We start from the raw sequence: 72,089 nt of genomic DNA, 5'->3' as shown, positions 1-72,089 counted from the left end.
CTAATGGATGAATCAAAATTAGGGTTTCTAGTGCCCCTAGGAGTCAATCTCGAATCAAACTTGGTCAAAATTAACAAAAATCTTCGAGTGGCTCAGGTTTGATGTAGAAGCATGAAAAATGTGGTTTTGGAATGATTTTGACCGTCTTTGACTTTCGGTCAACCAGGGTTAACCAAGGGCATTTTGGTCAATTTGACGTGAAATGGCACTTCAAGTGCTCCGATGCCCAAACAGGTTGCACCACGTCAATCTAGATGTTTCCATAGCCCCATGGAGAAAAGATAGTATTTTTGGAATTTTCGGGGTCCGACATGCAAATTGAGAGCAGACAAAATACGGTATCCACAGGAAGTTAATAAAAAAAATGTTTTAATTTTTTAATAGTTTTTTTTTTTTCATTTTACGTTGTGCCAAAAATATTTTACATAGTGTTTTAATGAATACTACAAAATATCGTAAAATGAAAATATTTTCCTGCAAATATTTTACATTGAAATAAACAGAGCATAAATTGATTCTAAATTGTTCCAAAAACGTTTACAGATTGGGAGACCTATTTAAAGGCTCTGTAAAACTTGACAGAAAAGTAAATATATTTTAAAATAAATCCTAATTAGTACCTAACTATAATCAGAACCTAATTTGACCTAAAAAACATTAAAAGCACCTCAAATCAAACAAATAAGAATCCTAAACCTAAAATTTTGAAAATTACAATTAATAAATAAATAAATAATCTAATGGTAGATTTTGTCCTATATCAAATGCCTTGATCCTGGGGGAAAGGGGGTTAGTACATATTAATACTTGATACTTGCACAGTGACACAAATTGTCCTAATTTGCATATGGAATTCAAGGTAGAGTAAAATTTATACTTTTCAAAACTTTTTGCAACCCCCTAAATAGGTGAAAGAATTCCAACCCGTTTTGTTGCACAATTTAAGAAATTCTTGATTTATGTGTGTTATGAGTAATAGGGGCAAAACAACAATATCATGTACTTTATATATAAATAATATTTTATGTGTTAGGTGTTAGGGACATATTTGATTTAATTGGCTAATTCTTTGACAAAACGCACTTTACTTGTAATTGGGTAGATCTAGGATGGGTTTAGTACGTCAAGAAATAAGTGTTCAAGTTTAGTATTGAAGCCATGCAAATCTAACCAAGAAACAAGTGAAGACTGTGCTGCTCATTAAAGCTCAACAGAAGTCTTGACAGAATCCTTTCTATCGAGAATTACTGCTGAAGCTCGACAAAAGCTTGACACAAGTTGTATCTGTCAAGAATTACAAAATCAGGTTTTTCAGATTTGATTACACACATATCCTTGAGTATTTGTGTATGGTTTCTTTTCTCACTACCCTAGACATATATAATGATTATTTAAAGAGCTATCACAAGTGATGCAAGGTGTTGTAAAAGAATAATCCACGCATATTGTGACAGGAGACAGAATTTGCTCTAGTTCATCATATTCTCTGTAGAAGCTACTGCATCTTTACGCCAAGGGTTTTGTGACCAAAGAGCTTCCTAATCTTCATTGTTGGATGAATTGAAGAACTTTGCAGCCAACATCTTCCTCAAGTTGGTGTGTTAGTCACGTACTGGGATCTATGCATCATTGGTTAGTCAAGTACTAGGATTCGTGTATTGAACAGAGAGATTGCCGCTACAATACAAGTCCAATTGGGTATTGAGGTAAGGGTTCAACTGTAGGTTGGTATTAGGTACTGGAATTCCTTTTACTTGTAACCGCTTGTGATTGATAATAGCGAATTCTCGAGAGTGGTGACTTTAAATTTACCCAATGAAGTTGTCTATGTGGTTTTCCTCATTTGTAAACAAATCACCTGTCTCAAACTTATTTTCCACTGCATTTAGTTATTTGATTATTTGTTTGTGCTACCATGCTATTACATGTTATATTGACTTAATTAATTAACTTGGACAATTAATTGATTAATTTAACAAAGGGGTCAATACATTTTTAGTCTATCATTAGGGTTCACTTATCAAACCCTAAACACCTTCACTGTAAACAACATGGTATCAAAGCCATCAACCCACCATTGCCATTAATCCTCCAACCAGCACCCACCAATACTTGTCGCCGGCAACCATAACAACACCTTGCTAGCTCTGATCACCCTAATAGAGACCTCCGACGATCTTGATTTAGTGGCTAAAGGAGTTGTCCAGTGCTGAAGACCCTCTCTCGGGTCTCACAACACCAACTTGACGTCACCTGACCATGAGAGAGGCAGGGTTTTACTCGCCCTCCTCCGGCAACGCATCCTAGCCCACTCACTAATCCTCATGCCACCGCTCCTGCACCTTAGCACCGCCACTGGAGTTTTCCAACTGGAGGTTTCAACCATGGTTTGATTTTCTTCTCTTCTTCAATTCATTCTCTAATTATCTGTTCAGGCAGCCTTAGGTTGATTTGTTGGACTAGACTTTTGTTGATTGATGTTTAGTGGTGGATTGGGCTTTTTTTTTTTTTTTTTCTTTGGTGTTGGTATGGATTTGTTGCTGCCTTGTTTTTGGAATAGTTTGATGTTGATTCTTTGATAGATGAGTTGCTGATTGGTTGAAGTACACTGGTTGCTGGTTGGAGTTTGTTTTAATTCAATCTAGCATATTTATTTAGTGTTAGTTTGTTCTTCAGGTTGCTATTATGGAGTCCATAGATAGTGCTTAGCCCCCTAATTATTTATTATCTCCTGATATGTTATCAATTACTTTCATTCGTCTAAATGGAAGTAATTTTGCTCAATGGGCACAAGCAGTTAAAGTCTTTCTTCTTGGTAGAAAAAAGTTTAATTACGTTATTAATGGACCCCCTTGTACCTACAAACCCTAAATTTGCTGATTGGAGAGCCAAAGATGCACAAATTAGGAGTTGTCTGTGGAATAGCATGGAGTTTAAGATTAGTTGTAGTTTGGTTTTCTTACCAACAACTAAACTTTTTGGGAACAAGCCAAGAAACTTTACTCTGGTGTAAACAATTTGAAGCGGATTTATGATTTTCATCAAAATTATTTCTCCTTGAGTTTGAGTGATTTGTCTTTGGAAGGACTATTATAACAAGTTTAAGGGTGTATGTGAAGAACTCAATATTTTTCAGCCCATCTCCTCTAATGTTAAAATTATGAAGAAACAACGAGATTCTATGCAAGTTGCTCGCTTCCTCTCTGGATTGCCTAAAAGTTTGAATCTAACAAAATCAAAAATTTTAGCTAGTCCAGACCTCCCTTCATTGAGTGAAGTTTTTGGTAGACTTCAACATGCCACATTATTTGATTCGAGTACTGCCCCTTTCTCTTCCTCCAGTATTGATGCATTACCTTCTGGTGATAAATCTGCCTTTACCACTTATATGAGGAGTAATAGAGGTGGTCATGGAGGTCGAAGTCGTGGGGGCCAAGGCTGTGGAGGTCGTGACCAAGGGGGTTGTGGTAGTGAACAAGGGGATTGTGGTAGAGGACATGGTGAGAAGCATACATTAGATGTTTGTTGGAAGTTGTATGCTAAACCCTTGACTCACCAAGCTAGTTTTCAAGTTCAAGAACCGCCTTCACAGTCACTTCCACCAACATCCAGAGTAGTCTCTATTCCTAAGGAAGAGTACAATCACCTCTTATCTCTACATTCCAACTTTGTTAGGTCTGATTCTACTGCTACTTTGGCTCAACAAGGTACTTTCGCTGCTTGTCTTGCCATTCAGGACCCTTGGGTCATTGACTCAAGTGCTACTAATCATATGACAGGTACCTCAGGTTGACTCTCTGACCTTGAGCAATCTAGTAGTCTTCCCAATGTTACATTGGTAGATGGCTCAGCCACTACAATTTTTGGTTTGGGCACTGCCAATCTTAGTCCTAATCTTTCTCCCTCTTCTGTCTTATATATTCCTGATTTTCCTTTTAACCTTTTGTCAATTACTAAGCTTACTAAAATTTTGAATTATGCTGCCATTTTTTTATCCACTTATTGTATCTTTCAGGATCTCAAGATAGGGAAGATTATTGGTGGAGGGCATGAAGCTGGTGGACTTTATTACCTGGATCAATGTGATTCTTACTGTTTAGTGGCTTTTCATTTTTCTATCTTGCCTCTTCAGTATCATTGTCACCTTTGTCATCCATCTCTCAAGAATTTGAAGTCATTAGTTCCATCGTGTCGTCAAATTGAGTCTTTACAATGTAAAGCATGTCATTTGGGTAAACACCATAAGGTGCCTTTTGCCTCTAGGCGTAAGAGTCATGTTTGTAGTCCTTTTCATTTAGTTCATTCTGATATTTGGGGTCCAATAAACACTCCCTCATTGTTAGGATTTAGATATTTTGTCATTTTTGTTGATAATTATTCTAGAGTCACCTATCTTTATCTTACGAAAGAACGGTCTGAATTGTACTCAATTTTCAAATCATTTTGTATGTAAATAAAGACTCAGTTTAATGCTTCACTACGTATTTTTCAGTCTGATAATGCTCATGAATATTTTCATACATCTTTGTCTCAATTTTTTGATGATCATGGTATAATTCACCAATCTTCATGCCCCCATACTCCACAACAAAATGGTGTTGTTGAACACAAAATGCGTCATTTGTTAGAGGTCACTCGTGCCTTAAAGTTTCATATGCGTGTTCCCAAATCATATTGGAGTAATGCTATTCTCATTGCCTGTCACCTAATTAATCGTATGCCTTCCACTATTCTAGGTGGTCAAATCCTTTATACTGTGCTCTCTCCTGATGCACCTTTGTTGCATCTACCTCCTAAGATCTTTGATTGAGCATGCTATGTTCATATCTTAGGTCCAAGGAGTAACAAACTTGATCCTAGATCCATTAAATGTGTTTTCCTTAGATATTCTCATAGTCAAAAGGGATACCAATGTTACACACCTACTCTTTGGTGTCGTTTCATTAGTGCTGATGTCACATCTGATAAATCTCAGTCCTATTTCTCTCCTTCGGTTACTAGTGACAATTCTTCTACTTGTCTTCCTCTCCTACCACCTGTGTCTCCTATTGAACCTCCTCAAAAACCACTCCAGGTATATTGTCGTCGGCAGAAACCTCCAATAAAGACTTCTACCCCGCACTAGTGATCTAACTCCTGATCCTGCCTCTCTTCCAATTGCTTTGCACAAAGGTAAGCATTCTTGTACCTCTCACCCTATCTCTCAGTTTGTCTCTTATGGTCACTTGTCTTCATTTCTTCATGCCTTTACCACATCCTTGAATTCTACTATTGTTCCTAAGTCTGTCTAGGAGGCTATGTCCATCTCTGGTTGGAAGTCTGCTATGGAGGCAGAAATGTCTACCCTATCTGAAAATGATACTTGGTCTTTAGTTACTCATCCTCCAGAGAAAACTACTGTTGGTTGTCATTGGGTGTATACTGTGAAGTATTTGCCTAATGGTTCTATTGAGCGTTTGAAGGCTCGCTTGCTTGCCAAAGGGTATACCCAGACATACAATGTTGACTATGCCGAGACATTCCCACCTATTGCTAAAATTTCTTCTGTCCAGATTTTGATCTCCTTGGCTGCTAATTTGGGCTAGCCATTATTCCAATTAGATGTTAAAAATGCCTTCTTAAATGGTGATTTGAAGGAAAAGGTGTATATGGAGCAACCACCTGGGTTTGTTGCTCTGGGGAGTTTGGAAAAGTGTGTAGGTTGCATAAGGTCATCTATGGTCTTAAACAATCTCCTAGAGCTTGGTTTGGTAAATTAAGTGAAGTAGTGTTAAAGTTTGGATTGCGAAGTTGCCACTCTGATCACTTTGTGTTTTCTCATACCTCTAATAGAGAAAAGATTTTGTTAATAGTATATGTTAATGATATTATAATTACCTGCGATGACAAGCAAGGTATTGATGATTTGAAAAGATACCTTCAAAACTCCTTTTAAACTAAGGATCTGGGTAAACTTCGTTATTTCTTGGGTATTGAGGTAGCACGATCTAAAGAAGGCATCATTTATCACAAAGGAAGTATGTGTTGGATATTTTGGAAAAAACTGGCTTGTTAGGATCTAAACCAATGGAGACTCCTATGGACCCTAATGTCAAATTGTATGAAGATCAATGGGAGATGTTATCTAATCCTAAGAGATATCGTCGTCTAGTTGGTAAACTAAATTATCTCACAATTACTCACCCAGATATATCATTTGTAGTTAATGTTTTGAGCCAATTTATGTAAGTTCCTCGCCTTCCACATTAGGAGGCAATTATTCGGATTGTGAGGTATCTTAAAGCGCATCCAGGCCGTGGTCTTTTGTATAAAGCTAGTGGTCACCTATGAGTAAAAGCCTACACTGATGCTGATTGGGCTGGATCACCATCAAATAGAAAATCCACTACTAGGTATTGCACTTTTCTGGGAGGAAATTTGATTACTTGGAGAAGTAAGAAACAAGCTGTTGTTGCCAGGTCTAGTGTAGAGGCTGAGTATAGAGCCATGGCACACACATTATGTGAGCTTATGTGGATTAAGCATTTACTTGAGGAATTAAGATTTGTTGTGAAGCTGCCTATGACTATGCATTGTGATAATCAAGCAACAATTTACATTGCCTCCAATCCTGTGTTCCATGAGTGAACCAAGCATATTGAAGTAGATTGCCATATTACTCAGGAGAAAGTAGAAGATGGTTTAATTGCTACTCCATATGTTTCTACAAGAGTCCAAATTGCTGATATGTTTACCAAAGTTTTATGTAAGACTCGCTTGGGTTTATTATGTAACAAGCTAGGATTGTATGATATATACTCTCCAGCTTGAGGGGGAGTGTTATGACTAATAGGGGCAAAACAATAATATCATGTACTTTATATATATATATATATATATATATGATATTTTATGTGTTAGGGTTTACTTATCAAACCCTAAACACCTTCACCATAAACAACAATGTGAATTTTGAAATGAATAATTTTTGGTACATAATATCTTTTACAATATTTATTATAATTGAAGCAATATCGTTTTTGTATAAGTTTATCACTCACACTAATTTTGACTGAAATCAAACTTTGCTATGCTAAAACTAAATTTTATGTTCGGTTATGAAAGTTCACATTTTTTCAGATATTTCATTTGATATACATTTGATCATTTGTGATTTGCCTCTAGTTTTGAAGGGAATTGAAACATCTTCTGTGTTAGCAATCGAAGATTTGTTTTAATTGAATGGTCGGATTTTCTAGTCAAAGCTAGTCAAACTTCTTTTTTGCCATAGAACTCCTGAGTTTGACTTAATTTTATAAATTTAGCCCAATTGTGGTGTTTGGGGATGATTTTGTGGTCGAGTTTGTTTTCAGTTGAAATTAGATATTCTCAATTTTCATGTTTAAACAATAATATACTTTGAAATAGACATCTTTATTTCAGAGTAAATTGGAGGGAATTATGATCTGTTGGAAACTAGAGTGGTGATTTCCTAGATAACGTAAAAGCTATTAGAAGTTATCATATTAGAATGGGGGAGAATGACCCTCTAAAATGAATAAAATTAAATATTTCAAATCTAATTATGTATCAAGTGTCACTACATTCATTTGAAGTTTTAAATGATGTGACACCATGTACACTGTTAAGTTAAAGAAAAAGAATCTTAACTTATTTCCAAGTGAAATTGAGAAGATCAAAGACGTGTTTTACCTTAATCTGACATCACATTGGGCGGTTTTTAAATTAATAAGTAGTCTAAAATACCACATCGATCAGTTAATAAGTGAGTCTTTGGTTTATATGCCTCGCTAATACTTACAAAGATGACCCTTTTGTAAGTGCTAATGTTCCACATCAGTCCATTAGTAAGTTTTCAGTTAAAAATTGAAGTAATAACCAAATTGAAGTAATATCAAGGAAAAAACTATGTGATTTACATATATAAAAATACAAAACATCAGCACACAATTACTTTGTATAGAGATATAACTTTCATACATCAGGCCATACAATCAATCCAAAATCTTTATATCCATCAAGGTGAGAAAACTTTGTGGATCCTCCAAAAGAATTTGCTAAGATGGTTTTTTTCCAATTGTGACAGGATGTGTTTGCCATTGTCTACATGCCAGAAGATAAGATAGAACTTTGTGATCTCTATTGACTCTGAGCTGCTCTTGTAGCTTTCATACCAAATCCATGCTTTGCCTTCTCAACCCTGTTCAAAACGTCAAGTAAGATTTGCTTTGAGTCCATTTCTAGTTATTGAGAGTTCAAAATATAATAAATGAATAAATTATAAATGTTGAAAACTTCATAACAGGAAGCACGAGATCATGTAAAATTTAAAACAGGTTTTATCACAACAATTGAAATTGAAAGAAGATGACTTCATCCCTACGACAATTTCATTTAAAGGCAGAAGAACCGGAAAAGGTTTTTTTTTTTTTTTTTTACACAATATAAATAGTTTCTGGGAAATATATACTCTTCAGTTTTCACACTTTCAGCCAAGGACAATGACTTTGGGTCACAAAAAAGGGAAAGTGAAATTGGTTCTCTTATCAATTGAAGGTAACAGATGATGCAGCATGTGAGATCAAGCATTTAGAGTATCCACAGCAGTGGAGCAATTTTTTTTACTATTTGGCACCACAAAAAACTACTTTATCTATTTTACCTACTTATTTTACAAAACATCTAGTATCAGTGGATCTATTTTAGTTTTAAACACAATAAAATAATATAAACATCCATTACAATAAACTACCAACAACCACCACGCCCCAAACCCAATCACACCCAACAGTCACCAATTGCCACCATGTACATCCCACAAACCAATCAATGGCACAAACCACAACTACTGCCAACCAGGAACAACCACCCACAACCACTGCCAAAAATCCAAATTAGTCAAAAACCACCACACAAATCACCACCAACACAGCCACTCCACCACTGACCCACGAAACCCAGCCACCATGAAACCCAGCCAAACCGCCACCACAAACCCAAATAAACCCACGAAATCCAGCCACACCACCAAAGCCAAATTCCTCTGCCTTGTTTCTACCTTGATTGGTCTCACGGCACTCTTGAGTTCGATGAAGGCGGTGCCAGTGGAGTTAGGTGGGAACAAGGTTTAGGCGTGGTGGGGCTTCGGTCGACGATGAAGCTTGGGTAAGCAATGGAGCTTGGACCGGCGGTGAGATGGAGGACTAGGCTTGTCGGCGTTGGGTGAGTGGTGAGATGGAGGACTGGGTGAGATGGGTTGGTGGCGTGGGCGAGATGGGTCCGCAGTGTGGGGCAGGGAGTAGGCTGGTGACAGTTGAGAGAGAGTTGAGAGAGCGGTGACTGAATCAGGTTGAGAAAAAAAAAAAAAAAAAACAAACAAACAAACAAAAAAATATTTTAATAGGAGATAGGAATAAAAAATCATTTTTTTTTATCTTTCAGCTACAGTGCACAGCCATATATAGCTGTGCACTGTCGCAAGGTAGGTAAAATATTTACCTATAGCACCACTATTGTAGTGCCCTTTTTGTATATAGTGGTGCTAAAAATAGCTTTTTAACACCACTATTGTGGATGCTCTTAATGACAGTACTGAAAATTTGTGTCAACTTCTTTCTCTTTCGCTAAGTTACACACACACCTTGTAGGTCTTGAAATCAAGACCTCATCTTCTACCTTATTCTTTACAAGGGAAAGGCATACCATTTGAGTGAGAGCTCCTTGGCGTGTTAAAACTGTATTACTGGAATATTTATGTCCAGAATAAAATATTGTAGTGCCTATAGCACCACTATTGTAGTGCCCTTTTTGTATATAGTGGTGCTAAAAATAGCTTTTTAGCACCACTATTGTGGATGCTCTTAATGACAGTACTGAAAATTTGTGTCAACTTCTTTCTCTTTCGCTAAGTTACACACACACCTTGTAGGTCTTGAAATCAAGACCTCATCTTCTACCTTATTCTTTACAAGGGAAAGGCATACCATTTGAGTGAGAGCTCCTTGGCGTGTTAAAACTGTCTTACTGGAATATTTATGTCCAGAATTTCTACTTTTATATATATATATATATATATATTTTTTTTTTTTTCCCTAAAACAGGTTAAATAATTACAAGAATAAGGATTAAAAAAAATTGAAGCATGCTTTGACCGTAAGCCTGAGAGAAGAGGGATAGAGATTCAAACTATAGTTTTCGCTTCATGAGGCGTGGTCCCCAACTGATTGTGCTACTCCTTGGGGTTTACAAGATATATATTAAATTATCAAATAATTATAAACTTAGAATGTTGTACACATTACAAAACGCATCTTCACTGCCCATGTCCATCTACTCCCCATCATATTGCGCAGGCCAGCTCTACTTATGTTGAGGTTATAGTGCTATGCGATCCTTGACTGAAGGATACTGATTTGCCTATTATTTTACTATATACCCGTCTCCAACCTATGATATTCTCTAGCTATTGTCTAGTATTTAAAAGAAATGACTTCAACATGGAATCATGATTCTCAAGTATTGAGACTTGATCTATGGGGTAAAACTAATATGCGATGGAAGGATCATTAGCACAAATGACAAACATATTGACTTTTTCTAATAGCAATTATAGCAATTTCCCTATATTTTAAGTAACTAATAAGTAAAAAGAAATGAGGAAGATATTTATAAGCAAAAAAGAAGAAGAAAAATGGAACTCACGTTGGGGCAAGTTTGCCAAGACTATCTAGCTCCTCACCAGTGTCCTCATCCAGGACTCTCCCGGATATCTCAATGATGTAAGATCTATCTCTAGCAGTGGGAAGCCCTCTACTAGCAAGCAAATCTAAATCTTTTTGATGAAGCTCTCTCCCATTGACAAAAACACCAGTATTTCCACCAGCACAATTCTCTGGCATGGAATAATTAAACTCTTCAATGAACGGCTGCAAGAGAAATGTCATTCATCAGCAATACAGCAAGGAAATAACCAATAGCATACAACTAATGCACTAATACTATGTGGACTTACGGGAATTATGCCAAGACAGGGCCCACCCATTACACCCCAGAATCCAGCTCGGAAGTCATACCTGGTTTAAGCAAGTTGAACAAACACAAATCCATTAAAACAACTGCAGTAAGAAAGATGAGCGCATGATTCTATCAAAAGCAAAGTAACAACAGAGAACATTTATAATAGTATTTAATGAAGAATATTTTGATTTCCATGTACGAGAATCAAATAGTATGCATGTAAAGCAGAAAGGTTATACCACATAAATGAGAACCAGTTAGCTGAATCTACTTACCAATATTTCCCAGGATGAATTTGTCCAGCCTGCTTTTCAGCCTTCTTAACCACACGTTCTGGTATGAGATGCCCATTTACTGATATGTTACTTCTGCTGCGTTCATCTGTTTGATTAGATCTAGATAAATCCTTAAAGCTCTTCTTGATAATGTTTGCAAAAAATGAATCACCCCCTTTGTTTCTGGGCTGATCATCTTCTCTGCCTGCATCACCAGAATCTTGAGAAACCCCTGTATTAGAGTACTCATTGAATGACACCTCCATCTCAGTTGCAAGTGATACCTCTTTCAAAGAATTTTGACGTGAGGCAGCCTTATTAGGTTTCACTTTCTCTTGATCTGAACGACTACTTCGATTTCCCTTCCCCAGCCGGTTCACTGCATGATTATTAGAAGAGTAATCAAAATGGTCTTGAAGTGGTGAACCAGGAGGTGGTGGAGACAGAATGGCCCTAATTGGCCTCTGAGTGGAGTTGTTCACCTCTTTTGAAGCAATTAAGACTTCTGGACCATTTTCTTCATCAGAGGTGCTAGGAGATGAAGAATGAAAGTTCTCATGAGCCTTGTTTGAGTTCAAACCTAGGCCCGTAGGCAATGAAACAGGTTCTCTATCTATTGACTGAAAATCATAACCAGAATCATCATAATCAGAAGAGAAATTAGCACTAATCCGATTCATATGGCTTTGGAAATGTGGAGCACTATCTCTCACTACCTCATTAGAGCTACCATCAACATCTATTGGAATATCCTTTGTTTCAGCATGAAGTGAAAGAACTAGCTTTTTGTTGACAACAGCAAAATTGATTACCGCAGAACAGGCCCCACAACGCATCTTTTGTTGATTCGTCACTGTAAGCAGTACTTTCTTTGGAAGTTGCAGTAGCCCAAAGCAATTATAGCACGTAAGAAAGGGGGCACCACCAGCTATGGGACGGCGATGGCGGCCACCACTGGCTAACACAACCCTACGAGGATGGCAGCGAACAAAACCACCCATTTCAGGATTAAAATCACTTGGCCATCTTGTGTGGCATTGTGCATCACTAATGTTTGATGGAGGAATCATAGTCCTAGAATTATGAACACATGGACCAAATGCCCCAAGTTTCTCATAATGGTACATAGCAGGATTGTTTGGAACATCAGGAAACCTCTTATTGCAAAAAGAAGGGGGTCGAACTGGAGCTGAAACTCGATGAAGTTTGTCATAGCAATGTAAACAAGGGCAAGAAGGCTGGTGAAACACTGATTTAGGTGGGTATGGCTCAAATGAGTCAGGATTAGTATCAATATACTGCCCAGAATAGTACGGATGTAATGGCTGTTGAGGGTATTGACCAGCTAACTGGTGTGGATTTCTCCTGAGCATTTGAGATCCAAAAGGATCACCATATCCAGGATTATGCATCGAAGGATAGAAGCTATGGCTATGCATAGCCACTTCATGCCTGTTGGTATAAGGATATGGATCAGGCCAATGATTTGAATAAGGGGGTCCCGTAACATGTTTATCAGGAAACTGCCTATTTGACACTGAAGAAACATTTTGAAACCAATTATCAGAGCCACTAGGGGGTCCAGTAACGTGTTTATCAGGAAACTGCCTATTCGACACTGAAGAACCATTTTGAAACCAATTATCAGGGCCACTATAAGGATCCGGAGGAACCATCCTGCCATCAAGAGGAACCTTCTCTTTTGGTTTATCAACCACATTACAAGACCGACTAAGTTGATCCTTTAGCTCATCCAGCTTCCTCAAAAGCTCAGCTCGATCTTCTTGAAGATACTTGACCCTACTAGCCCCATCCGGGTCATTAAGGTTTGTCAATGGTTCCCCATAATTATAAGAAGAGTCCACATTGTAATTTGATGGGCCCTCATCAGGATAGTTTGAAGTTGAATACCTCACACCTTCAACATCACTTCTTGTTTTTCTTTGAAACCCCTCCATCTCACCTCTCTCCCCCATTTTCCAATCAGACATTTGTCCCACTCTTAGCAACCCACTTGTAGTTCTAATTTCAGGATTTAGTTCCCCTTGCTCCCTTCCCATTGCACCAACCGATTCATTTCTATCTGCATTCATATCAAGACCAGTCTCAGTGACCCATTTATCAGTTGTAAGCTTAGATTGATCGTCATATCTCTCACCATGCCCAACATCATCCTTCTCTGAATCCACTTGACTACATCTCAAAGAGCCACCATTTGGCTTAACATCAGTATCAGAAGCATCACTCAAATCAACCATTCCTTTCTCAGAGGAATGGTCTAATTTAGCAGGAACTCCAACAACTCTTTCTTCATCTGACATACCATCTGCCTGGACATTCTTCTTTTTTGCTGCAAATTAAACAAACAATAATACTATAATCAAACAATTAAAAATTCACTTTTAAAGAGGGAAAGAAAACCGATTTATTTTCTATTCAGTTGCAAAAAACACAAAGAAAATGCCCAGCAATAATTAAAATCTAGAACCACAAGTTTTTAGATTTCTTTAGGATTGCATTAAAAAATTAAAAATTAAAGCCTCAATCCCGCAAAGCCAATAATCTCCGGATTTTCTTGTTTTTGGGTTCTAATTCTATCAGTGGAAATTTAAAGATTCTGATTAATAGATTTTCTTGTCACCAATAAAAAAGGGATGCTCATATTCCATTCTTTAATCACTATCACTAGCATTACTGAAAGAAAAAAAGAAATGGTAGTTTGGATTGTTAAGTAAAATAAACATTTTGGTTAGGAAACAGCTAAAATTAGTCTGAAAAAGTAAACAGTGTGAGATGAGTTTACCTCCAAGAACAGCACCGCAACCACCGCACTGATAAACAGAGTAATCGGCGAGCTCAGGGAGAAGATTTTCACACTTTGGGCACCGAACCAACCGTAATTTAGCTGTAATTTCCGCCATGTGAAACCCCAAACACAATACGACGACGTAGTACCAAACAAAACAATATATCTATCTATCTATCAAAAGACAACACAGTATCAAAGTATGTATGAGTTCAGCAGAGTCAAGTGTTGGTGTTGGTTGGGACCCACTCACATTCTTTTCTCAGAACATACATATATTATAATAATGCAATTGTTGTCCTCAGTTTTTTTTTTTTTTTTTTTCTCAGGAACCAAACAGCAGACAAAGGAAGGAAGGAAGGAAGGAAGGCTTATAGAATTTTTTTTTTTAATATTTAATTTCTTGGAAAAGTAATGGGAAGAAGCTGATTAGAAACTGTGAATGGGTCTGGAATTTTTCTATTCGAGGAAACTTTTGTTTTTGTGTTTGAGAGAGAGAGAGAGAGAGAAGGATCGTTTTCCAATGTGGTGTGGAAATGAATCAAATGATATGATGTTGCCAAGGTATTAAAAAGGAAACAAGTAGGGAAGTGCAAAGCTAAAAGTAGTCAAAGCGACGACGTTTGGTTTAACAAAACATGGAGAACGACATCGTTTTCCAAGGATGCCTTGGCATTGCTTTTGGTTCAAGTTGAAGAAAATCAGTAACTTTTTGGTTCAACTCACTCCACTCCACTCCAGTTCTGGCTTCTACCACTCTATCTAGCTATTTTTGGTTTTCCACCGTATTTTTTCAAAACTTTCAACTAAAAATTAATCATTGTTCATGACAGGTGGCCTATAGCAGAATAAATCACTAGTCCAAGGAGTTTTTTCAAAGTGCTGATACTCGGACTTGAATTAGAGAACTTCTAGTCAAATCCAAGACAGCCACTTTGAGACCAAGTGTCCAACCACTTAGCCAAACCCACTAGATTCACTCTATCTAGCTTTACTACTACGTTTTTAGTTTTTCAATAAATTGTCTTAACTAACTTATTTTATGACAAAAATAAATAAATTATTTTCTATACTATTATTTAAATGACTTCACTTGTTTGAAATTCTCAATTTTGATACTCAAACATTCAATCTATTCTCTTACAAGTTTTTCAACTAATAGGATAGATATAAAAGTAAATAAATAAATAAATAATTGTCAATAACGTTTTACTCCAAAAAAAAGTGCTTTTAATTTTTCTTTGAATCTTGAATTTAAGCTCTTTTTTACTATTGTTATGGATGTGTAATTTTAGGATCGAAAATAAGTAGATAACTCCCATCAATAAATCAAAATTTTCCCTTAAAAAGAAAATATAAGAAACAATTGAGGAAAGATGTGTAAATAAAAATTTGGATAAATGAAACATTTTAAAATGAAGAATTCTTTTTCTATACTTTACTAAAAACAAAAACAAAAAAACAAAAAAAGTTTAGATATGCCCACAAATATGGGACTAAATTCAGTACTGATAATAAAGAGGAATGGATATTCCTTTTTATTATTAGTATTAATAAATAAAATATATATATATATATATATGGATTTTAACTCAGTATTGATGAAAAATTATTTTACCTGCAAACGCATAATACTCACTACACTTCTAGGATTTTTTTTTTTTTTTTTTTTTTGGTGATTGGAAAATGTAGTAATCTCAACTATAATGGATGCAAATTATTAACCTTTACCCAACAAAATAGAAGAGCCTCTGAGAATACGCAAATGTTAGTTATTATTATTATGCACACATTTAGTTTCACACCCAATTTTATTATATTTTAAGAGCATTCATATCCTCTCATCTCATATAAAGAAATATATTTTGTCCCACCAAACATACCATTCACATCTAAAGAGGCGTATGCATATCTCATCAAAATTCAAAATGCGAAACATGTGATATCATTCATCAAAAAGTACAAAAACAAGCCTACTTCTGGTGAGGTATTTTGGAAAAAAAACTGTATCTTCTTTTCTTATTCCACTATAAAAGTTTTATGATTGAACTAATTGAAACCTACAAAATGTATTGTTAAATTGGTTAGGTAAAAACAAACTGACTTGTAATGGCCAATTACGAGTTTACTATTAATAACCTGATAGTAAGTTTAATATATATATATATATATATATATATATATATATAACCTGTGTAACCAAAAAAAAAGGGTAACACAAATTAGTGAAAAAAAAAAATCCATCACACAAAACAAAAGAATAATCCATGACAATAAATCATACACAATTATACATGTTAAACAAATATAACCTATAACATAAAAATGCTTAACAAGCAACAACCATAAGGTCCATAACAATGTACTATATACAGTACTAGTCATGCATACTGAGAGTGAGAAGGTATTAGGAGAGAAGAGTGAGAGTGTAAAATGGAGAAGTAAATGAGGTTTTGAACTTTTGATTTTGTATTTAATAAAAACAAAGCTAAGCTATTTTTAATGTAAAACTAGAACATACTAACACTGGGTTAGTCACTTACTTCATACAATATTAAATTATAATATATATATATATATATAATAGTGCGGTTTTATGATGTTTTCTTATCATAAAACTGCACAATGCACCACACAGTGCAATGTTGTTCATTGTCACTTGCGATGTGGTGCAATTACTTAATTTTGTGAGCGGTTTTAGTTGGTTTGGATGCGGTTATACAATTCGAGCAGTTTGGCGAACACCCCTAGTTTTACATAACTCAATTAGAATGCACTAAGTGTCAAGTTGTGATGGAATAACATCTTTCACCCACCCAAAAAAAAAAAATCTCTTTTAAATGGGTCCACCATTAACTCTAGCTATATCATCCATCAATTGCAAATTAGCACCTTAAAATGTTATAAACGTAGGTGTATCTCTGAACTTTTTTCTTTCCCAATTGTTGAGTGGTGAGTTATGATTAGTATACAATAAAGTAAAGTCAATAATGATAAAAAATTTAATTACATTTTTGGCATTTACTAATATGGTAAATTTATACTTATTCTCATTTGAATTTTTCATTGAAATCACTTTTTTCTTTACCACTAACAATTTGTCATATCAAGAAGTTGTCAAATTTTTTATATCTATAGATTTGCTCGTCAGTAATAGTCATAATAAAAGTAACGTAGCATCAATTACAAATTTACAATTACTTATCTTAACAAATTATTAAAAAATATGTAAAATTTATTGTGTATATAGATAATTTTTTTCTTTCAAAAAATTTCTCGCACTCTATAACTATAAGCAGAATAAATTTAAATTATAACAGCCAAATATAAAAATTAAATAACAATTGAATTATAAATTAAAATAGTGGACGAACAAAAATTGATTTGCTAAAATGGCCAATTATCTTTTTATTTATTTATATATATATATATATATATATATATATATTTCTCTTTGTTCGTTCTTTGCTTTTTCTCTTTTTAACTTTATTCCTTCTCTTTGAGAGTCTCTTTATTTTCACTTAAATATATATATATATATATTTTGAGGTTCTTGTTAGTGAGTAGTGAGAGAAAAGCATGGTTTTGGCCGTTGTGAAAAGAAGCAAAAAGAGGTAAAGACGCAGGCGCGTAAAAACTTAGTCTGACAAGTCTGGTTTTCTGACTAGTCTACGATTCTCTGCCCCACACTCCCACCTAATTCTTCAGGTGGGTCCTTATCTTTATCTTTTCCATCATTTCCATTTACTTCTATTTCACACACTCTCTCTCTCTCTCTCTCTCTCTCTCTCTCTCTCTCTCATGTTCTTGACTTTTTGTGAAACTGGAAGGAATATATATAAATTTCAGTATTCTTTAAGCTGCTATCCCCCAACTCATACTCATTCTCATGCTAACGGGACAACCTTCATAAGCATCCAAGTGAATGGTGTGGCACATGCATATTGTTATTATGCATTTTGTAGGGTCCATCAATTTTGAGTCGATTCAATTGCATCAGATAAACATGTAACAAATTCTGCCCAAGCAAATTGGTTGTTAGGATTATGATTTAACACATTGCATAGAGTTTTTAGTTATAATTTCTTTACTTAATGCAGAAAAATACAAAAAAAATCAAACAAAATAGGTCTACTGATAATTATGATTTTACAATTAAAAACGCCCCGTTCCTGTTGCTGAAAGCAGAAATTTAATTTCATATTAGGACAATTATCATCTTTATATAAACAAAAGTTTACATGAATTTGAGGAATTAAAAGTACTAAGTTTACAATATTTTCACAATACTTTAACTGTAAATCTTAAATAATAAGTTATTTTGGTTCTCTAAATCGAATTCATCACTGAACTTACATTTTTGCCCACTAATAACAACTTATTACTTAGAATTTATTGTAAAAATATTATGTGCAAAGCATTTTTTTTTTTTTTTTAGGAATACATTAGTGGCCCCAGCAATTCTATCAATTTTACTTGAAATAGATAGAAAATAATTTTTTTCCTATATATATATATATGTAAGATAGAAAGAGTTCATTTTGAAATTTTAAACTTGATAATATAAAATATTTTTAAATTTATAGTAATATTTAATTTGAATTATAAAATATATTTATTTAAATGAAGGATCCTAATAATACTAGGTATAGTAATAGTAATGTTTATAAGAGCTTTATTAAGATTAAAAAAGAAAAAGAAAAAGAGGATTATGTGACTAGTTGCAATTAAAGAAGTGTTGAACCGGCTTAATTGGTAAAAATGGTCGGTACAATCTTATTAAGTAGTTGTTGGCTTGTTTGTTGCCCTATCTTTCTCAAGTAAATGATCTCAACCCAAGACAAGTTTATTGCTTCTCTTTTTGGTTTGCACTTGTACAAGTCAAAATGTTTTTCTTATATGCAAATTTGAAGATTGAAAATTAGGAAAAATCCTGAAGACCAATTTCTCAACAACCCCCAAGACTATAAGCAATTTGATTAAGATTGCTTCATTCCTTTATATATATATATATATATATATTTTAATAAGAGTCTAAATTGACATTTCAAATTTAAAATGGAAGTCAATATTGGATTATTTTATCATACCCTCTCCTCAAATACTCATTGAAATTTGCCATGGTCGACTACTCTATACGGTAGTATTTGTTTTGTTGTCCTTAGTGTCAGTGACCACGGAGTTTCAACAAGAGGCAAGAGTGAATAATTTTTTTTGATACAAGATAGAATTCTACTCTAGCCTAATCTAAGTGTATATGTGTGTGAAGCTCCCTCTTGGAGACTTGAACCCCGGCCCTTACCCCCCACACTCTACAAGCACTTATATTTGTGGAGTGACCATTGAGTTTCAACAAGAGGCAAGAGTGAATAATTAACCAAGTTGGATGGTCCTCGCTCTAAATGGATCGAAGCGTTACCAGTTGGCAGAATCAATATTTGGACGGTTATGATGATGGAGTCTTACTGAGAATAATTGAGATTCCCTGGACGTTGAGAATAATATTAGCAAAAATAAATTGTGTTTGGATACCGTTTATTTTGCTGAAATTGAAAAATTATTATTGAAAGTACTATAAATAAAGATAAAAGTTAGTTGAAATAGTATAGTGGGACCCATGAATAGTAGCAAAACTAAGCTGAATAGTGAAATAATTTTTATTTTTCATTCTAACCCAAACGCACACTTGGTCTTTATATTTTGGACTGATTTTTGTTTTGGTCCCTACATTTTAGTCGTACCTACATGAATCTCTAAAAATTGAAAATTGTTATCACACTAATGGAAATAGCTTACATGACAAACGGAGTATATTGCTGGCACATTAAACACTGACGTGATTATTAAAATAATATTTAAAAATTTTATTTGACATTATTAAAAAATGACACGTAAGGATTTTAATAAAATAAATAAATTTAAAATAATTCCTTTAAATTTTTTTTTCTTTCCTTTAAAACAAACCCAAAAATCAAATAAAAAAAAATTAAATATTTATGTAAATCTCTCTCTCTCTCTCTCTCTCTCTCTTATTTTGTTGTTCACCATTGATATGGGTTTAATTTGGGTTTGATTTGGGTTGGAGAGTGAGAAGGGCCCAGATAGGTGGAGGAGGTGAAGGTGGAGGTGGAGGTGGAGATCAATGGTTGTGAGTTTGATTTGGGCTCAGATTAGTGGTTGTAGATTGGTAGTGGAGGTGGAGATCGATGGTGGGGGTGGAGAGAGGGGCTTAGATTGGTGGTGGTGATAGTGGAGGTGGAGATTGATGGTTGTGGGTTTGATATGGGCTCAGATCGGCGAGGTATGGCCATGGGTCTGTGGGGAAGAATGGTTTTCAAATGCTCATGGTGTGCTTGTCATACAAGGAAAAACTAGAAATCGTTTGGAATCCACCTTATCAAGGTGTTTCAAGGCGTTATAAACGAGAGAAATTTTTTATCAGCAATAAACTCAGTAGAGAGTACACCAGTTTCATGCATGCTTGTACCATGGGATTTATAATTTTGTATTTGAGTTAATTTTCTGGGTTTTTTGTGTTTGTTTCCCAAGAAAATTTCTAGGCATTTGTTAGAGATTATTTTGTTTACTGGGTTTATGGATTTGATTTACTAGAGAATTTTGTATTGATTGTGTTAGAATTTATTGAGTTTGATTATGAGTGGGTTGGCCGATTGGATATGTGTTGAGGATCATTTTTTTGGCTCACGTGGCATTACTTCATTAACCCATGTCATATCAACATATTATTGATTTTTTGGATAAATCTATTTAAAACCCAAAATAAGCTCATATCTCATTCAACTACATGGATCGGGCTCACATGGCCCGCAAGATCCTTACTTCAAGAGGCGGATTCATGGTCCACATTTCCTCTTCATCAATTGGGATCATAACCCCACGATATTATCAACATCAATATATGGATTGGGGTTAAGCAATGAATCAAAACTCACGGCCCATATTACCTCTCTTATACTCATGGCAAGTGGCTTCTTCAATAAGAGCCCATATTTACACAAAATGACAACAAAACCTGAGGTACGTCATCTCATCTTCGGCTTATGACCCAAGCTCATAAGTCTCTTTAGGGAAACTTTGGAAGTTGTAGTTTGGAGGGCCAAGAGGTATGTTCAGTAAAACTCTAGCGGTTTAAAGTTGATAAAAGAAACATGTTGCTTGGTGTGTCTTCTCCAACTCCCTAAACTCTGATGAGTTTGTGTGTAGCGGGTAACATATGGTAAGCATCTCTTATCACGTAGCACTTAAAATGATAGAATTCTTCATTGCTCTTTTTCTAAAACTTAATATTCATCATGTGATAAATACTCAATATCTCCAACCATCTAACTGCTGGGTAACTGTTCATTCAATCCCCAACTGTTGCTATATAAATTTAGAAATTTCATTATATTATTCTACATAAATCTCATTACTTCTTTCAGCTAAAATCCATCTCAAACACATGGCCTAATCTGATTGGCTATCTTTTATCTCCAACTATATATAAAATATTCATGATATCTTTTATACCTAGCTGCTGTCTACCACAATCAAACCATATGTCTCTACCAGCTGCCAGAGAAGAGCATTAAATACTCTTCTTACTCACCAAGATTATGTCACAACACAATGAGACATTGACCAAATCTCTAAAACTTCCTTAACCTTCAACCAATCCTTCTATTACTTGCTAGAAATGTGTTGTAATGGAACCTTGGACCAAAAATACAAGCACCCGAAAAGGAAACATTTCCAGTTGAACCCCAGCAGTGCATTCAGCACTTGACACCTGGCTGGAAGTGATATCATTAGCCATTTAATGCTGAAATCCCAACAATCAGCTGTTATATCCAAAATAGCAAGATACCCTTCAAAGAGATCTTACCATTTTCAGCCAAATCCATCCAATAAATGCTAAATGTCCTCTCCAGCAGTTTGAAATCACCCATCTGACCTCATTGGCTTCTTCCCAAAGCAAACAGCTGTCTTATGACAACTATGACAACTGTCTCATGATAGCTGTCACAGTTTTTCCTGACAGCTGGGACAGCCTTTTTAGAACAGCCGTGACAGCTGACCCAATAGCTTGAACATTACTGAAATTTTCACATTTGGCTAAAACCAAAACCAACTATTGAAACTACATTTTTCTTGTCAAAATACTTTCCTTTTCTGCTACTCTTTCCCCAGCAACTCTTACCCGAAATAGTAAGAACACCTTAAAGCTAAACATACCTTGTTTTGCCAAATCTTAAGATGGATTCTCTGAAAATTTATTGCTATTTAGGACAGATTTTGGCTGATATTATTTGCTAAAATACCCCTTTAAACTCAGCTAAATGGAACCCTTCATCAACACCTCAAAGGGGGTACACCAAGAGAGAAGAACAACTCTCTCAATAAACTTCTCTATTCTCTCTCCCTCTAATGATCTTTTGAAGCTCTTAATAAGTTCTAAGCTTCTGAGTTTTTTAGTTTCCAGATTAGGAACTAAACTCTTCAGCCCTTAGCTCATAAATGCCTTTATAAGCCTTCATACAATCCTAGTAGAAAATCCCAACAGTTTTGCTAAACACACTACAATACTATTACTCTCTTATACTCATCATTTCACTCTCCATATTCTGAAAATATATATATCTTGCTGCTCATATCTCTAAACATCTCTTTCTTCACTTCTCTTACATAATCTCATATACACTTACGACACCATTACATATAACACACCACAACTCTTCTAAGCTCCACTCTCATATTCTCTCAGTCTGAAAATCTACTGTTTTGCTGCCCATAAACACATTTCTATACTCTTTTCTTACAAAATCTTTCCTTTTGGAAAGCAATTTCTACAACTTCTCCAGCAGCTATAATCTCATATTTTTACTATCTTTAACCACCATATTTATCATACTTCCATATATCATACATACTACATCCCACAAAACATCTATATCTTTTACCATCCTTACACTTCTCAAAAGATATCAAACACTCATACTAAAAGCCCTTCTCATGGAAGGTATGAACTTTTATTACTAAAGTCCTTCTTCTAGAAGGCACCAAGATCTCGTATCAAAGTCCTTCTCTTAGAAGGCACAACTACTTCTTACATAAAGCCCTTCTCTTAGAATGCACAAATACTTCATGCAAAAGCCCTTCTCATGAAAAGCAACACTATTTATAACTTCACAACAACTAAAAGAGCATTGTCAAGGGAAAAACTCATTTAAGTGCATGATAAGAGGGGCAAGCTTAACTAGCCCCTACACACAGCTGGACATACTTTCTCTCTCCCTCTAGTTGCACCCATTTTTCCCCCTCAATCTTGAAGTTATAGCAAACCGCCTCTCTACTGCTAGGGTCACTCTGTTGGGATATTATCAATTCATAGAAGCTGTACAGCTGGGGCTACAAACCATCAGAGATAAGTGACTTAGCTTCCATATCTTTAAATTTACATTATTGAGTATATGAATACTTCACATTTAAATACATATTACTTTATTCCAACTATTAACCAAAGTTTAAACTCATTCATATTTTGTGGGACATACACATATGATATTTATGTTTGCTTCAAGGGGATGATTCAATGAAATCATCTCATAAAATAGGCTACTATTATCCTAAAAGTTTTGAGAATTGGATCACTCATCTAAATTTTTATTCTAATTATAAATTACAAATCCAACTTTTTTATATAAATTTTATTAACCTCACATTTACTTTCTATTTTTAGTACATATTTTTTTCCTTCTAACCATCGAGCAATTGTAGCCACCTCTTTCCATAACCATAATCTAAGAAAATGTTTTCACAATTCAACCCATGTCACCAAAATTTAACATCAATCTAATTGACGAGCAAAGTAAAAAAAAGTAAAACTGCAAAAGTTACTTGCATTGCTTCTTTCAAATCCTCAACTCTTTCCCTATCTTCAAACGAGGGAATAATGCTGAGTTGATTTGGTGAAATCTCAATCTAACGCTTTCGAACGATTGAAGAACTTTATTGATCGGATGCAAAAATAGTCTTGAAGTTTATTGAAGATGGGTATTAAGGAGTTAGAGAATTGGTTTGGTTAATGAACTTTTGGAAATTTGTAAATGAACTGTAGATAATGTTTATAGCCATTATTCAATTCGTAGTGTTTAAGGATCGTGTTTGATTAAAAATTAGGAGGATTTGTGTGATGGAAAATAATGGTATAAAGGTGGGACATGGTAGCTTACTATCCTAATGTTCGTTGCTTTTGTAGCGGGTAATGGTAATCCAACACTCTTCAACTTCAAACGAATTTCGGTTTTTTTGTGTGATTTTTTTACATGGATTTTTGTGTTAATTATGCTTTTTATTGATAAATGAAGGAGCTCAAAAACTTTTTATTTTTATTTTATTTTTTATTTTATACAATATAGAAATTATATTCTAGCATAATCTAAATGTATATATGTGTGAAACTCCCTCCTAAAGACTTGAACCCTGACCTCTCCACACCCCACAAGAACTTTGAACTTGTGGAGTGACCATCATGTTAAGGGTTTGTAGTGGTAAGGAGCTCGAAGGCTTAAAGATCAATTAAAAGTCTTCTTTTAAGATGATTTGATAAGCTTATCCAAAAGAAAATTCAAGTGAATTGTGTTGGGGAAATAAACACCTTCGGGAGTTTCCTTGAGTAATTAATATAATATATAGAAATACACTTTAACCCAAAAAGTCTAAATTCAATGGGTATGTGCTTAATTATGTTATATTAATCATTCATTCTTCTCATCATTATTCAATATGGAACTTCACTCACACGTGTATACCCAACAATCTCCCCCCCCCCCCCACGTTTGAGTCTCCGTCTCTCTGTGGGCCATGAATAAGTCTTACTCACTCCCCCTTGCCTAAAGGCCCTTTCCCTTCACTAGTGGATCATCCATGGGCCTTCACGTGTCAATCCCACACGTTTTTTTATCCTCCATGGGAACCTCGCACCTCATCATTATCTAGCACCATTGGCAATAATACTCATTTGTTGGGCATTTTTCAAGATCGTTTGTGTGAACTTTATGGGCTTTCTTGGTGCAATATATCATCCCTGCTCGAACTGCAAAAGGGACCCTCCCTGCTTCATTTGCGAAAGGGCTTTAAGTACACACATCTCGTTCCCACTCCAATTGCGAAAAGAACCTCGTTAGCCTTGCCTCCTTTGTCCCACACTACCATGGGTTCTAATACCACTTGTTGGATCCCAAATAACATTATTAACAATATTAGCAATCCAAAATAACAATCACACACAAAACACAAATATTTACGTGGAAAAACCTTTCTCCTTGAAGGAAAAAACAACGAGTCAAACTCCGAATAATTTCACTATTATCAAATCAATTATAATAATTCTCTTGTGTATGTCTTATGGTTAAAGAAAAATCTCTTTTGTTTTCTTTACTCTTACACACACTAATTATTTCTCTCAAATGCTACAACACTTTGCTCTTTCCTTTCTATTTTTCTTCTCCACACACATCTCTCTCTCTCTCTTGGCTGTCTTCTTTCTCTAAGCGGCTCCCTCTTAGCTACTCTCTCTTTTATCTTGTGCGGCACCTTTTTTTGCTCTTCTTATGCAGCACAATCTGTCTCTTTTTCTCTTGTGTGTATTCCTTTTTCTTCTTATGCGACACACCTTTGTTGCTGCTATCACCACTATGCAGCACTCTAATCTTTGCTTTTATAAGCAAGTCTGTTGCCTCACATGAATCCTACATCTCTCTCTCTCTCTTGGCTGTCTTCTTTCTCTAAGCGGCTCCCTCTTAGCTACTCTCTCTTTTATCTTGTGCGGCACCTTTTTTTGCTCTTCTTATGCAGCACAATCTGTCTCTTTTTCTCTTGTGTGTATTCCTTTTTCTTCTTATGCGACACACCTTTGTTGCTGCTATCACCACTATGCAGCACTCTAATCTTTGCTTTTATAAGCAAGTCTGTTGCCTCACATGAATCCTAGGAACACATGGATTCCTAACACCTTGGAGAGCTTCCTTAAGTAATTAATAAAACATATAGAGACACACTTTAACCCAAAAGGCCTAAACCCAATGAGTATATGCTCAATTATGTTATATTAATCACTCAATCTTCTCATCATTATTTAATGTGAGACTTTACTCACACGTGTATACCCAACAAATTGTTCGAAAATAGTGTTTGTTGACCACATACTATATGCTATTTAGCTTACTAATTTTGTGTAAAATCACATAACGACACTTTAATTTCTGGTGCACATTTTCATCTTAAACCAATTTAGTTGGATTTTCTAGTTTATTTTGAGGTAAAATAAAAGTTTTAAGCCACATGTTAATCCACTCAATGATCAAATTAGTTAAAGGGATAGTTAGCATTTTTTAAAATTTCATTAATTATTCATTTTTAGATGATAATTAACTAAAAGATTAAACCCAATATACAAAACTCTTACTTTTGTGAGATATGGGTAAGCAGCCTTACTCCTGATTTTTGGAGAGTTAAATTCCCAGACTCAAACTCGCTTTTGGTGAAATGTACTTGTCATTGCAACAAATCCCAACCCCTTGGAAGATAATTAACTAAATATCCAAAATAGTTAATTTACCCAATGTACACTTGAACATTTTTAATGTTAAGCTTAAACTAATGGTATTTTGACACAATTATTTCTTTTTCTTATAAGCAATCATGATGAGTCATTCAAAATCACATGTGTTTAACCCTAATTCCAAAATTGTTTTTGTTTGTTTAAATTTAATGTGGCTTGATCTTTCAATCTGGTAGTTCAATTTTTGTATGTAAAAGTGCCGTTTTGATTGCTAGGAGATCTGATAATGTTTGGAATTAAGTTCGTACACATCTAACAATCCAAATTACTTTTTTTTTTTTACCCTATCTTGATAAAATTATCATTTTTGTTCAAACTTTAGGACAAGAAATTTAACACTTGAAAGTTCATTCATTAAATTGTGATTTCATATTGAGTAAATTGTACACACACTCTCTCTCTCAATAAACATTTCATTCTCGAACCACCAAAATTCATACCAGAAAAATGAGATGGGCTAAAGTCCATCTCCCTCCTTTGGCAACAATTAATGGCCCATCCATAGTACAATTAATTGCCCACTTCACCAACTATATATGTATATGAGGTTTTATTTCCTTCCTGGTAATATAAGTACAACCCCATGGGGCCTCCTTTCACTGCATTTATTTGTATCCTTGCTATTCCTATTGCATACCTTTCCAGGCAATAAATACTGCATATTCATAATTCATTCATTGAGACCCGCCCCAGTTTATATTGAATGGTGAAGAATTCTACATATAATGAATCCGATTTTCATCTTAAAATATATATTTAAAAAAAAAAAAAAAAGATTCAATACGGTATTATATATTACTGCTAAACTTATTAAATCTCGTTGATCCTCTTACGTTTCTGGACTCCAAATTTTTAATGGGACACGGCTCAATATTTAAAAACAGAAAACAAAAAAACTCTGTTTAAAATTCCTTTGGGCTCGACTAGTTTTCATTTATTTTTGGTATAATGGCAACCATTATGTGTGTGTATATATATAGCTGATGAGTTTTATATTGCAGTTGGTCTTAATCTGTCATCATTAATATAAGAGCATCCACACCAGCTCGTGGATACTCATCTAAAATACAAAAAGTGCTCCAATTTACACATTTTACCTCAAAATTCTTCCACATCAGTTCATGTAAAAATGTCTATATATACACGACGTCTTGCAAAATGAACAGTAACTGTGCATATATACACGGTTACTGTTCACCGTGTAAACAATTTTTTAACATTATTTTCTCTCCCTTGTCAAACGACTTCTCTTCCCCAACCCTTACAACAACCCAGCGCGCCAGAATAACCACCCAACCACCAAACCCAGCACCACCACCAAACACCGAAATCTAGCACAGAGTATTAACCAAACTCAACTGAAAATTAACCCAAAATCAACAGAAAACCCAAAATCAACTGAAAATTAACCCAAACACATCCACAGACAAATCAACATAGAGATACACTTGCTCAAAAGTGAAAAAAAAAAAAAAAAAAAAAAAAAAAAAAAAAAAAAAAAAAAAAACACACACACAGATACACTTGACTGGAACGATCGAAGCTCGTGGGTCTCGCTTGATCGGAGCTCGTGGGTATGGGTCTTGCCTGATCGGAGATAGGAAGATACAATAACTGATCGGTGCTTGTGGATCGGAGCTAGGGAGATCGGTGCTTGCCTGATCGGAGTTGTGGATCAGAGCTATGGATCGGAGTTAGGGAGATCGAGAGTTGTGGAACGGAGCTATGGATCGGTATAGACCGAGAGGGAGAGTTGATTCAGATTTGGGTAAGAGATGGGTTATAGGTGTAGAGAGCTGTATCACAGAGAGAGAGAGAGAGAGAGAGAGAGAGAGAGAGAGAGAGAGAGAGAGAACCAAAAATGGGTTCCCAGAGAGAGAGAGAGCTTCATCAGAAAAGAAAAAATGAGAACCGAAAATGGGTTCCCAGAGAGAGAGAGAGAGCTTTATCAGAAAATAAAAAATGAGAACCGAAAATGGGTTCCCAGAGAGAGAGAGAGAGAGAGCTTCATCAGAAAAGAAAAAATGAGAACCGAAAATGGGTTCCCAGAGAGAGAGAGAGCTTTATCAGAACCCAGAGAGAGAGAGAGCTTTATCAGAAAAGAAAAAATGAGAACAAAAAATGGGTTCCCAGAGAGAGAGAGAGAGAGAGAGCTTTATTAGAAAAGAAAGAGAGAGCTGTATAGAAAAAATGAGAACGCGCATATAATAATGTGGTCGGTTGAGGAAATAATAAAAAAATTGAAAAAATTGATTATTTAAATAAAGGAGGTGATAAAATATATGAAATGATGTGGGTGTTTTGTAAAAGTGAATGTGTAAAATAGAAAAAGTAGGTTTTTAGTGTAAAAATGGATGTGTAAAATACATGGACTGATGTGGTTGCTCTAATTGAATATGATCCACACGCACAAATCATGAAACTGTCCTCAACACTGTCGTCAGGTAGAATACACAGTACTAGCTGTGATATATGAACTGACAAAAGTAAAATAACTTTTCCAATGAGACCTTTCATCTTTTTTCTTTTTCTTTTTCTTTTTTTGAAGAGAAAATGCATAATATCAATAACACATGAAAAGGATTACAACAGGGCCTCAGCCTACAACATTCAACCCAGACCTGATTGAATCATAAAATCTAAGAAAGGCGGAGAAACACCTTTCCAAACACAACTGACATTATTACATTTTGCATACTGGGCAAGCTCATGGGCAGCCCTGTTGGAGTCCCTTTTCACATGTCGAAATGAGCAACTCAAGAAGTTTGATTTCACAAGCTGAATCCCTTGGATCAGGTGGCCAGATTCACCACCACGGAGGTCCTGAGAAATGGCTTGAATGACAGAGGAAGCATCGGATTCAAAGATGGCCAACTGGACAGCCATTTCCCAAGCCAAAAGAACTCCCTGCTCCATAGCAAAGAGCTCAGTCCATTCAGCCAGATAGTGCATAGGCAAAGCTTTACTAAGGGCAGTAACCACACCTCCTTTAGCATCACGAATGATCAGTCCCACTCCCGACACCCTGTGACCATCCAAAGACGACGCACCATCCACATTAATTTTGAAAAAAACCCGGAGGAGGCGCCTCCCAGCTACCATTCGATGGTTGCTTCATGGACAGGTATGTCGGGTTAGCTTCCTGGAAGTCCTCAACAACTCCCTTCGCCATTTCCCAGACTTGCAGAGGGGAAAGACCACGCTCATTATGAACTATTTGATTTTGGTTATGCCATATAGACCAAGAAATTGCAAAAAAATATTCCAATGAAACCCCACTAGAGTTTGAACAAATTTGGTGCACTAGACCTGTGAAGTCTTTCACATTCAACAAAAAATTTAAAGGGTAGTCTTGCCAAAGCGACCACACAAAGAGCAAAATCACAAGAAACTAAAGCATGTATGAGACTTTCTGGCTCTTCCCCACAAATAGGACAATCAAAGTCAGACTTAATACCCCTCTCCACCATCTTTACATACACCGGGAGCCCATCCACACAAGCTCTCCAAGAGAATATTTTGATTTTTGCAGGGAGTTTCAGCTTCCACAAATTTTTCCAAAGATAAGCATTTGAGTCTCCAGAAGAGCATTCCTCGGCATCAGTACCATCCTGGAGATTGGCAGCTATGTGATAAGCACTCTTGATAGTGAAAACACCCCTTTTATTCCCAATCCAAATAAGATTGTCCTCCGGAAAATTCTAACTTAGAGGAATTTTCAGAATAGCGTCCACTTCAAAAGGCAAGAAGAGCGCCCTTACAACACTAGTTTTCCACCACTTAGTCTCTTGATCAATGAGAGAGGAGACCATGGGAAAGCCATCAAAATCCCTGAGAGGGGTGATGACTTTGTAAGTGGAAGGGGTAGGGAGCCATTTATCCTCCCAAATGTGAATTAACCGCCCATTTCCCACTCTTTAACGAGTTCCTTTCTTAATGGCTTCGAGATTATGAAAAATGCTTCGCCAGTATAAGAGGGGTTGCTGCCTAGGCTTGCATTAAGGATGTCACCGTAGGGGAAATTCTTGGCCTTTAGTACACGTGCAGCTAGGGAGGAAGGGTTAGTAAGAATCCTCCAAGCTTGTTTTACGAGCAAAGCAAGGTTAAAAGCTTGCAAGTTCCTGAAGCCTATCCCGCCAAGAGATTTAGGCTTGCACATTTTCTTCCATCCAACCCAGGCAATCTTGGTCTCCTGTTGTTTTTGGCCCCACCAAAAGCTTCTCATTTCTCTTTCAAGGTCGTCATATAGGCACTTAGGAAGAAGGAAACAACTCATCGTATAAGAGGGGATGGCTTGAGCCACTGTTTTAATAAGAATTTCCTTACCCCCCAAAGGAGAGCAATGTACCCTTCCAACCCGCAAGCTTCTTACAAACCTTCTCCTTTATCTTCGCAAAAATAAGCTTTTTTGAACGACTAATGATGGAAGGGAGGCCAAGGTACTTTGTGTGACGAGAATCAATCATAGGCCCAAGTATGTTTAGGATTTCATCTTTGAGCTCCTGAGAAGTGTTTGGGCTAAAGAAGATTGAAGACTTCTCAATATTGATCTTTTGCCCCGAGGCAGCTTCATAAGTTTTGAGAATTTCCTTCAACTTGTTGCATTCAGTACCATTGGCTTTACAAAAGAGAAGACTGTCGTCAACAAAGAACAGGTGATTGATTCTTGGAGATCCCCCACATATGGATATACCATTTAGTTGCTGGCACTGAGCTACTTCATTTATGAGAGTTGAGAAACCTTCAGCACACAACAGGAATAAATAAGGAGACAAAGGGTCTCCTTGCTTGAGTCCCCTAGTAGGCATAATGCTTCCATGAACCGAGCCATTAATGATAACTAAGTAGGTTATCGAAGTTAGACACTTCATCACCAAACCAATCCATGACTCATTAAAGCCCATCTTCCTCATTACCATTTCAATGAAGGACCATTCAACCCTATCAAATGCTTTGCTCATATCCAACTTAGCCGCCATAAAGCTATCATTCCCATTCCTTTTGTGTTTTAGATAGTGCATAATTTCATAAGCAACCAAGACATTATCAGTGATGAGCCTATTAGCCACAAAAACGCTTTAATTTTCTAAAATGATAAATGGTAGAATAGCTTTGAGACGGTTAGCTAAAGTTTTTGAAATCAGCTTATATACCACATTGCAAAGGCTAATTGGCCTAAAATCAGTCATTCTCTGAGGATTTTTATTCTTTGGCACAAAGGCTATATTAGTTATATTAATTTCAGAAATAGACATGCCATGATTAAGAACATTTAGAACTAAATTAGATACATTAGTGCCTACTATGCTCCAATACTTTTGAAAGAAAAGTGTGAACATACCATCGGGGCCAGGAGATTTAGTTGGATGCAACTGCTTTAGGGCTGCAACAACTTCTTCTTTGGTGAAGCCTTTGGTTAGCTCCATGTTCATTTCATCAGTCACTTTGACCAGGATGAGATCAGTTACCTTCCCAATCTGACTTGGCGAGGAAGTGGTATATATTTTCTCAAAATAGGAAATAGCGGCTCTAGCAATACTATCTTGGTCACCACACCAATTCTCAAATTTATCCCAGATACCCAAAATAGTATTTTGTTTTCTTCTTTCCAAGGCTCGGGCATGAAAAAATTTCGTATTCCTATCTCCCTCTTTGAGCCAGTGAGCCTTTGACCACTGACACTAGTAAGTTTCCTCACTGTCAAGTAGTTCATTAATTTCTTTCCTAGTCTGATTTATTTCATCACCTAGCAGATCATCCCTATCAGCTTGAACCAGAGAACTTAGTCGTTTTCTTTTGTCTTGAATTTTCTTTGGAATTTGACCAAAAGTAGCAAAGCTCCAAGCTTTAAGATCAACAACACAAGCATTTAAGTCAGCAACCATACTTTCTGACGTATTTACATTGCCTACACTACACCAGGCCGCCTCAATAATATATGTGCATGCTTCATTTTTAGTCCACATGGCCTCAAAATGAAAGCATCTTGCGCAAGGATGTTTTGGAGCTCTGGGGTTTGCAATGTACAAAGCACAATGATTTGAAGTGGAATCCACCAAGTGGTTAACTCTTACCTCACCAAACTTATCAATCCAATCACTAGTTGCAAAAGCCCTGTCCAGCCTCAAATACACTCTATTGTCACTAGACTGCATATTGCACCAGGTAAAATCTGTCCCCGAATAGCCCAGGTCCTTGAAACCACAAAGATTAACCACACCCTGAAATCTATCCATCTGACTTTGACATCTTGCAGCTCCACCTAATTTTTCTTCCATTGATAGAATTTCATTGAAATCTCCATAACAAAACCAAGGAAGCTGAGATTGATTCTTTAAATAAGCAAGTAAATCCCAAGATTTCAGCCTCATGTGAGTTTGGGGGTGACCGTAGAAACCCTTGAGCCTCCATTTAAAATTTGAGCTCTCCTCCGTAACAACTGCATCAATGTGGTGGCTGCCAAAGTTTTTAATCTCCAAATTTATCTCCCTCGACCATAAAAGAGCCAAGCCACCATTGCGCCCTTGACACGGAACAAAGAGCCCATTCGCAAATCTAATTCTTTCCTTTATTCTCTCCATTTGCCGCTGCCTTACCTTAGTCTCTGAAAGGAAGAATATTTTGGGATCCCAACATCGTAACAAATCATGCAATGCTCAAACTGACCAGGGGTTCCCAAGCCCCCAGTAGTTCCATCCTAAGGAATTCATGGCTCCCGGCAGTGCTGCATTACAGCCACCGCCGATAATTTTGATTCCTTATTAACACTTCCATCAACATCCATACATTTCCTTTTCCTGGCTGTGCTTTCTTCTCCCTCTGCGAAGAGCAGAGCTAATTGGCGTTTTGAACCTACGTTTGGACCTTTGACTTGTTTTTCTTTACCATGGGCCAAACCTTGTTCCCTTGCTATTTTCTTTATGCGGCATTTCTTTTGCGGGCTTTTAACAACTACTCGGGCTGCTGCTGAGACTTCATTTGCTTTAAGAGTTTCGGCCCAACTGTTTGGCTTAAGTGGGCTGCTTACCTCAGCGTAGCACTCCTCTATTGAAGTGGGGTAGCTTTTACTGAGTATAACACTACATTCCTCAAGCCGAGCCACTGAATCAGACTTTTCCATTGGGATAGGATCAGATCCCACTCTACTTAACCCTTCATTTTGTCCCACAACTATACCTTCAGTTACCTTTATGTCCCATCCAAGCCTAGCATCAGCCGCCTGACTCATATGAGTGTCTGACACGCCACTTTCCTGCCTCTGAGTGGACTTGTTGGAAAATTTTGAATTTTGAAAACTTCCACCATCCTTGTACTTGAAAAAGTCTTTTGCCTTACATTTCCTCCTTTGAAACTTACTTTTCCTCCTTTGAAACTTCCATTTGCTCTTAACCATTCTCCATATTGCTTTGGAGTGCCTTGCTGGTCTGTAGGAACCTGACAGTGTTTATCGTCATGGCCAAGCATTCCACATAGGAAGCAAAATGTTGGAAGCCTTTCATACCTAAAATGAATCCAAAACTTCTCACCATCCTTGCTTACAACATGTCCGCCTCTTCGGAGAGGCTTATCTATTGGGAGATCCACTTTGATATGCATGAACTTGGCCTAATCTAATTGACATGCCCGTTTGTCTACTTCAATAAGGCGTCCCAAGCTTCTTCCAATATCTTGCCCAACCTCCTCTGACATGAGCTCAAATGGCAGTCCCCACAGCTGAACCCAAAAAGGAGAATGAGTGAAGACTATATTTTTAATAGTGAGGCCCTTCTTCCATCTACAAAGGAGAAGCAAATTGTTCTCAAAGTTCCATGGCCCACTATTTTCTACCCAATCTCTCTGGTAACTGGAACTAAACTTGAATTGTAAAATGTTGCTTCCTACATCAACTATTCTCAACTCTGACCCCATCTTCCATGCTGCTCTTAAAGTACTTTTCAAAGCTCTTATATTTTGTTGTCTATCTGAAAGAAGCCATCCAAACAAGCTTAACGAACACTCTTCCAGAAGGTCATCCCAACTTCGTACTATTATTGGTATTTCCTCTTCTTCCTCTTTAGTGAGGTAGAGGTTTTGTAGTTCTTCAATCAGTGCTTGCTCCATTGGGAAAGAAGTGTTTTAAGGGGGGTGAAAAGCCCCACTGAGGGGAGCTGAGATCTCTTCCAGAAGGGAGAGGAGTGAAAGGCTCTTACAGGGTGAGAGAGAGAGAGGAGCTCCTACGAGGGAGAGAAAGCATCCAACTACACCCAGATATAACAACTACTTTATTGACTCTGTAGGACACATCAATTCTCTTTTTTCTTTTTCTTTTTCTTTTTTTTTTTTGATGGAAATGAGACCTCTCATCTGCATGTACGATTTGATTTTTCTTTTATTTATTAATAACTCATAAGCCACTTCGTTGACATAATTATATCTGAATTATCTCTAATTAGGGGTGTTTGGTAGGTAAGTTCAAACACACTTTTGAGTATTTTAAACAACATTACACACATTTTTACCTACATGTATATCAAAAGCATCCAAACAACAATACAACATTACTCAAACTCCTCTACCAAACACCCCCATTACTAAAAACAGTCTTATCGGCTATCAGTGATAGACAAGTCAAAAACTTGCCCACAAACATATATATATAAAAGCTGGCCAGCAATTACAGACGCAGTGATGGTATTGGTATGTTTGTCACTTTGTCTATCTCAATTACAAAATGCTTAATCGAAAGAAAAATCCTTAATTAGATCCTACACACTTTAAAATTAAAATTTAAAATAACCCCATGAATCAAACTCAATCATGCAAATTAATTGAGATACTCATTTAATTTAAGGGGAAAAAATAAAAATTGTCGTCATGTCAGGTTATGAAGTTGAATCAATGTATATTACATTCAACAAGTTCATACATTAGACTATTGATCACTAAAGTCTAAAGATGATCATGTATATATATATATATATATATATGCATAATGCTTTTCACTCATTATCAACATTCAACGCCAACAAAGTTAAAAAAAGAAAAGAAAAAAAAGGAAAAAAGAAAATCATGATTCCCATATACTCAAATCACCTGTTTCATTTCTATATCTTCCAAGAACCAATCCTTTTAAAAAAGGAAGAAATCCACGTTTTGATTTTCTGAGGCTTTTCATTCCTTCTTCCTCCTATGGTCACCTTCCTCTTCCACATCATATTCATAACACACCCAGAGCCAGTACTTGAATTATTTTTTTCTCTGTTTATGGATTCCGATACCATTACCACCACGTTGTTTGATCTTGATCCACATCCACCCAGTCCCAGATGTGGCAATGCCATTAGATGCCTGTCGATGATATGACTTAGTGAAGCCAATTCATATGAGTCATAGAGAGGACTGCCACAATCCCATATTTCTTTTTCTTCTTCTTCATCTTCTTTTCCTTTCAATGATTGTTGCATCTGATCGAGTTTCTTGAACTTTTTTTGTATTGGAGTTTGGTTCAACTGTAGAGACTGAAGACTTACATTTGTTTTTTGTGTCCTCCGATCGCAACTCCAACTACTACACAGCTGGTTCAGGGAGAGTGAAGACTTATTATGACCGTTTCATCATGAGTTTTAAAAATTTGAGCTGGCCAGTTCAGATTCAGAGAGCATTATTTATTATAGTTTGTTTGTAAAAACAAACTAAATAATAATTTATGAAGTTCCTGAATTTACAAACAAACTAAATAATAATTTATGAAGTTCCTGAATTACCCCTGCTAGCTTAGAGCTAAAACACAATTTTGGTTCATACATTTTAAACTTATAGTCAATATGGTCTTTATATTTTGATAACAATCAATTTGGTTCATGTTATTTTGAACTTGAAATCAATATGATCCTTACAATTAACTCACTAATGAAAAATGTATACATGGCAAACTATGTGCATTGTTGGCACACTTGGAGCCTATGTGGTAACTAAAATAATAATAAAATTTTTTAATTAACTTCAAACAATTCTACGTCATTAATTAATTTATCAATTTAAAAAAAATTAAAAATTGAATTCAAATCTGAAACACGCTAATCTTAAACTAAACCCAAAAAATCAAACCCATATCAATTTTCACAAATCTCAATTCTTCACTTTAGGAATCTAGGCCAACCAACCTAGTTGAAACTTTATTATATAAATAGAAGAAGGTGGGTGGGAAATGAAGTGGACTGCATGTGGAGGCTCGTTTGGCAGTGTTGTGTTGGGTTTCAGATCTATGCCTTGAATCATCCTAGTCCACCCGGTCCAATAGCTTAAAGAAAGAGTAGTGGATAAGTTTAGATTTCAACGTTGAGGCTCTGGCTTTCTGTAATTGTGGAGAAGATTAGTGGGTAATGAAATATGCTAGTTCTCTCTCTCCATGCCTTTGGATTGATTACTTGATTGAATATTTTTGGATTTGGGGTTTATTTAGTTGTGGATTATAGATGATTGATTTTGGACTGTGGATAGCTACAAGGAGATGGGAAAGAGAGATTGAAACCGTTGAGGACAAGAGAAATTGTAGAAGGTTGAGCCACACGATGGTGTGTATAGGTGAGGATTGAAGAATTGAGATCTGTGAAAATTGATTTGGGTTTGATTTTCTGGGTTAAGTAAAATCAGCATGTTTTAGATCTGATTTTTATTTTTTTAAATTTCTTTAAAATTGATAAATTAATTATTGACTTGGAATTGTTTGAAGTTAATAAAAAAAGTTTATTATTATTCTATTTCTTACGTAGGCTCCAATTGTGCCAACAATGCACACAGTTTGTCATGTAAGCATTTTCCATTAGTGAGTTAACAGTGGGAACCAAATTGACTACAAGTTCAAAATAGTATGGACCAAATTGACTGTTATCAAAATATAGGGACCAAATTGACTGTAATCCCAAAATATAGGGACCAAAATGGTGTTTTTGTCTAATATATACTATCTTTGAACATAAACTTTTAATAAAAATTTAAAAAAGAAAAGAAAAAGAAAAGAGAGAGATGTTCCCAAAGTTTGAAGAAGAGAACGAATAAAATTGAATTGTTTAAAGGCATAAATGCATTTTTAGGGCTTACATTTTGACCATATTTACATTTTGTTCCTTACTTTTTTATTTTACCACTTTTAGTCCCTAAATGGTCCATACTGTTACTCATTTAATGGAAATATCTTACGTGGCAAATGGAGTGTAGTGTTGATACACTAAATGTTTATGTGACTATTAAAAAAATTTATTTAGAATTTTAAAAATGCCATGTTAGCATAAAATAATAATTAAAAAAGAAATTTTCATGTTTTTTTTCAAATTTTTTTATAAATAAAATAAGATAATTAAATTAAAATTTTTTTATTGCTTACATTATTTTTAGGCATAAATGCACTTTTAATCCCTACATTTTGGGTCAATTCGCATTTTAGTCCCGAAATTGATTTCGTTCCTATTGTCATCCCTAAAAAAAGAAAATTGATTCTATTTTGGTCATTGCCGTCAACCCACTAATAGAAAATCCTACGTGGCTAATAGAGTGTCATGTTTGTGCTGATGTGGCTAATAAAATAATAATAGAAAAATCTTATTTGGCATTTTTAATACCACCTTAGCATTTAAATTCTTTTTAAAAAGCCATGTCAGAAAATTGAAAAAAAAAAAAAAACCTTAAATCTAATTTTATTTATTATTTTTTTTTCGTAAGAACATAAGTATGTGGTGATAAACTGAACTTGTTCTTCGTGTTCTTCCAGGAACCAAATCTAATCTCAAGCAACCCTAAATCCAAATCCAGCAACCAGATCTAATCTTTATCAAATCCAAAGAAACCAAACCAAACCATAAATAAACCAAAGAAATAAACCCATAAACCAGTAACCAACTCAATCAGAAGCAAACCCACAAACCTAGAATTTCTCTTGAGAAACAAACACACAAAAGACCCAGAACAAGAGCAAGCAAGTTACCCAAATCTGAACCAAACAAACAACACCATGTTCTCTCCAAAAAACAAAAACACAAACATACCAAGTTCAATAGCAAGGATACCTAGATCTAAACAAACTTAATCATACAAGTATCAAACAAACCCAGATACCCACTCATAGGCACTGATTCTCTTCTTGCTGCATGCCACGACCACCACTGGCAATGTTCACATTTTCCATATGCAAACACCGCCCTCCACTGAAACCCATAAACCCAGAAAAATCATTAAACCCATATGGAAAAGAAAAACACATAAATTTAAAACAAACAACACCCAGATGGAAAAACAAACCCAGATCAAACCTCTGGTGATCGAAGTAGTGAAGCAAAGAAGGACACTGAAAGAGAAGCTTTGCCGATTCAGTATGATGAGAAGCTCAAGGTTCAGCCATAGAGGCTTTGCCAATTTGTGAGTATCAAAGGATTAGAGAGAGTGAGATCGTGAGGATAGAGGTTTGGAGAAAAATCACCGCCAATGGTGGCTCATGGTAGCCATGGAATAGCTCAAATAGAGAGAGAGGAGAAGAGAACTAGAGAAGTTGAACTGATTTCCAGCTTAAAACCTAAATATTTTGTATATTTGTGTTTGGTTAAGAAAACATAAAATGCATGAAATGTGAGACTTGAGAAATTAAAATTTTAATTTAAATCAAATTTGTATTTTCAGATTAAATCAAAATTATATTTTCTGATGTGGTTTTTGAAAAAATAATTAAAATGCTGACGTGGCACTAAAAATGCCAAATAGAATTTTTAATGATATTTTAATGCCATGTCATTGACATGTCAGTGCCATGTCAGTGCAAACATGGCACTCTGTTAGCCATGTAGGATTTTCTATTAGTGGGTTGATGGCAAGGACCAAAATAAAATGGATTTTCATTTTTTAGGGACAACAATAGGAACGAAATCAATTTTGGGACCGAAATGCGAATCGGCCCAAAATGTAGGGACATAAGTGCATTTACGCCTTATTTTTATTGAAGAACATGTTCATGTTCTTTGTGTTCTTCCCCAGAACATGAATCATATTCTTAGATCAATAAGAGTTAAACAAAATTACATTTTATTAAGCATTTTCTTGGCAACCAAATGCAACAAATTTTCATTTACAAACCCAAAAAATTCTCACACACTTAGAAGTTCTTCAACCCAAAACTTCTTTATCAAACCGATTCCCCAACCCTTTTAAAGCATTCTCAAACCTTCCTCTCTCTCTTCCAAAACTCCTAAATCTCTCTTCAACCCCAAAACTTCTTTATCAAACTGGTTCCCCAATCTCTTTATCTCTTGATTTTACTCAAACCCAAACCCAAATGCCTTAAGCTCCTCTCTCAGATTGGTGGGTCTCTCTCTCTCTCTCTCTCTCTCTCTCTCTCTCTCTGGCTCAAATCGATGCTCTCTTGGTGGGTCTCCTTCTTAGATTGGTGGCTGGCTGACTATTGGTGTCTCTCTCTCCCTCTTTGATTCCCCTTTCTGCCTCGCCCATACCTGTTTCCTCCCCTCTCCACAACCTCCCATAGCTTTGATTTGTGTTGAGAGAGAGGCTAAGGTCGGTGTGGTGGTAGTTGTGAAGCAATGGTTGGTTGGGTTCGGTGGTGGGTCGAAGGGTGGGTTTGTTGTTGGAGTGGGTTTGTTGATTGTTGATTATTGAGTTTGAGATGTTTTGGTGTTCTTGTTGGAGATCAATTTGTGTTTGTGTTTGGTTGACAAGAAAGGGTAAGAAAATCCTAGAAAATCTATGTATGAATTCTTAAGTTTTTCTGGGTTTTTGTTCTTTAGGGCATGTTCAGTAATAGTATTTAAATATAGTTTTTTTTTGCAGTTCATAAAATGGTGGGTCCGACACTTGAATTTATTGTTTGGCTGATATTTTCTAAATACAGTTTTCAAAAAAATGTATCCTATTTTCCTAGTTTAGAACATGATTTTGAAAACGGCCAAGGGGGTGTTTTCAGGATACATAAAATGTTTTTAATAACATAGTTGTAAATAAATTGAAAACAGTGGACCCCACGTATTTGTCAAAACTCTTTTATCTCTTAAATTAAGGAGTTTATCTTTATTACAAAAAGAATTCTCACCCTTCAAATTTGAAACTTATTATGATTAGCTCTATCCTCTTATCATTATTCACGCAAAAAAAAGTAATCTATAGATTCTACACGTTACTTTTTGTAAATATATATATTTATATATATATATATATATTTTTTTTTTTTAAATTTCAAAAATAGAAATGGTCTCCTAAACAATTATTCTTTGTTTTAAGTATTTTGAAATTTTTTCTTAAAAGTGGGAGCCAAACACATAAAATTTAACAAAGTATTATCTAAAAACTAGTTTCAAGTTCAATTTTTTGAATTTTTTTTTTTTTTTTATATATTTTTTTGAAAACAAAAACAAAAATCCCCCTACCAATCAAGCCCTTAGTGTTCTTGTTGAAAGTGATACCAGATCTAAATTCAAGTATTTGTTTAATTTTTAATTTTGCTTTGTGTTGGTTTGGTTAAGCTGGGTTTGAGTTGGTATGGTTGAGGGATTGAGATGGGTTTGTTGATTTTGTGAATATTTTGTTAACGATTGTATTGATTGAATTTACAAATTTAAACCTATTTTTTCTTTTGGATATTTTGATTTATGTATATATGTGGATTGATTTTGTTTTGTACAATATTCTATTATGATTTTTTTGGGTTTGATTTTCTTCTGTTTTTGTGTTTGATTTTCTAGGTTTGTATGATTTTTTTAGGGCTTGTGCTCTTGTGTGTTCTTGATGAAGAGAATGTTAGATCTGAATTCATGTGTTTTTTTTTTTTTTTTTTTTTTTTAAATTCTGTTTTTTTCTTTTCTTTTCTTTTTGTTAAAATTGATAAATTAATTTTTAAAATTCTAAGCTGGCGTGGCATTTATTAAATAATAAATAAAAATTTATTATTTTTTTAATGGCCACGTCAGCATTTAGTGTGTCATTACTATATTCCGTTTGCATCGTAGAATATTTTTGTTAAGTGAGTAACAGTAGGGAGCAAAATGGAACGCTTTTTTTCATTTAGGGACCAAAAGTGGTAAAATAAAAAAGTATGGACCAAAACGGAAATAAGATTTTCTAGGTTTGTATGATTTTTTTAGGGTTTGTGCTCTTGTGTGTTCTTGATGAAGAGAATGTTAGATCTGAATTCATGTGTGTGTGTGTGTGTTTTTTTTTTTTTTTTTTTTTTTTTTTTTTTTTTTTTTTTTTTTTTTTTTTTTTTTTTTTCTTTTCTTTTCTTTTTGTTAAAATTGATAAATTAATTTTTTAAATTCTAAGTTGACGTGGCATTTATTAAATGATAAATAAAAATTTATTATTATTTTTTTAATGGCCACGTCAGCATTTAGTGTGTCATTACTATACTCCGTTTGCAACGTAGGATATTTCTGTTAAGTGAGTAATGGTAGGGAGCAAAATGGAACGCTTTTTTCATTTAGGGACCAAAAGTGGTAAAATAAAAAAGTATGGACCAAAACGGAAATAAGATCAAAATGTAAGGATCAAAAGTGCATTTACACTTTATTTAAAATTTTGGATTTGGACAAAAAGAAATTGTCAGTGCAGTACATGGTATCTTATTACTTTTTTTTTTTCTTTCTTTCTTTGAGAGAGTTTCAACATATGGAGTTTGCTTCTAATGATTACTTTTTATATATTTATAATTATATTCAATGTGCATAAATAATAGAATTGGAAGGGAAGGGGGGAATTCTATTTTGTGTGAACAAATGCTCAATATGCCATTTGTAAATATAATTGGAATTTGATTCATACTTATTAGTTCAGTTGACTTTCAATTATGGAGATGCGAATGCAATATGTACTATATAATTCTATATAAAATTGTATTATAATAGTGTTAAGGTCTGAAAAATCACAACACCCAGGCCCAAAAAAAATAGCACAAGGGGCCATAGAAAGTGAATTTAAAAAAAGATGGTAAGCCCGAAAGGCTTAAAGCCCAAAAGCCATAAAGGGACAAGCCTTAAAGCTTATGAGAAAAGAAGGAAGAAAAAGAAAAAAGGCCCAGTTTGTCAAGATCAAAAGATTGAAGACCAGTGTGAAGAGTTGAGTCGGGATCCCCAGAGGCTGCCAAAGGCTCGAGATCCCGAAACGTGTAACACAGCTAAGATAGGATTAAGACAGCTCAAAGGAAATGCCAAAAACACAAGAAACGAAGGGCAGATATGTCTTTCTCAAGCACCAGAGATGTAGTAAGAAAAAAAGAAAGCCTAGAGTAACCACTCACGATATAAGGGAATGGTACCTCGGGGAACTAGAATGAGGAGTTATAAAAAAGAAAATTGCAGGAAAGACCTTCGAACCAGCATAGATGGATTCCGCTCACTTGGGAAAAATGACAAAAAGGAAGGACGGCCAAAAGCTGAATCAAAAAGGGGTAAGAGGTTTTAAGGAACGTGAAATTAAGAACAAGCACACTCCGAAATGGAAAGTCAGACATGGGCTTTCAAAGAAACAGCACCAAAAGGAGGAAATTATGAGAAACAGGGAAAGACTCAACCTTCTGCGTGATGGGTACAAAACGGGCTCTGGTACCCAAGAAGCAAAGGAGGGGAATCAATAGTTCCCCGGGACCCTAGAATGACACTATGAAAAGGGGGGAATGCAGCTAGCAAAAAGGAGGAATTTTTGAGCTAGCAATAAAAAGTCTCGATAGAAAACCATTAAGAAAACTCTGTCAAATTCAATGGAAAACAGTGAAATATCTCCTGGTGTAGGGGCCTTTTTTGCATATTGTGCGTTGGGCTGGGCTGCCTCCTGCGGTAATGGGCTCGAATGTTTCTGAGTAAGGGAGTTGGGGCCGGTCCAATTGTAACTCAACTTGGGCTGGTTTGTGCACAAACTATGCCTCGTCTGCCAGGAGTAGGCTTACGGCAAGCAGAACTATTTCAGATGAGTTACGGCAGATAGATATAATAATAATAGCAAAACAGAGTACTCTGACTATTTAGCAAAAATGGCCAAGTAATCCCTACTTATAAAACATGATTACAGTCGTGATAATGTCATTTACAGAGAAAGTAAAGGAGACAAAAAATAATATGAACTAATCAAGAACGGACATAAATCAAGTTTTAAGTTTGGTCCGCCGAAGCAAAACCAAAGAGGGGAGAACGCCTCCTTTCAATGCAAATAATCTCCCAGGAAAAGATCCTATCGTAGGGATTAATGGCTTTGAGGGAGTTAGACCTGAATGGTTATTGCCCAAAAGGAATCCTTGTTACGTTTTGGAAGAGAGCAGGATTTGAAGGGGGAGAGAGGGAAACCAACCTACTGGTGCATGCTCATTGTATTATCTCTCTTTTTTCCTCAATTTCCTCTCTTCTTTCCTCTATTTTCTCTCTTATCTTTTCTCTGTTTTCTCTCTTATCTTTTTCTTTTCTTTCTCTTGTTTTCTTTTACTCTGTTTTTCTTTCACTTCGTGAATATACTCTGTTTTTCGATTCCCTTTTTAGGGCATGGCAAGGGCTCTTTTACAGTGCTTGCCATGGCCAATGTTTTACCATTTTTCCCCTTAACTGCCTTTGCCTGGTCTGGGCGTACTTGCCGACCACCAAAGGGTCCGTCTGTGTGTCTCACCCTTGCCAGGCAAAGGCAGATTTGTTTCATTCGCCAGTCCACCGTAGCACTCTTACCTGCCACGGCATAAATGATTTCTCTCTCTTTCCCTCAAAGCATGCACCTAACGGTTCCCCCCTCAACCTTGCCTCTTTTGGGTGGTCTGTCATCCCAACAGGACGTACCTTCCAAAAGGGCTTGGGCAGGAGCCGCAAAATAGGTCTTTTCCCCTCTCCCCACCACCAAACCATACCCCCTTTACCTCTTACCTCTAGCCCATAGCCCCACCACGTCTTGTATTGGCTGGGTACAGGCTGGTGATGCCTGGGTCTTGCGCGTGCTTTCCTTTTAGATATGTCCAAAGGTCTGCCTGCTGCTCGTGCGTTTGCCGTGATCTGGAGACTCTCCGTTCGTGTTTTCTGACCTCTTATGTGGGCTTTTCTTTGTTTTCCCGTTTCATTCAAGAGTTGGACTTTGTCTGATGATGGGCCTTTCATTTCTTTGGCCCACTCTTGGTTTTCTTTATTTCTTGCAATGTTGTACTGTTATTCCTGCCGTAATAACTTAATCCTACTGGGTCTTTTTTGGGCCAACCGTTTATTCTTTCTCTCAGTGGCTTGTCATGGCCATTGTTTTGCTTTTACTTATGGGCTCCTATGTCCCTTTGAGCTTTCCTTTGGACATCCACAGCCCGTTTGCTTTCTTTGGGTTTCACCGTCCCGTTTGCTAATTCCACACTCCCATGAGCTTTTTACTAACTTTATTAGGCTTCCCTGACCCAATAACCTTATTCTCATCCTTAAGGTTCATGGGTCTGCCATAAACCCCTTACTCTTTTAGTTTGCATTGCCTTGGGCCTGCGGTGGCCCTTTCTCGCTTTCTACCTCATACACTACTCATGGGATGCTATTTATTTCTTTTCGGGCTTCTTTGAGCTCACTTGTCTCTTCAAGACCCATTTGTTTATTTGTTGGGCCTGTGATCCATTATTCTTGTCGCTTGGGCCTAATGGTTTTTTGCTATCTATTTTGTCAATTCCTTGTTGCCCTTATTATTGGGCTTTCTTTCTGTCTGCCTGGACTCTCACAAATGGCCCTCAACACCTGGTATCCCAAAAACAGCAATTATAGCACATACCTGAATTCAAAAGGGTTCAAATTTTGTAAGTCTTAGAGGCCTGGATAGCCATCAAAGTTTGTAATTTTTGAGCTTATTTGAACCTCGTATCACGTCTTAGTGAGCGCATTGTAATCATAACTAAGGAAAAACTAATGAAATATTTCTTATTAATCCAAGGATCCTTAACAATTGTTTTGTGTATTTCTTGATCACTTTGCACGTCTTTGCTGTTTTTCATTATTGTTCAATACAAATATTATCATTTGCTAGTTTATATGTATTGTAGGAAACATGTCCTGTGTACCACTTGGTTCTTAAACAAACCCTTTAGCTGCGGTGAACCAAGCACAGTTCACCAAACTAAAACTGTTTGGCCCAGGATCCTTAGGCCAATGTGTTGAAAAAAAAGGCATTCTCACAAATAGTAAGTAGAGAATATGGTTTGTGTGTTTTATTGGAATAACAAAATTTACGTACAATACTTTACGTGCTGTTCCTTAAATTCTCTTCTTAAGATTCAGTCATGTAACTACTTAACTAAAAAATACACTTTCATCCCATGAGAAAAAATCCACATGACAGAATCTCAAAAAGGAAACGTAAGGAACAACACCTAAGTACTGTACCTAAGTCTTACTCAAGATATATTTAAGAACTGTAAAATTTAAAAATGCAAATAAATTTCCTTGTAACTAATGTCCATACTTTAATATATATATATATATATATATATATATATATATATAAACAACCGTTGCAGAATCAACAACTTGGCTTGGCTGGCTGTCACAGACCATGAGATTGGCGATTGGCGATTGGCAATTGGCAAAGGCTGCTACATATTAATTCCCTCATTTATTGTTATTTATTTTTAAAATTTCAAACATGTAGCTCTATCTATCTGATAGCTTTTAGCATTGTGTGTAATATATATATCTACATATTTAAAACCAATAACAATTTCAAGACCACATCATGCACAACAGAATCAGAATGTCTACCCAAATTTTCTGTGTCACTTTAACGCATCATGTCAATCTTTGGTTTTAGTTCAGTTTTCATTTGCAAATTAAAGTTGGGAAAGTAAAGGTAAAGTTGAATTTCACTGATTCCATTTTAGAAAAATACTAGTAGATCAGTTATAGTTTGTTACAAAACAATTTTCTACGAAGTACAAAAGTAATGCACTGGGTAAATACGTTGTAGCCATCAATTTCAATTTCTGGAGTATTAGAGAACTATATATATATATATATATAGAGGGACAAACTCAGGATTTTAAGCTAGTAGGGGCCAGAGTATAAAGGGAAAAAAAAAAAAAAAAAAAAAACCTCTAAATAGGCATCCATATAGTATGAAAAAATTATAAATACACAAAATCGTTGTTTCTAAATACATTAAGATGCAATCATTTACTAACAAAAAAAAAAAAAACAAAAAAAAAATAATGTTTTTGGTTGAAGTTAGAACATTCACAATGGTATTGCTATAAATTTTAGCTTTTAGAATCTCAAAAAATTACTTTATTTATTTTAACACCTCACTTTATAATACACCTAATATCAAATGTACTATTTTTTTTAATCACTTCATTTAAAATAATATAAACAACTCACTAAAATAATAAAAGAAGAGAGAGAATTTAAGTTTTTTTGTTGAAGAAAGAGATATAATCTTAATAAAATATTGTATTTTTACTTTTAACAACTTGCTACAGTCAACTAGTATTCATACCAATTTATTGTAATTGCAAAAAATTTAGTTTTGGCTTCTCTAATAACACATGATTTTTTGGTTCTTTGGTGATAATTTTTTTTTTTTTTTGCTAAAATACAATCAACATTGTGATTTTTTTTTTTTTTTTTTTTAAGTTTTTGGGTTGGATAGTTGCTATTTAGGTGAGGCTAGTTAGATTTATTAAGAAAAATGGGGCTTAAGGTTTTGAAAGGGGGTCCAACTACAAAAATGAAATATATAAAACTAAAAAAAAAAATTGGACCCAAGACCTGGCCCTTAGGCCCCACCTGGGTTTGATCCCTATATATATATATATATATATGAAATGCTAAAATGCAAAACTCATCATTTAAATTTTACTATTTTTCATCTTAGTCCTATAAATTTAAGTTTTGTTATTTCGATCTTTTAAGTTTTATTCATTCTCAATTAAGTGTTTCATTAATGTGCCGTTAGTTTCTGCCCTTTAACTTTTTACAGTATTTTTTTATATTTAATTTTTAATTTTCCTTAATTTTAGAAAAAACGTTAATTAAAATTAAAAAGAAGAAGAAGAAAAGAATGAGAAACCCCACCCCACCGATACGTGATCTGAGAAACCAAGAATGAGAAAGAGAGATCGAGAAGGGGGAAAGAGGGAGAAGAGAGATTGCGATCATGACTCGACTCATCGAGACGCTCTCCACACAGTCCATTCTCTCCAAATTCTGTTTCTAGAATTTTCTACAGTTTTCTAAGCAACCAAACAGACCATTTTGTCTTCAATTTGATTTTGTGGTTGGTGCTGATTTGCTAATCCGATTTGAATCTGGATTTTGTGCAGGCTACTAGCTCTGTTTTTTATTTGAGGCTAATTGAGCTAACTAGCTATAAAGCTTTACAAACTTTGATTGGAGCAGAGATCCATTGTCATAAACAAAAAATTTGTGTACGGCTCCTTTTTAAAACTCTGGTCATCTCCATGATTTGATTGTTTTTTGGTTTCTTATAGACCGAGTTATAATATATTTCATTGTGGAATCTTTGCCTCAAACATTGTCCTCAGTTTCTCTTTTTGGGTTTATAGTAAAATTAATAACAAAAATAGAAGAAGAAGAAAAACATCTGGGTTGGATCCAAAATTTGTAATGACTTATTTCACTTTTTATCTGAAACCTGTTTGTTTTTTAAACAACTTTGACCTATTTGATTTGAAGTTTCATAGTGAGGGTATACTTTCTTTGTTGTGTCGTTTTGCAACTTTGTTAGTTCTGGCATAACAGTGGTTGAGATGAGATAAAAGACGGAGTCTGCGGCATTGATAGAAGAAGCGGCAGAGGAGGCACGAGTCTTAACGTTGTCGAGCCCTCGTCGTTTGGCAAGGTGCCGTAGCGTTTGGGTTTCTCATTCTTTTTTTCTTTTTTTTTTTAATTAACATCTTTTCTAAAATTAAGTAGTAAGTAAAAACTTATAAAAAAAAAAAAAGAAAAAAAAAAAAGAAAGAAAGTAAAACGGCATAAACTAACGGCACATTAACAGAGAACTTAATTGAAAATTAATAAAACTTAACAAAATCTAAACTTATAGACTAAAATAAAAAATTGTGAAATTTAGAAGATGAATTTCGTATTCTAGCCTATATGAAAATATCTATTTTTTGGTGGAAAAAGTCTTTTCACGAAATAACAGCCACATATCATATGATATGGTTGTTGAGGAGAGTAGTGAGGTGTAATCTTTCTCTCAAACTAATGGGATTATAAAGTAGATAAGTAATAAAATAATATAAAAATAGTGTTTTTTTTTGGTCCACTAGCTCTCTCGCATGCGTGACCGAGGTGAGGAGCAATGATTTTAGTTGAGAAAGAAAAATTGGTACCACCAAAGTTACATATTGGACATGGTGTCATCGCCTATGCCTACGAAAACGAACAACACTTACATAAAAGAACCACTACAACACTTCCTATCTATTCCATTGTAAGCATCACATGTAAACACTCTTAGCGTCCGTTTGGATACAGCTGAAAACTGAAAACTGAAACTGAAAACTGAAAAACACTGTAGCGAAATAATTTTTAAATGTGTGAATAGTATCGTGGGATCCATTTTTAATGAAAAAATTACTGAAAAGTGAAATTTGTGGGTCTATGAACAGTACACAATGTGCTGTGATTGGTCCAAAAAAATTTAAAAAGTCAAAGTTTGCGGCTACTGTTCATTGAACAGTGCATGAACAGTAGCCGCAACACCCAAAACGCCCCAAAACGCGTGAAAAAAAAAAAAAAAGTTTTGGAAAAACGCAAACGCAGGATTGGGCAGAAAACGCCCAATCCAAACGCAACCTTAGTGGGAAAAAAAGTGTTCTAAGATCAATCTTACAACTTTGTCCTTCCAAGAATATAGTTTAGTTTTGAAATAAGGTTGTGAATTTTAAGACCAATTTTTTTTTTTTAATACAATTTAATAGTTATAATAAGAGAGGAGACTTTTGACGTTTCCATGGTAAACAGTAAGGGAAATGTTATGTGAATTTTAAGACCAATTTTTTTTTAATACAATTTAATAGTTATAATAAGAGAGGAGACTTTTGACGTTTCCATTGTAAACAGTAAGGAAAATGTTAACGAATGCCCTAAGGGTATTTTTTTTTTTTTTGGGAGAAATTCTGAGGGTATTTGTTAGTGAACCATTTTTAAAAAGTTTTTATATGAAAAAAAAATTTAATGTTTTGACAATTTTTTCATTTTTCCATAAAAGTACTATAAAACCTTTTCTAAAATAGTTTATTAACAATTGCTATAAGGCCTTCTCTAAAAAAAAAAAAAAAATTGCTATAAGGGCATCTGTTAACATAACCCAAACAGTAAATACCAAGAGATGTAGTTTAGCTACAAAGCCTACAAGACTCTTAGGGGGCGTTTGGTTCGTTATGAGATTACATTATGCCATAATATTACATTACATGTAATCTTACATTAACGTAATTTTAATACAAGAATACAATATTACATTGTTTAAAAAGGTGATGAGATTAAAATGATGTGAATATTTGAAATTTTAAATTATGGTAATGTTAGAAGAAAAAAAAAAACTCAAAACCTTAATGTCACATCATCGTAATGTGTATTACATCAAAGGCACATCACAGCGAAATAAACGTCCCATTAGTTTAATACAATTTCTTAATCATAAAGAAAAATGATGTTGAGTTACAAGATTTTCAATTTTTAATTTTTAGTCTGTTGTTGTTTGTTGTTAGCTTAATTTAATTTATATGAAAAACTCCAAAAAGAAAAAACAAAAGAAATAATTTTTTTTTCTTACCAATAAAATTGCAAATGTCATGGATATAGAATCCTACTTGTGGGAGGACTTTCGTCTTGGCCCCCAATCAAGTATTGTCCTCTTTGAAAATGGCATTGAGTCTTAGTCCTCAAGAATTTGTTCAATCCCACATCGGGGAGAGACGCCTCCCACTCATGCCTTATAAGCCTTTGGCCTAAGATGAGTGTAGTGCATGAGTGTAGTAGTGGTACACTCATCCTTAGGCCAAAGGCTTATAAGGTATGAGTGGGAGGCGTCTCTCCCCGATGTGGGATTGAACAAATCTTTGAGGACTAAGGCTTAACGCCATTTTCAAAGAGGATAATACCTGATTGGGGGAAAATCTGGTATGCCTATAGCATATTTAGTCAAATTATGAGCTACAGAATTGCCGTTTCTCTTAGTGTGAGAATAAAGCAACTTATCAAAGTTTTGGGAAAGCATCTTAACATCCTCTATCAATAGACCCATCGGAGCTAAGGAGTGCACCTCTGTCTTCAAAGCATTAATCAACACAAGTGAATCACCTTCCAATATAGCATGTTTGAACCCCAGTTTATGCGCAAATGAGAGAGTTGTCGTCGTTGCCACTGTTTCAATCTCATCGGACTTGTAAGCCTGGGAAATTTTCTTCGAGCAAGAGGCCAAAACTGAACCATTATCATTCCTGATAACCACTCCAAGTCCAGACATATTGGTATCAGTGAACACAACACCATCGAAATTTATCTTCACGAATCCTACTGGTGTAGTCCGCCATCTATTTCCATTTCTTCCGCCTTTCTGTCTTGGCTGGAATTCGGTTACCTGCAGATTTGTATGGTACTCATTCATAAGTGCTTTTCATTGTTCAGCCACTTGGTGAAGCGATTTGGCTTGTAATTTCTGCCTGACTTGATTTTGCTGATTCCATATTGTCCAAGCCGTAAATGCAAAGAGCTCCACTTGCTTTCCTTCCACGATTAGCCATGATAGAAGCTCCTTAAAGTCCAGAAACTCGACACCATGTCTGAAACTCCACACCGCTTGATTAGCCCACACAACATCCAGTTCTGGGCATGACCACAAAGCATGCAGTGGATCTTCAACAGTGATTTTACATTGCTCACATTTCGGATTAGCTATGACTGTTCTTCGTACCAGAGTTTTTTTTTGTTGGCATGGTGTTACGGCACGCTCACCAAATAAAATTTTTGACCTTTAGCGATGCTCTCATATTCTAGATTCCCTTCCATACATACTTATCTCAGATTGGAGGAACTTGTGCATTTGCCTACAACTCTGATTCTTCTTTTAGAAACCTATAACCGGACTTGCAAGTATACTCTCTAGTGCTAGTGTACGACCAATATAATGTGTCCTCTGCTGCATTTTGGCTAAGGGGAATTTTTTTAATCAGCTTAGCATCTTCGGTCACAGATAACCCATCCACCAATCCCTTATGCTATCGTCTCGTGTTGGGATCAAACAGGGAGTCCATTGTATGGTTTTCGAAGCTCTCCATGGGGCAGATTGGCTACTATGGTGTATGCTTCTTTGGTAGCCAATGTTGCTACCAAATATTAATACTTTCTCCACTTCCTATCCTCCATATTGCCTCTCTTTGAATGATATCTCCCCTTTTAAGGATACTCTTCCAAGCATATGATCCCATCCTTGTATTGGCAGCCTCCATGATTGTTGTGTTTGGGAAGAAACGTGCTTTGAACACCTTATAGAAGAGTGAGGTTTTATTGTGCAAAAGTTGCCAAGCTTGCTTTGCTAAAAGTGAGTCGTTGAACATGACAAGATCTCTAAAACCAATTTTTCCAATTGTTTTTGATTTTGTCATATCCTCCCATTTAACCCAATGAATTTTCCCGCAGTCACCTCTTTGCCCCCACCAAAATTTCTTGATTAGAGCTTCAATTTCATTACACAAACCAAGTGGTAATTTGAAACATCCCATTGTATATGTAGGGATAGCTTGTATGATTGACTTTAAGAGCAGTTCCCTTCCTGCTTAGGAAAGTAATTTACCTTCCCATCCTTGAAGTTTTCACCACACCCTCTCCTTTATGTAATTGAAGTTTTTCTTTTCTTTTTTTCCCTTGCCAACAAAAGAAGGAAGCCCAAGATATCTTTCATATTGCATAATTTCTAGAACTCCTAAAGCCACCTTAATTCCATGCTTTACTTCGGCGAGGATAGATTTGTTAAAGAATAAAGATGTTTTGTTCCTATTTACTTTTTGTCCCGAGGCCTCCTCTACATATTTAGAATTGCCAGCACCTTTTCACATTCTTCCATGGTTGCCCTGCAAAAAAGAAGACTATCATCCGTAAAAAGCAAATGTGTTAGTTTCAGACCTTTCCTGCAAAGGGAGAAGCTATGAATATCTCCATGTGTTTTTGCATTTTTGATCAATCCATTCAACCCTTCAGTACAAACCAGGAAAATGAATGGGGAAAGTGGGTCTCCCTATCTAATCCTCCTGGTAGGATGAATCATACCATATGGCTCTCCATTTACTAAAATAGAATATGAAACTGTTTTCATACACTCCACTACAATTTTTATCCACCTTTCATTGAAACCCATTTTTCTCATAAGTTCTTCTAAAAAATACCACTCAACCTGGTCATATGCCTTACTCATATCCAATTTTAGTGCCATATACTTATGAATGCCCAAGTTATAATTTTGTATGTTGTGCAGGGTTTCAAAAGCCACCAAAATGTTATCTGATATTAATCTATCCTTGGTAAAGGCTGAATGATGTTCTATGATAATGGACAAGAGTAATTTTTTTTCAATTGATTTTCAAGGATTGTAGAATATATTTTGTAAAGTACATTACAAAGACTAATGGGTCAAAATTGGTGTGCATGTTTAGGATAATTTGTTTCCAGATAAGTGTGATGAATGTATGATTTAAGGGTGTAGGTATGGTACCTGGGTTTAACCATGATAATATGGCTGTTGTGATATCGTGATTTACCGTGCTCCAAAAATGCTGATAAAAAAGTGGAGGCGTTCCATCCGAGCCTGGAGCTTTGAGAGGTGCCATTTGTTATAGAGCTGTAACCACTTCACATGCTTCAAACTCATAGCAAAGGCCCTCATTCATCTCCTCACTGATAACTATGGGCACACAAGCTAACACACTTGGAGGAACACTTTTCTCGGTAGAAGAAAAAAGTGTCTTGTAGTAGTTTACCATGACCATGACTATCTCCTCTTGTTTAACTCTCCATATCCCACTTTCATCTTTGATTCCTTCCATTGATTTTTTTCAAAATTTCCTTGTGGCATAACAATAGAAATTTTTGGTATTTCTATCCCCCTGCTTCACTCATAGTACCCTCGACCGTTGAGCCCACTTGGTTGATTCTTTATCTAGCAAGACCTCAATTTCCTTCTTTACTTGTCTAACTCGAAAATTGTTCCCACTAAGCGTGGCTGCCCTTTCTCCTTTATCTAGAAATTTCTTTAGACAAACCAATTCCATTCGTACATTGCCAAAAACATTTTTATCCCATCAACTCAAATCTTTCCCACACTTATCAACCTTAGCCAATATTTCTCCATCAACCCCAACTCCATCAATACTATTCCAGGCCGAATGGACCACTTCCTCACAACCAGTATTTGAAAGCCACATTTGTTTGAACCGAAAAACATTTTTGTGAACAGATGGATCCAAACCCGAAAGTGAAATGTAGATAGGCACGTGGTTAGATAAATTGCATGTTAAGTGATGCACCCGTGATCCCAGAAATTTCATGAACTAGCTATTTGTAACCAAGCACTTGTCAAGTCTCTCCCATATTGAATTATGATTTTCAAAGTGCCTACTCCAAGTATAGTTTGAGCCCTCGTACCCCAAATCCATGAAGCCACATTCATCAATCACCTCCCTGAATAGTTGCATTCCTTGCTCCCCCAACTTTCTCATCTTGCCTAATAATTTCATTAAAATCATCGTAACACAGTCACGGCCTCTCAGGCCGTGAGTTTAGAGCTTTTAACTTATCCCAAGCTTCATGTCTTCTTGTGATATCAGGTTCACCATAAAATCTAGTTAATCTCCATTTGTTTTCCGTATTCTTATCAATCACAACATCAATATAATGTTTGTCTGATCCTTCCACTATTAAATTTATTGATGCTCTCTAATAGAGAACCAACCCACCACTTCTTCCCACCCTTGGAACAACCCACCTGTGATCAAAATCGATATTCCTTTGAATGAACTCTAGCCTTGCATTATCTGTAAGTGTCTTGGCTAAAAAAACACTACAGAGGGATCTTTTGCTCGTACAATTTCAACGAGATCTCTTCTTGTACGTAGGTTCAAAAGCCCACGATGGTTCCATTCTAAACAACTCATTGCTGTTGGCGAGGCTGAATATCAGCCTCTACCAATACAAAAGATGGTTTTACTTCACTGTGAGAAGCCTGAAAACATTTGGCTGGTGTGAATCTCATCTCCAACTGCTAATCTTTTCTTTCCTAAAGTGTGTATCGTCTGTGTTGTACTATCACTGGTGTGTGTTCTGGTTCTTCGGGTCCAGGTTGGGAGAACACATTTATTTTCTTTTAGATCAGAAACCTTAGCTGCTTGAGGTGCACATGACATATTAAGTTATACATTTCCACTTAAGTTGTCATGCATTAGGGCTCTTGAAAGACTCCTAGGCTGAACCAAACTCCTTAGCCAAACCTAACTCTTCATCAATATCCTTTAATGTTATTTCAAAATCATTAGGAGACTTTAACTCCTCAATTATCACCGTATCTGTTTGATTTTGAATTACTGTTTCAGCTAAATTTACTCCACCAAAAGCATTATGCATTGATGGAGAATTATTCTCAGCTTCATTGCTAGCTGTTTCTTTTTGTGGTTGCTTCGGCACGATTCCCCTCCCTAAACCTAAGAGATGGCCTAGATTCTGGTCTACCATATTTTCAACATTCATCTTTTTCTTTGCCACATAGACCAGGGACTGTGATCACGTTTTTCCTTGAAGCAAAAAATGGAGGTGCTCGCAGGTTAGGTCCAAATTCTCATTGCTCAGTTTTAAGTGTTCCTTCACTCTCAATCCCAAGCTTGCAGTCTCTGTCATCATGTGTAAGCCGACCACACTAGTAACAAATATTGGGCAATCCCTTGTACTTGAAAGATACCCACACTTGTTTCCCATCACCTAGAGAGATTAATCTGCCACGACACAATGGCAAGGATAGATCAATGGGTACTTGAACATGTATAAAGTGACCACCATCAAAGAGACTTGGTTCAGCTGGCGTGAACTACAAATTTTCTTTGCTGCTTCAATAGTCATGTATTTGATCGGGATTCCATGAACCTGTACCCAAAGCGTGGTTTTGTTGAATTTAATATCTTGCAGTGGTGACTTGTTTTCATAGCGATGCATGACCACTAAGTGTTTGTCAAAACTCCATGGCTCGCATCCCAAAATCCTATCAACATCCTCCCTGTTATCAAAAGTGAATAGAATTTTATGATCACCAAAATTCTGAATCTTAAAACCATTCCTAGCTCTCCATAACGGGGTAAAAGTTTTGGCTATAACATCAATATTGATAGCTCGCTTAGTCAAAAACTTCGCAACAATGGAGAAATCCACGACTTTATCATCATTAAGCAGACAACAGCCTGGCCCTTGTCTGTCAGAGAGAGTAAGTCGATTCCATGATTGAGCTAGATCATCCATACTCTCACTTTCTCAACTGTTTCCCAAATCCCCTGAAAGGACACCTAACAAGCCGAGGAATAACATTGTTACTCCAAGGATACTAAAACACGTTCGTAGAAGGGACAACCAATTCTATTGTGCAAGAGAGAGAGAGAGAGAGAGAGAGAGAGAGAGAGAGAGAGAGTTCTAAATTCCTAAGCACAGATAAACTTTTCTATAGACAAAGAACCATAATAATGGGTCTAGTTAATCGGCACCTTTTGAGTATTTATTAATAGATAATTTTAAGAAAGTTTTGATACCATTTTTATGAAAAATATAAAAAAATGATACATTTTTTTTCTTTTCTCATAATTTATTTTTAAAATTGTCTATTAAATCAATGTACTTAAGGCACATCTACTAACTTTTTCCAATAAACAATATGGTTTTCGTATAACTATTTCCATATGAGTTGAATGGAATCAATGTCATCCACCAACATATTTAAGGCATGATTTTGTCTCCTCTGTAGAGGTTGATCTATACTCATGTGGTCCTCCTACACTATGCCCATTAAACAATATGGCACCCATCTCAATCCTTTGCCATTTGCTTTGCTAGCATCTTTTCTCCCTACTAAAAACAAGCATCACGTGTGGATGATTGTTCTTCTTTCTCTCTCTCTCTCTCTCTTTTTCATTTTTTTTTTTTTTTTGGGTCTGACTGATTACTAAATATTATCATAATAATGGTTTTTGGTTTGCGTAAAATATTCTTATACACGTCTATATACTAGCATGACATTGTAGACATTTGCGGTCTTTTATACACACATTCTAAAATGGTCACGTATCAGCTCCGTCCCAATACTACTATTGTCGCTCGGAAAATGAGTCCGTTCCCAGCGCAACAGCATCTCAGCTCAGCTACAGCTGAAGCAAATCTCTGGGCCATTTAAGACATTAAAAGTACATGGAAGAAGTACATAAATAACCATTCACATGTGACATAGGGGAAAATCATTGCCTCCCTAGAAACCTATCATTAACATAGATTGGATTATTATATAGGAGAAGATCCAAATTTCAATTCCAACATATACGATGATGATGTTCGCTAGAAAGCAGTACTAAAGTAGCTCGTAACAACATTGGCACACAAGATTTGCAGCACCAAATTGTTTGTTGGCCCTACACATCTTGGTGTTTTGAACTGGCTAACAGCAGATCCTAATCCTAGATAATGATCTAGAATCTTCTGGAAAGTTCCCCTCCTAACAACTCGGAGCTCAAGCGCGCCAATGGAATTGACCTTGCGCGAGCTAACGTAGCCTGCGTCAACAAAAGATTTATCCAAGCAGTTGCAGCATTCTTGAAGAACCTCCTGACTTGCTTCACCACTTATTTCCCAAAAGATAACATAGTGGCCAGGGTCTGTAGATAAGTCAACATGGCTAGAGAAATCAACAACATCTAGTTTCTCTTCTGACAATAGCTTTCCTGCTGCTTCCACAGAAAGTTGTAAATCTTTCTCAGTATTCTTGTCAATGTTGATAGTAAGCAGAAGGTTCCTCCGGCAGACAAATTTGATTTCCGGGGTGGAGTTATGGAAGCCTATTACCTTCACTACATCTCCTAGCCTATACCGGTAAAGACCTGAAATTTAATGCAAAATAAGGTCTAAGCAAGCAGAAATGTTACACTGCGCAAGCATTGATTATCAAATACATTTTCATTGGAACAAGAATACATACCCAATAACGCTAACACAATATAAAATTAACAGAAGCAGGAATTTAAACTGTACAAGCAATGTTTATTTTCTGTACATGAATGTACATACACGGTATGCATTACATTTGTGTCCTACATATCCCTATATTAGTTTTCTCACCTAAATAATTGGTGCTTGGTTGAAAAAAACTTTTACAAGCAAATAGAAAAGACAAATAATTCAACCAAAACAACAAAAAATTGTACACATACATACAGAGAACTTGCAGGTTTCCAAATTCAATAAGTGATGATAATGTCATAGTACATACAATCCAGAACAATGAAATCAGTAACAGATTATACAACTCAATTACAAATCCCATATTATGAATTAAAAATTGTATTCTAATTGGAAGGAAGAACATCTGTTTCTAATCCTCCTTGGATTTATATAAAAAACAAATATGCTAAGGCATCACAAACATTTAAAAAGTATAAAATGTCAAGGACCAGAGTTGACTATAAATATATTTTGATTACTTGCAGATCCAGGATTCAGTGGCCAATTACTAAATAAGGATTTTCCCTTTCATACATAAATACAAGTTATATTAATGTGATTAGGTATCTACTTTTGAATTATAACATAACAAAGACATTTTTCCAATTCAAACCATTACCAAACAGTATATTTTAACAGATTAAACTAAAAGACATCACCTGCCCCATATTTGTCTTACATAAGGATTTCAGATAAACTTCACCCATATTCCCTCAGGTCAATTCAATTGCATATAAATATAGAGGGTGTTGCTACACATATTAGAAAATGACCAAACTGCCCTTAGGACATCATTTTTGTAAATATGCTTTTTCTTCCTTTCTATGCTAGCAAAACAACAGAAGAATGAAGACATTTACTTCTATTTTTTCATAATACAAAATCTCCTAAAACAAAAATAAAATGCTCATTTTCCTTCAGCAATTACGACATATAATAGTTCAAGTAATAGTTGATGAGGACACGATAACCTTTTTTTGGAGCAATGAGTTTAAGTGCCCATGTGCATTGAGTTTTCAAATCGCTGGGCTAATCAGATAAATTTTTTGAGAGCCAACTTGCACTACAGAAATAAATAGAGTTCAAGTACAAACAGTGGAGAATACTGGGAAAAAACTCCCCAATAAGGTGTTTAGGACTAGATATGAGAGTTTAAAGGATGGACAACAAAAATGTATTAAAAAAAAAAAAGAAATATAAAAGTTCAATAAATCAATAAAATACTATATATTAATTTAAAAATTATTAGCACACGTGGAACAAGAAACCAAAAATGCCTAAGTATCACTGTATCTAAAAAGAAAATGTCACTGTATGCATAATTAATAAAACTTGATGTCTAAACAACAACATACAGTAGTGTAGTGTACACAAGGGGTCTCCCAGTTTCCTATTTTTGTGCCATACATGGGGGCAATAAATATCCAACCAAGGCCTACAGAGGGCTATAGACTACAGTTGAGGAATCCTAGTAAGATGTCAATTAATTGCATATCTCTTTCACCATTCAAATAATAATAGATGCATGTGTCTCATCCAGCTGGTTAGTCAAGTCAACTAGTGGATTAAGAATCTCATTAATGACCTCTAAGATTAACAAAACAAATAAGCAAATAAACAAGACAGTAGGAGTGGAGTTAAATAAGGATAGAAGCTGTTCTCTCTACACCCACATTCACATGGTGAGAATTTAAGCCATGCTTTGGTTATTAAATGGATGGTAGCAAAAAAAAGGTAACTGACCATTTAAATAAATGGTTCAGTGCATGCACATAGAAGTGTTTTATGAGACAAAGTGACAAAGTGGACAATTCGTTAAAGCAGAAGATATGGGTTTGTAAAGAATAATTATTGCTCTTATTTACATTCTATTTATAACCAATTCTGTGCATCATAAAGCAGTCCACATTTCTAAATTTCCATTTTCAAAAATGAATTTAATCCCTATCAAAAAAACTTACATACCTGCAAAATTAGTGACAATGACCTCATACTCCTCACCAATCTTGACTTCAGTTAAACCAACTGGCTTTGGCTCCATACGCAGGAAACTGGACTCCATATTATTGTGATCCTGATCCTCAATGTTCTCCCCAAGTGGGATGAATTCAAAATACCCAATATTAGGAAGTACAGCATAAGTGGCCAACTCAGGTGGCAATTTTGGATTGACATTTGCTCCAATCCACCCTTCAGAGGCCCCATAATCAGCACTCAACAGGGGCAGCCCGCCTGCATAGTGCCTCAATTTTTTCAAATAAGGCTCCATTGACCCGGTCATGATCCCATATATGTACTTTGCATTAGGTAAAAGTTCTGGTATCAATCCATACCAATTACTCAAACTTGAGCACTTTTTATAAATCAAATCAGCCAATTCAGGGTTTGGCTTCAGCAATTTGGACATTGCAGTTCGGGTGGACAGGACATTGATTCTGCTGCTGAGAACCCCAGTCCTAATATCATTGCACAGTTCTTCCCAAACTTGCTCAAAGGTGCTGAATGCATACATTATGCTATGTGCAAAAGTAGAGGATATGAATTGAACTTCATCCCGGAAGATTAGCCCACATAAGAGATGGCAGTACAATGACTGGTGGAAATCAGAACCGAATATCACTTCATCAGGGCTGCAAGATATGGACTGAATTGCTTTCATTCCCTTTTTGAACATCGAATTACGGAACACATTAGTGGTAGCAGTTCCAGCTGCCAGACCTCCTTCAGTTTTGAACTGCTTGCTGCTGTAAAGAAATTGTAATGCCCTTCCATTCTCAAGAGGAAATTCTCTGAGAATGGGAAACGTTTTTGGATCAGATAAAAAGTATGTACGAGGGAGGCAAACTCAAACACCCTTTTGATCACAAACTAATCACATTATTAATTATTAGTTAACTATCAAGTATTTCTTCCTACTCTTTTTTTCCCTAGGAAATGATTCTGTCAATTTCTTCATTCAAGAAAAAGCCAAAATAAAGTTTAAAAGGGTTCCACATATATGATATAGTAGTCCAACCAGGTATAGTCTATGCTCACCAACTAGCAAAAAGTTTTTGTGAAAAATATATGACACACAGAAAATCCCTTTTTCAGACAATAGTTTATTTACCTGTTGCGAAAAGCAAAAGAAGTCCTATATATCTGCAGGGTGTTTTCCATCAATTCATCATTGAAGGGTATAAACTTTGGCTTTCCCTGAGTAGTACCAGAACTGCAATAAATTCAAAATTAATTCTCAGTCCCACAAACTTGAATATTCAATTTAAAAAAAGACAAGACTAAATCTGAAACATAAAAATTTAGAAAGACCTTAATGAGATGGTTGTGATTGGTTTTCCAGTGAGAATGGGAGAAGAATCACCATCCACAATCCTCCGAATGTAGGGTTCCAAATCCTGGTGAGTAACAAGTGGAACACAAGCCCTGAAGCTCTCAATATCAGTTCTTCCATTGAGACCAATACTCTGTAAGTACTCTGCTGATCCATTTTCTTCAAGAATCTTCTTGAGGGTCTCTCTCTGAACCCTCTCAGCATCCTTGGTTAATGCTTCAAATTCCTCTATCACTTTCTCTTGGTCAAACTCTTCCATCTTCTCTAACATCCTCACAAAGCGTTGACTACAGCCACATGAAAAGTGAGCACCAAATAACACAAAAGGCAAACACTCAATCTGTATTATAAATTAGAATAAAAATTCATCGAATATCCCCAGTATGTTCTCACGCGCACAGCAACAGATATCTTTTTGGTATCACATGGAGATGTTAGAAAAGCCAGTATTTTTATATACAAAAACACATACGCAAGTTTTGAATTATAATTTAATTGTCAATAAAATAGGTGTGGCAGAGCTGGAAAACCCAGAAACTGGAACAACTAAAAAAAATTTAAAACATAGGATAATATAAGACTCACAACTCTTTTTGCTTAACCAAAGAGAGTTGAATTTGAAATCCTTTAACAAAAACCAATGGACAAAAATACACACCAATATGAACAGCTTCACTGTAGAAAATGAAAGAGAAAGCTTGGGAAAATTTTGGTAAGCTATGAAAGTGGAAAAGTCAAAAAAATTGAAAGCAACATGGAAGGAGAGAAAGGAAGATCACCAAACCCAAGAACCAATCTCTGAGAACAAGTCTTCTCAAAGCTATAACGATACTTCGAAACTTATATCTTCTTTTTGACGGTAGTCAACTTAGTCAACTATAGAGAATTTTTCCAGAAACAGATTCCCAGAAAGAAAGGCAGAACTAATTAAACATGAAAGCCATTTGAAAGCAACAAGTACCATTGATATTGCTTCATAGCTAGACTTTCTAGCTTATTTATATTAATCCAGAATTTGAGAATTGAATTAACTTTAAAAAAAACTAAAAGTACTGTTAAGAAAAAAAAAAAAAAAAAGCAACAAGAAAATAAAATAGAACCCATGTGGGAAACGAAGCCAGAAAGTTGTGATAGAAACAAAAAGGACTCAAATAAAAAAGTTTTTTTTTTTTTTTTTGGGTTTCTCAAATTGAAAACAGAAGACCTTTTAGAGAAAGAAAACGACTTTGATAATAGAAAGTAAAACAAACCCAATTCAGAGATGTGTTTACAGATTAAAAAGAAGCAGAAACATCAAAAACATTACTACCCAAATGGTCGGCAACTAACGAGGACAACGAACCTCGTATTTAAAATAGTTTGAGGAAAGTTGCGCAAAACTATACCTGAAACCGTACTTTGAGTCTCTGACTGGCGCAGTGTGATAAACAGAGACAAGAAAGAGAGAGAAATGGAGTTTGATTTTGATGTATACTAAAAAAAATGATAGAGGAAAGAGAAGAGAAGAGTCTCGATCTCAACGAAATACGGTTGAAAAAGCGTTACAATTGGAAGACTTCAATGCAATCTCTCAGTCTGAACTCAGAACAAAGTACACAGAAAAGAGAGATTGTTGAAGTTGAAGAAGAAGTGTAATGTTTATTTTAGTAGCGAGTAATAAAAATTGCCACTTTTGATTAGGCTATGGAGTATAGAGGATTGGGTGCGATATGAGGCAAGATTCTCCAGCGGTTTGGCATTATATATAGGCGTTACTAGTTCTAGTCAACCTCATCCTGTGCCGTCCACTTTTCTTTCTTTCTCTCTCTCTTTCCCCTAAAATATTGTTGTGGTTAAGTTTGTAAGAATTTATTTTTCCATCCATAATTTAAAAAAAAAAACTAATTGGTAATAAATTCAACTTATTATAATTTTTTTTTGTCTAAATATGAGATTTATAATTATTGTAGTTATAAATAGATATTTATTATAACTGTGATTATTTATGGAACTATATATCTAACATTAAATATTAATTATAATTGTATTATATATGGATATATATATATATATATATTTATATATAATACTTGATGATATTAGAAATTTAAGTTGATCTATTGTTCAAAGAGGTGGACGACCAATGATCCACAAGTTGACCTGCAAACAAAGAAATAAAGGGTAAAAAACCACATACATTGTTTGGAAAAATATGTATAGATCTACTACTATTTGTAAAATATTTAACAATTTATCATATTTTTGAAACTTAAGTTTGTGAAACTCGAGTTTGCCTTGTAACTCGAGTTCCAAAAACTCGAATTTTTTGAAAAAATAACCTTTAAATTTGTCGTGCAATTTTTTTATGGAACTCGAGTTCCTGAAACTTGAGTTCAATAAAAAATTTTCAAATTTTTTTCATGGAACTCGAGTTTCTAATTAGTGGTAGATTCTTTTATATATATATATATATATATATATATATATATATTTTAGAAACAGTTATAGATTGTAAAATATTTTCAAAATAGTGATATCAGGCCATTTTGACCATAAAAAATTAAGATATTGGTGTGGTGCTAGTCAAAGTGCCTATAATGATAAAGTAAGTCGCTTGGAGAAGGAGAATGACCAGCTCTGGAAAGGCTTATAAGTGTAACGTATGAGAATTGCATACTTTTGCTATGGGGTGTGTGAAGGGTTTCATACGGGTCTCTTTGATGACCGTGGCCTCATTGATGGTGCAATTATTGTGGAGTAATATGTGTCGGTCTACCTATTTAAGTTAAAAAAAAACACGTGTCTGGATTTATTAATGGAATTGATAATTTGTGCAATGGATGATCATAACAATTTGCCTGTCGATCTTTATCTATTGTAGAGATTTTTTTTTTTTTTTGGAGAAAAATATCTATTGTAGAGATTAATTTTGCGTCTTTATAGTCCATTAATTTGGAGGATGATATTTTGGTACTTATCAATACTATTTAAAGAGAATATGATTTGTTAGAATTCTAATGAGTGCTTTTTTATTTATTTTATTTTTTATTATTTTTTTAATATAGATAACACCACTCTTTTTGTTCGTATCAACTTCTTAAAATAAATTACAAGGAAAACTTTATATCACAAACAAATAAATACAAGCAAACATGTTGTTGTGCACCAAATTTTCATGAATTACAAGACAACAAAGCTAAATAGATAAGCTCTATAAGCTTTTATTGCGTGCGTGCATGAGGCTTTTTGTTTTTGTTTTTTTGGGTGTAGTTTTTAAATTTTCTATTCATCACTATTTGAAATTTAAGTGTATGCTTAATCATATTATGCATTTGAGATGGGGGAAAAAAAAAAAAACCCAAATTAAACGTAGTGAGAATAGGGAGCAAGGGAAAATGAAAATTAAAAAGAAAAAGGTAAGTCTTGATAAAGCGCAAAAAAGAAAAAAGAAAAAAGAAAATGTGAGTGATTGAAGGAATATTGGAGAGTTGGAGCAATTCAATTTTTTGAATATTGAGTTTGAAAACCAATGGGGGAGTTGTTTTATTTTGTAGGCTATGTTTTAGGTGGGAGCTAAAATTTAGGAGTTTTTAAATTAGTAATTTTACATACATAACCCTATTATTTAAGCTTTATGAACTATTAAATTTGAGGGTATTTTGGGCATCAAAATTGAGGATTCCAAACAAGGGAAGCCCTTAAATAGTAATGAATATTGAGTTTGAAAATGTGGGTTCCAGTTAACTCAACTGGTAAAGTTTCTGATGGTTGTATATGAAATCTGGGGTTCAATCCCTACCTATGCCAAAAACTGATTGGTTTCTTGGATGATAAAGAACTACATCAGAAGTGGACGCCATAGGTTTTTTGTGTGTGGATAATTTGATAGTTATAATGGAGATGTAGCTCTTGCCATCTAATGAGCTTCTTAAATGTTAGATCGAAATCCAATGGAATTCAAATTTTGGAATTACATTTGACATGGTGGGGTCGATAAGACCACCTTACAAAAGCTCTTAATTCACTATTATATATGTGTATATATACACACATTATTAACTTATTAATTTTTACTATGAACTTTTTTATTAATACTTTTTTAATACGCCATTCTTGTCAAATTTTAATATTTGAGATAAAAAGATAATAATATGTTTTTTTTAGATTAATTGTTTTTAATTATTGAATTGAGATTTACGCTTAACTTTACTTTCAATTGTTTTAAGGATTCTTTCTAAATATTCAATTTGGATTTTTTCATATATATATATAGAGAGAGAGAGAGAGAGTAATTTACTTTAAATTATGTAATAATCATTCATTTAATTATAATTTTTAATAAAATTATATAATTTTTTATAAGTTTAGGAAAGGGTTTGGCTCCAAAAAAGTTTGGAATCTTGGGCTTCAACCACTAATAAGAAGATGATGTGTGCCTTGTCACTTGCATTGCATGTGACTCACTTGATTGGTAGGGCTAAATGAGTCACGTACATGCACATGACAAGTACAAACGTCATTTTCCTATTGGTAGTTGGAGCCCAAGGCTCCAAACATGTTTAGAGCCAAACTCTGTCCATAAGTTTAGGGGGAATTATATTTTACCACCCTAAACTATACCTTAAAGTACACTTTGCATCATAAATTTTTCGAATGCACATTTTGCATCATAAATTTTTCGAATGCACATTTTGCACCATAAACTATGACACTTGTTACAATTTGCACCCTGATGTTAAGTTTACCATTAACTTAGATGGAAAAGTATGACATCATGTGAAATGACCCAATTGCCCTTCTTCTCAATCCATTAAAAACAAAGAAGAAATTATACTTTACCAACCTAAACTATACTTTTGATTACACTTTGCACACTAAACTTTATATTTCCATCCAAGTTAATGGCAAACTTAACGTTAGAGTGCAAAGTGTAACAAGAGTCATAGTTTAGGATGCAAAACGTGCATTCGAAAAGTTTAGGGTACAAAGTGTAATATAGGGTATAGTTTAGGGTGATAAAGTGTAATTTCTCCCATAAGTTTATGAGAAGTACTATGTTTACAACATTTTCACATCACTTTCACAATAAATCATAGATAGTAAGTTGTTATTTGTTTTAATTTGAACCAACTAATTAAATTACTTTGTTGCTCACAGTAACAACCAATAATAGCAATCTGTCACTTAAAATTTGTTGTGAAAATGTTGTGAATATAGTATTTTTCTACATTAATACCCAAAATCATGTAACACATGAGGCTTAAAATAGTATATATTAAACTAGCTCCATCACACGCGTTTTGTATGTTTGATGAGATTTTTTTTGGGTCTAGCATCATAATTTTCATTTTTTTTAAAAAAAAAAAATTGGATAAGTTTTTTTTTGAAGACATGGATTAGTAGGAGAGTGTCCTATTTTGTAGGCATTTTAAGTAGAGTTGGATATATTTTTACCGGATTGTCCTTAAGTTTTCTCACTGTTAAAGGTAATGTTTAGGAGTATTTTTGAACTACATAAAAGTTCAATCCAAAGAGGGGAATCCTCTTATCTATATTACTATTTAAGAAGATTTCCCTGCTTGGGATCCTCAATTTAGATGCGCAAAATACTCTCAAACTCATCTGTTTCTAAGGCTCAAATCATAGGGTTAGACATGTAAAATTACTAATTTAAAAACTCCTAATTTTTAGCTAAATTAAAAACAAAAACAATTTTTTCTCTCACCTCCATATTTCTCTCTTACGTTAGTTGTCAAGTACCAATAAAACTTCTCCTTTTTGAAAAACTATATAAAAAAAAAAAAACTACTTTTTTTTTCCTCAAAAACTTACTATTTTTTTATTATCACTAAATTGTTTTTTTTTTCCCACCTCCACATTTCTCTCGCACATTATCAATACTACTGTTTAAGGAGCTTCCCTTATTTGGGATCCTCAATTTAGATGCCCAAAATACTCTCAAATTCATCCGTTTCTAAGGCTTAAATCATAGGGTTAGACATGTAAAATTAGTAATTTAAAGATTGTTAACTTTTAGCTAAATTAAAAAAAAAAAAAAAGAAGTTTTTTCTCTCACTCTCTCACGTTAGTTGTCAAGTACTAATACAACTTTTTTTTTTTTGAAAAAATATAAAAAATAAAACTATTTTTTTTTCTTTCCACAAACGTACTATTTATTTTTTTTTATTATCACTAAATTATTTTTCTCCCACCTCCACATTTCCCTCACACATTAGTAGTCAAATAATAATACAACTTTTTCTTAAAATAAAAAATAAAATAAAACTGCCATGAGTAAAATGTGTAAACCCAAAAAATAAAAAATAAAAAGTCTCATCCCTTCATGCATGCAATGAGGTTATTAAATAGTATAGATGATGACTTTATATATTTATGAAACCTCAAAATCTTATGTGATGAAATATTATGAGTTTTTCTTTTTTTTTTTTTAAATTTAAAATCATAATTGATGATGCTCGAAAATTAGTAGGCTGAGTGCTTCGGGTTTCAATGGCTGGATGACTTGAAAATAAAGGAAAAGACTATCGAAGGTGACTAGGGTGAACCGGCCAAGGACCCTTCGACAGTTAAGTCATTTTTCTCTCTAAACCTAAAGTGTGGTGAGTGAGTGAATGGTAGAAAATACCCTAGTTGGATGAGGCTTGATCCCTTTTATAGAGTGTTTGGAGTGGGTCTACTTGTTAGGTTCCACTAACATTGTGGGAGATGTGTGGACTTGGTGGGGAGAGTGAAGCGAATTCCAGAGAATTTACCCCACATTCTGAGTTGAGGATTAGTGGTCTAATCATTCGAGATTGTGGAAAATGTTCAGAAATTTACTAAGTATTTATTAGTCATCCATACCTTCTCATGGTATGAATGTCCATGTTCTCTTTGAATGATCAGATCCTCTTTGAATGACTAGTGACATGCTTGGACATCCTTATTTTATGTTTGTGGTGAATTTTCCTTTTTTTTATTGAAGATTATCTTGGATGTTACTGGTCTTGGACGACCATTATGGATGAAGATTACTTGTTGTTGATCATCATTAGTTGCCTCTTTGTCCATAGGTCATCCATGCTCTTGTCATACTTGCCTTGTGTTTCTTTATTTTATTTTATATTTTTTACGTGGCACTTTTTGATTCATTGTTGAGTCATACACATGGTGTCCAATGAATTGATGAAATCAATCAGTGTAGGTGTTGCCACGTGGCTTGATCATAGTAGCCAGGAGGTCGCGTCGCTTCGTTCTTCGGGAAAGTGGCCACATGGTGTCTTCTGATTGGTCCATGTCGCTTCAATGACCCACCTAGTCACCTATAAATAGCTCAATACCTCTCTTACCCTCTCACTTTTATGAATTTTCCTCTTTGACATTCTTGTCTCAGTTTGTCCTTTGCACCTTGTTTAGAAGTCTTCTTTCATCCTTAGTCTTCTTTTTCTAGCATCAAGTATTATTTCCTTCTTCATCTAAGGTTTTCTTCCTTAAAGCTTTCTTATAAATGGCTGAGATTGTAGTTTCTTCATCTAGTGATAGGGAAATAGATGAGTATCATGACGACAATAATAGTAGTGGGGGTTGTAGTGGCAATAGTAAGAGTGGTTCCACAGATGAGGTATACTTGTCTGGAACCCCTGGGATTCCTTTAGAGGTTTTCCAAGAGGAAATAAGGAAAATGGCAGCATCTGGATCATCTGCTAGCCCATCTACTGCTCCTCCACTATCCATTGCCTCTCCTCCTCCTCAAACAGAGGATGTTTTAGTGTGTTGTGCCATGAATATTCCATTAAAGATAGATGATAAGAGGCTTCTTAAACTTAGAGATAAGTACCAAATTCCTAATGAAGTTCACACTCATCTTCCCGCTTTGGGCGAATGGTGTTGTACTCTAAATTCTCCTAGAGTTGGCATATATGAAGCTTATCTTTTAGGGGGTCTTAGATTACCCTTAAACGCCTTTGCTAGAGAACTCCTCCGTGGGTTAGGTATTGGACCAAACCAACTTAACCCTAATGGATGAAGGATTATTGTAGCAATGCAAGTGTTGTGAAAGGAGGTTTTTAAGGGGAATTTTCCTTTTAATGTGGATGAGTTCCTATATTGTTATAAACCCTTTGAAATAAACCAATCCCTAGGTTTTTATCAGTTTTTTGCTAAGGGTTCTAACCGTAGGATGATTAGGGCTCTTCCTTCATTTGATAGGTTATGGAAGAGAGAATTTTTCTTTATTTTTGGGCTCTGGGTTGGTAACCCCATTGAGGTAGGTAAGGATACATTCCCTCCTTATGTTGGTGCCATGGGTCGTTTACGCTCTGAGGGTATGTTGCTTACTCTAGCTCGTCCTAGTTATTTTATCATCTTCGTCTAACTTTCTTTTCTTCTTTTAGTTGTAGCTCATCCTTCCTTAAGTGACTTTCATTTGTGCCGAGTCCAAAGAGCTCACTCCTTTGTTGATAGGGATTTTCATTCTTTGGTAACACTCCATCGTCTAGCGGTTTGGGGGCTTGGATAGTTCCAACTGAAGAAGCTTTGGCTTACGAACTTACAACTTGTTGACGTGAGTTTTATTTTTATTTTTTTTATATGCGGTTTCGTTAAGCTTTGATCTTTCGAGAATGACAACCATGAAGGAGAAAAAGGTGAAAGCATTTATCAGTGGCGTTGAGTTCGTCCAGATGGAAGACGTTCCCCCTTTCCAAACTCATCCAACCGTCTTAAAGATGCTAAAGCTTGTGCCTCCCGTTTCTAAGGAGAAGAGAAAGGCCATGTCGAAGATGATTGACACTAGGAACCTTCCTAGTCGTCGAGGCCACAAAAGGCCTAAGGTGAACACTTCCATCCCTGTCAAGACTCCAGTCGTTGAGCTTGATCCTTCTGCTTCTCTTGTTGCGAAGACTCCTCTTAAGTTTCCAACTTTTGAAGCTCCTTCTTCTTGTCTTGATCTAGAATCATCTACAGTTCCTCTCGTCAAAGATCTTGCTATTGATGGAAATATGTATGTACGCAGCAGAAAATTAACGAATCTACTTCATTCGTTATTGATAACATGTGCTACGTAAGTTTCAGAATATAAGAATAAGAAAGTGTACCTTGGTGTGGTGAAATTCAAAACAAAGATCGGAAGTTCTTGAGAACACCTTTAATCTTCACTCCAATTCCACTAACGCCCAAGAAGTGTGGTCTCTCAATCAGTTTCTATGAGTTTGTTCAAAGCAGAATGAGAGAGTGTCCAACACTCACACACACCATTTCATGTTCTTTCCAAAAAATCTGTATGTTTCTCCTCTTACAACTGATTATCTAATTGGGCTGACCTTTTGGAACTTTCCAATTGGGCTTTAGTATGTGGCTTGGAGTGGGACCAAAAGACACTAGCTCCAATGGGCCTTGGGCTTTTCTGTCAACTCTTGACAAGTCTAAAGTTACCATTAATTATATTTAATACCACTATATAAATATAATTGCACTCTAGGCCTTATTAATAAATTATATCCCAAGACTTTATTGTACATGCAACCCCTTCATAAAATATTCGTAGTAATACAAAGTCATAAGTGAAGACTACCACTTTGTAGATTACTACATCTTAATCCTTGAGTACCTAGTTTAATCATTTTAAGTTATTCATCATATATTTATGAAATCCAATTCCATAAATATATACTTTAGTAATTTCTTACTAAAGTGGTTAGGCCTAACACTCTGAATAACCGTACCCATTAAACTTATCTCAAGGGAATATTTTATATCTTCATTAAGAGACTATCAATTCCATCTTGAGAATATATGTTTCATCAACACTAAATGTGGCTGCCCAACATACTGAGGTTTTGACCGTTACTTTAGATCTCACTCCTAATATATCAAAGCAACCTACACCTCATGATTAGGTCCATTATTCTCTTAGGATTAAGAGTTCATGCAAATAAAAGTCGTGATATTTATTATTCATTTGACAGTCGTTAGGAGAATAATAAATCTCACAGCGGTCTAGTTCAATATGTCTTAACTCTTAAAACATATCAACATATCAACTAGAAGTCACCACTTCCATGATTAAGACAAATCATCTTAGTTAATATGTTATAGTCTTCGCAGATGAAATGCCCAATTTCATCACCGACTACGAACTATAATTCTGAGTTTACAAAAAACTTGTGATTTATATCTTCTGTGACTTTTCACATAAATCACATACTATGCATCTCATGGATTACATGATAATGTCCAAATATTCATGTTACCATTATTTTAGATAATAATAAAACAACTTTATCGATTACAATATTAAGTCGTACTTAATATCATACATAGCACCATACAATAGGATTTAAGGGCACTAATCCTAATAGCTATTGCCTTTCACACCTTTCTAAAGAGTGAGACCTTAGCTTGGAACAGTTTCAAGATGTTGGTGAAGGAAGATGGGGTCATGGCTTGCTATGACATGTCTGTCAAGGAGTTTGAGCGTTCCATTGTCCATGATCTGTATAAGGTATTTTTCTTCGTCTATAACAACTTGCTAATTTTATTGCCAAGTCGTATTTTAACATTTTGTTTTGTAGATCATGTCCAAGTTTATGGCAGTGTCTAAACAAGCCACAGACTTAGACAAAGAGAAGATTAGGCTGGACGCGAAGGTTCTTGCCATGGAGAGGGAGTTAAGCTAGCGAGCTAGGAGAGGTTGAAGTTGGAGGACAAGGTAAAGCATCTGGAGTTCGAGGTGAAGGAGTTGAAGAATTTAGTTGAGGAGCTTAGAATTGATATGGTCGACCAGGAGTCTTGTTTGGGTGACCTTCAAAAGAAGAGTGACGAGCTTTCCTCATCTATGAAGAAG

At 35.3% G+C, this 72,089-nt stretch overlaps 5 protein-coding genes across 7 annotated transcripts; all 5 read right to left on the bottom strand.

Annotated features, from left to right (window-relative positions):
• Positions 1 to 7,889: 7,889 nt before the first annotated feature.
• Positions 7,890 to 14,614, bottom strand: LOC115986599 (protein ENHANCED DISEASE RESISTANCE 4). 2 transcript variants are annotated; one of them, XM_031109788.1, is made up of 6 exons: positions 14,095 to 14,614; positions 13,450 to 13,641; positions 11,292 to 13,374; positions 11,012 to 11,072; positions 10,702 to 10,925; positions 7,912 to 8,200 (listed from the first exon to the last, which is right to left on the bottom strand). In XM_031109788.1, the coding sequence occupies exons 1-6, from the start codon at positions 14,210 to 14,212 to the stop codon at positions 8,140 to 8,142; spliced, it is 2,739 nt and encodes a 912-aa protein (XP_030965648.1). In that variant the 5' UTR covers positions 14,213 to 14,614; the 3' UTR covers positions 7,912 to 8,139. The 2 variants fall into 2 exon arrangements, with proteins under 2 accessions (XP_030965646.1, XP_030965648.1); XM_031109786.1 differs by having other exon boundaries at positions 7,890 to 8,200; positions 11,292 to 13,641.
• Positions 14,615 to 29,329: 14,715 nt separating this feature from the next.
• Positions 29,330 to 29,821, bottom strand: LOC115985486. The gene has a single exon (XM_031108428.1). The coding sequence runs from the start codon at positions 29,819 to 29,821 to the stop codon at positions 29,330 to 29,332; it is 492 nt and encodes a 163-aa protein (XP_030964288.1).
• A 793-nt stretch (positions 29,822 to 30,614) lies between these two features.
• Positions 30,615 to 30,995, bottom strand: LOC115985485 (uncharacterized mitochondrial protein AtMg00310-like). The gene has a single exon (XM_031108426.1). It carries the CDS (start codon positions 30,993 to 30,995, stop codon positions 30,615 to 30,617), a length of 381 nt encoding a protein of 126 aa, XP_030964286.1.
• Positions 30,996 to 38,813: 7,818 nt separating this feature from the next.
• Positions 38,814 to 55,422, bottom strand: LOC115985484. The gene is made up of 4 exons (XM_031108425.1): positions 55,182 to 55,422; positions 51,371 to 51,528; positions 50,805 to 51,283; positions 38,814 to 38,898 (listed from the first exon to the last, which is right to left on the bottom strand). Exons 1-4 carry the CDS (start codon positions 55,420 to 55,422, stop codon positions 38,814 to 38,816), a joined length of 963 nt encoding a protein of 320 aa, XP_030964285.1.
• Positions 55,423 to 57,129: 1,707 nt separating this feature from the next.
• Positions 57,130 to 62,993, bottom strand: LOC115986524 (jasmonoyl--L-amino acid synthetase JAR4). Of its 2 annotated transcripts, none has more exons than XM_031109639.1 (5): positions 62,653 to 62,993; positions 61,246 to 61,554; positions 61,046 to 61,147; positions 59,902 to 60,725; positions 57,130 to 57,815 (listed from the first exon to the last, which is right to left on the bottom strand). In XM_031109639.1, the coding sequence occupies exons 2-5, from the start codon at positions 61,536 to 61,538 to the stop codon at positions 57,277 to 57,279; spliced, it is 1,758 nt and encodes a 585-aa protein (XP_030965499.1). In that variant the 5' UTR covers positions 61,539 to 61,554; positions 62,653 to 62,993; the 3' UTR covers positions 57,130 to 57,276. The 2 variants fall into 2 exon arrangements, with proteins under 2 accessions (XP_030965499.1, XP_030965500.1); XM_031109640.1 differs by lacking the exon at positions 62,653 to 62,993 and adding an exon at positions 62,047 to 62,256.
• Between the last annotated feature and the right edge of the window lie 9,096 nt (positions 62,994 to 72,089).

The sequence above is a fragment of the Quercus lobata genome, chromosome 4, assembly GCF_001633185.2.
Source record: "Quercus lobata isolate SW786 chromosome 4, ValleyOak3.0 Primary Assembly, whole genome shotgun sequence".
NCBI lineage: Eukaryota > Viridiplantae > Streptophyta > Magnoliopsida > Fagales > Fagaceae > Quercus > Quercus lobata.
Note: the sequence above shows the minus strand (reverse complement) of the source record. Positions and strands in the feature narration are given on the sequence as shown.

What these genes read in the sequence shown, in the direction of transcription:
- LOC115986524 (XM_031109639.1), bottom strand. Translation starts at nt 61,538, where the DNA reads ATGTTAGAGAAGATGGAAGAGTTTGACCAAGAGAAAGTGATAGAGGAA. An exon ending in TCTTTTGCTTTTCGCAACAG is followed by an intron (nt 60,726 to 61,045) that starts GTAAATAAACTA and finishes TCCCATTCTCAG; the next exon opens with AGAATTTCCTCTTGAGAATG. An exon ending in CATTGTCACTAATTTTGCAG is followed by an intron (nt 57,816 to 59,901) that starts GTATGTAAGTTT and finishes ATTAAATTTCAG; the next exon opens with GTCTTTACCGGTATAGGCTA.
- LOC115986599 (XM_031109786.1), bottom strand. Translation starts at nt 14,212, where the DNA reads ATGGCGGAAATTACAGCTAAATTACGGTTGGTTCGGTGCCCAAAGTGT. An exon ending in TTGCGGTGCTGTTCTTGGAG is followed by an intron (nt 13,642 to 14,094) that starts GTAAACTCATCT and finishes TTTAATTTGCAG; the next exon opens with CAAAAAAGAAGAATGTCCAG. An exon ending in CCTGTCTTGGCATAATTCCC is followed by an intron (nt 10,926 to 11,011) that starts GTAAGTCCACAT and finishes TTTCTCTTGCAG; the next exon opens with CCGTTCATTGAAGAGTTTAA.
- LOC115985486 (XM_031108428.1), bottom strand. Translation starts at nt 29,821, where the DNA reads ATGGTAGCTGGGAGGCGCCTCCTCCGGGTTTTTTTCAAAATTAATGTG.
- LOC115985485 (XM_031108426.1), bottom strand. Translation starts at nt 30,995, where the DNA reads ATGAGTTGTTTCCTTCTTCCTAAGTGCCTATATGACGACCTTGAAAGA.
- LOC115985484 (XM_031108425.1), bottom strand. Translation starts at nt 55,422, where the DNA reads ATGGTAGACCAGAATCTAGGCCATCTCTTAGGTTTAGGGAGGGGAATC. An exon ending in GGATATTGATGAAGAGTTAG is followed by an intron (nt 51,529 to 55,181) that starts GTTTGGCTAAGG and finishes GGTCATGCCCAG; the next exon opens with AACTGGATGTTGTGTGGGCT. An exon ending in CCAGATTTTCCCCCAATCAG is followed by an intron (nt 38,899 to 50,804) that starts GTATTATCCTCT and finishes TATGGGTTTCAG; the next exon opens with TGGAGGGCGGTGTTTGCATA.